Source organism: Nicotiana tomentosiformis, chromosome 1, assembly GCF_000390325.3.
Source record: "Nicotiana tomentosiformis chromosome 1, ASM39032v3, whole genome shotgun sequence".
Taxonomy (NCBI): Eukaryota; Viridiplantae; Streptophyta; class Magnoliopsida; order Solanales; family Solanaceae; genus Nicotiana; species Nicotiana tomentosiformis.
Window position 1 is genome coordinate 112838644 of NC_090812.1, and position 72089 is coordinate 112910732.

General features: G+C 35.4%; 3 protein-coding genes and 2 long non-coding RNA genes across 7 annotated transcripts; 3 read left to right on the plus strand and 2 right to left on the minus strand.

Moving 5' to 3' along the window:
* Positions 1-2333: 2333 nt before the first annotated feature.
* LOC138908843 (uncharacterized) lies at positions 2334-4165 on the plus strand. Its single transcript, XM_070199484.1, has 3 exons — positions 2334-2672; positions 3294-3719; positions 3821-4165. Exons 1-3 carry the CDS (start codon positions 2334-2336, stop codon positions 4163-4165), a joined length of 1110 nt encoding a protein of 369 aa, XP_070055585.1.
* A 10565-nt stretch (positions 4166-14730) lies between these two features.
* On the minus strand, positions 14731-15649 carry LOC117274369 (uncharacterized). Its single transcript, XR_004504478.2, has 3 exons — positions 15527-15649; positions 15340-15448; positions 14731-15216 (listed from the first exon to the last, which is right to left on the minus strand). It is a non-coding gene; the product is annotated as an uncharacterized lncRNA (long non-coding RNA).
* A 4832-nt stretch (positions 15650-20481) lies between these two features.
* LOC104087095 (CLIP-associated protein-like) lies at positions 20482-35865 on the plus strand. Its single transcript, XM_009591496.4, has 21 exons — positions 20482-20984; positions 22180-22335; positions 22450-22512; positions 26033-26101; positions 26230-26395; positions 26719-26880; positions 27107-27204; positions 28174-28248; positions 28366-28434; positions 28519-28604; positions 28690-28807; positions 28968-29066; positions 29181-29520; positions 29718-31480; positions 31646-31744; positions 31979-32083; positions 32215-32289; positions 32366-32434; positions 32558-32626; positions 32779-32880; positions 35450-35865. Exons 1-21 carry the CDS (start codon positions 20652-20654, stop codon positions 35609-35611), a joined length of 4278 nt encoding a protein of 1425 aa, XP_009589791.1. The 5' UTR covers positions 20482-20651; the 3' UTR covers positions 35612-35865.
* A 367-nt stretch (positions 35866-36232) lies between these two features.
* On the minus strand, positions 36233-38147 carry LOC104087094 (uncharacterized). The gene is made up of 3 exons (XR_684215.4): positions 37447-38147; positions 36904-37185; positions 36233-36821 (listed from the first exon to the last, which is right to left on the minus strand). It is a non-coding gene; the product is annotated as an uncharacterized lncRNA (long non-coding RNA).
* Positions 38148-52021: 13874 nt separating this feature from the next.
* On the plus strand, positions 52022-59989 carry LOC104087093 (uncharacterized). 3 transcript variants are annotated; one of them, XM_009591493.4, is made up of 6 exons: positions 52022-52292; positions 53544-53671; positions 54651-54823; positions 56906-57004; positions 57093-57244; positions 59276-59989. In XM_009591493.4, exons 3-6 carry the CDS (start codon positions 54653-54655, stop codon positions 59661-59663), a joined length of 810 nt encoding a protein of 269 aa, XP_009589788.1. In that variant the 5' UTR covers positions 52022-52292; positions 53544-53671; positions 54651-54652; the 3' UTR covers positions 59664-59989. The 3 variants fall into 3 exon arrangements, with proteins under 3 accessions (XP_009589788.1, XP_009589787.1, XP_018623208.1); XM_009591492.4 differs by having other exon boundaries at positions 53576-53671; XM_018767692.2 differs by lacking the exon at positions 52022-52292 and adding an exon at positions 52352-52500 and having other exon boundaries at positions 53576-53671.
* The last annotated feature ends 12100 nt before the right edge of the window (positions 59990-72089 follow it).

A 72089-nucleotide genomic window follows, 5' to 3' on the forward strand; every position in this document is an offset into this window, starting at 1 on the left:
ATTAAACTAGCATTGAATAAAAAATATTCTGAAAGCAGTAAGGTTTGTAAGCATATCTGTGAGTTTCAAACCAAAAGGTTGTGAGTTCGAGTAATGTTATAAACAAGAGTGGGTTGCTCTAGTGGTAAGCACTCTCCACTTCCAACAAAGAGGTGGTGAGTTTGAGTCACCCCAAGAGCAAGGTGGGGAGTTCTTAAAGGGAAGGAACCGAGGGTCTATCGGAAACAGCCTCTACCCCAGGATATGGGTAAGATCTGCGTACACACTACCCTTTCCAAACCCACTAGTGAGATTATACTGGGTTGTTGTTGTTGTACTTCTAGTCTCAGGTGTTTGCTCCTTTGCATCTAGTTTTTGTCACGATCCTCTGTGGATCAATCAGTAACACTAGTTAGTACCTTAGAAGTAGCTAGTATGTATAATACATCAGCGGATGCACTGAACTCCACGCCCCCTGTAACTTTGTCTTACTCAGTAATATAAATTAGTAATCTTTATGACCAAATTTGTAAATCTGATATCAAGAAGAAAACTATTGTTCAAAATGGGAATTCTGACGAACTAGTAATTAAATTAATACACTCGAATTAATACTATTCGTTGAGAAATAAATTGAATTTAAACAAATGGATGATAGAAAGTAATTACTAAATGTAAATCATAAATCGCATATTGCATATTTGAGTCGCACATAGAATATATATGCTATGACGTCGTCTACTCACCCTACAAGTCTTCATTTTTGGACATGGTGGAGCTCCTTATATTTCCATGAAGTCGTTGCTTTCGTTGGTCACTTCAAATAGTTTTCTGTAATTGAATTGTGGTAACTTTTATCGAAATTGTGGATTTAATCTATCCATTTTTTTCCCTCGATAAGTTGATTAGCTGAGAACTTGATATATATGGCAAATTAAGACGTCCTTGGACTTTCGTCATGCCAAGAACATCCACTACTAGAAAATGTTAATTTTTCGACCATCATTTTCGTCGGAAATCGATCGGAAATCACTTATTTCCGACGGATTTCCTGTAAAATATAAGTTTCAATGATGAAAAATAACATATTACTATTGGTGTAGGTTCACAAGGATAAAATAAAGGAATCAAGAAGCCCTATCATTCAAGTATGGAAGAAGTAAAAGAGTTAAGGAAAAGATCTATAGCAAGTAAGGAAGGAGAATGATGGAAACTCTTGAAGAGGAAAAGTATCCATGATTAGAGACGAAAAAGGAAGAAGTAGCGGAAATCCAAAAGAAGAATCAATCAATGATTTGATACCAGATTGACGAAGGTTATTATAGGAAGGTCCCAAATTAAAGGAAAACGAGATTGTGAAGCTCTGCAATGGAGATCGTCAAATCCCGGAATCAAGGAATCCAACGTTGATTACTCAAGTAATGAAAAGATCTACCTAGCGGAAGAAAAGTCTATCAAGGCCATAAGTCAAGGAAGATCAACAGAAACTTCACCTTATTCTTGGAAAGAATCAGTTTATGATTCCTTTCAAGGATCAGCTCCCTTGGGTTGGTAATCTCTCAAGATTCAAGTCAATCAGGAGTTAAGAAGGCTTCACGAAGTATATATACATATGTACCAGGCTTGAAGCAGATATACTTTGAACGAGCCACTATCACTCTTTTTGTTTTACTCCAAACAAGCATTGTAGTTCTCTTTAGATCTGTTGTGTAATTAGTGAGAGAAGAAAAAGAGATAAACACTGGTGAGACATTGTATCAAGAAGAGAGAAGTGACATAGTGACTAAGCTGTTGATGTAAAGCTACATCAACTATCTTGTAATCGAGAAACATCAAATACTGAAAGAGAGCACCCTTGCAACCCAAGGGGACTGGACGTAGGATTCACATTGAATCTGAACCAGTATAAAATTCTGGTGTCTTTAATTCCTCCACTTTATTTCTGCTTTACTTTTATTATGTTCTTATCTCTAGTCGACTAATTGGTAAACTAATCAACTACTTAGAATACAAAGAAGAAAAATCTACAATTCACCCCCATCCCCCCTCCCCATACTTTCAATTGGTATCATAGCAGGTCTCATACTTTTTTATCTTTTTCTTAACAACTAGTGAGAAAAGATTATGTCAAATCAAGTAACAATTGGAGCACTTTTCAAGAAGGGACATCGCAAATAAGGCCACAATACTTCAATGGACAATACTTCTTCCACTGGAAAGTACGCATGTAAATCTATGCAAAATCCTATGATATCAAAGTATGGCTTGTCATAAAAAAGGAAAACTATCCACTGCCAGTCGTAGCTCAACCTCATGTTGATCCTGAAGATATAGATGAATACACAGACGAGCAAATGGTTGTCGTTCAATTTAGTGTTAAGGCTCGAAATTTGCTCTATAATGCTATAAGTGGAGAAGAGTATGAGAAAATTTCAAGTTGTGATACTACCAAAGAAATGTGGGAAAAACTCGAAGTTACTTATGAAGGAACCAGCAAAGTGAAAGAAACTCGGATAAACATGTTGATTCATGATTATGAACTCTTCCAGATGAAAGAAGGAGAATCCATTGAGGAAATATTTGCAAGATTTAGCAAATTCATTGGCGATCTGAAAGCCTTTGGTAAGCCCTACTCAAGTGGTGATCAAGTTCGAAATATCCTGAGGAGTTTGCCTACCACATGGCAGATAAAAGTAATTGCACTCGAGTCCTAAGATCTAAATAAAATTTCATATGATAAACTACGAGGAGATCTTATAACATTTGAGAAAACCCATCTCAAGAAAACGAATTAGGAAGAAAAGAAGAAAACGATTGCTTTCAAAACTACAACTGAAGGACATGAAGATGATATTAATGACGATTCATAAGCTCTTGAAGAATAAATTGTAATGGTATCAAACATGAATGAATTGATGAGAAGATATAGAAATACAAAAAAGGGAAGGATGTCATCCAAACGAACTAGGCAATATAATGAACAAGACAAAAATGATGGAAAATGCTTTGAATGCGGAAGGTATGGCCATGTTCAAGCTGAATGCCCTGAACTTAAAAGAAAAGTCTCTAGATGATTCAACAAAAACAAATCTTTCGGAAGCTGGAGTGATGAAGACATCTCAGAACATGAGAAAATAGCAAACATGTGCTTCATGACTATTTTAGAAAATGATATGAACAAATATTTTGGCTGCTGGACTGATAAAGACACATCAGATGATAAAAGCAACGAAGATACTGAAAACTATTTCATGGCACGAGGTGAAACAAGCGAGGTAAGATCATATGACTGTGATAGATGTAATAAATTATAGGATACTCTTGATCTCACCCTAAAAGAGTCTCAAAAGATGTTGAATGAATTGAAAAGACTAAAGAATTACTGGGAACTCAAACTTGAAGTATGTGAAATTGAAAGAGATGTACCTCAAGATGAGGTTCAGGAATTGCAAATACAATTGAATGGCATGCACGAATCCACCAGTCACAACTCTGTCAAGTCTAACCAGGCGACTTACAAGTCAATTGGAAAAGGACCGGCTAGAACTAAGTCCACAAATACTAACACAAGTGATAAATCAAAAACTAGACCAATCACTGTGTGGCATTACTATAACAAAGCTGGACATAAATATTCCTTTTGTAGATTTCATAAGTCTAATATTTCAGGATGGATTTGGAAACCCAAAGACAAACCTGATTCTAGTATAACTAACCAGCAAGGACCCAAGCAAGCTTGGGTACTTAAAAGAAGGTGATAATTCTATTTTGCAGGAACACCTCAGAAAGAGTCGCAAAGGAAAATGGTACTTAGACAGTGTGTGTTCCAGTCACATGATAGGTGACAAAAATCTTCAAAGAAGTTATAAAAATAAATGAAAGAAGTGTCAAATTTGGTGATGATTCAAAAGGAAAAATACTTGGCACCGGCACAGTTCCATTCAACAACAATTGTGATATTAGTGAAATATACCTTGTAGATGGACTCAACTATAATCTCTTGAGTACAAGTCAGCTATGTGATTCAGGGTACGAAGTCAAATTCAAGAAAACGGGATGTGCCATTAAAGATGATCCAGGAAAAACAATACTTCCATGGAAAAGGTATGGAAATGTTTACATTCTTGATGGCATTGAAAATTTAGATAGTCACATATGCTTAGCATCTATATATGATGATCCATGATTGTGACATAAGAAACTTGGTCATGCAAGCATGCATCTAATTGAGAAACTATCCAAGCATAATTTAGTTATTGGACTTCCCAAACTCGTTTCATTTTGCGTGATCTCTTGAAACTTGTAAAGTAATAAACTTAAAGAAAAAATATGTGCTCTTTAAAACTCTATGACGAAGAGATATATTTAAAAACATATTTTTTCTATAAATCATGTATGTGCATGTAAAATTTGTAAACAAACCAGAAACTCTTTCAAAAATAAATACAATGTCTGTGACCAAGCCCTTACAGTTGCTTCATATGGACTTATTTTGACCCACTATAACTACTAGCATTGAAGGTAAATGATATGCTTTTGCTATTATTGATGACTATTCACATTTTACATGTGTGATTTTCTTATCTCATAAAGATGACATTTTGATTTTTTTTTTTTAGATTTTCTATAAAAGAGTAGAGAGGGGAAAAAGGTATCTCATCACAACCATCTAAAGTGACCATGGAGGAGAATTCGAAAGAAGAGCCTTTGAATATTTCTCCAATGATCAAGGATATACCCATAATTTTTCAACTCCAAGATCACCTCAACATAATGGAGTAGTTGAGCGGTAAAATCGAACTTTATAAGATATGGCCAGAATAATGATAATGGAACATTCCCTACCAAATCATTTTTGGGCAGAGGCAGTAAGCACAGCCTGTCACATTCTCAACAAATGTCTTATAAGACCCATTCTAAAGAAAACTCCATATGAATTATGGAAAGGCAAATAGCCCAACATAGGCTACTTTCATCTAGGGCTACTTATCGGGGGAATTGGGCGGTTAATTACTCTTAACGGTTTGGCTTAACGGTTATCGGCTTTTAGATGTATTAATCCGCTAGCCACCCGATAAGATATCGGGCGGATTGGTATCAGTTTAGCTCTTATCGGGCGGTTTATCGGCCTAATTCAATTAATATTGCGTGCATTAATTGTTTGCTGACCGCCTAGCATAAAAATTCAGAATAGAAAATTACACATTGAGTCCGGACATACATGTCTGTTAACGCCTACATAAGAATGATGTAGTGTGTTATATGTTGTAGAGTAAAAAAGGATGTGGCACATCACTGTTGTTCTTCTATTAAACATAGACAACATGCATTAGTTTAAAAAAATAAAAGCAAAGGTGAACCATATACAACAGCTTAAACAATCTTATTGTAGGGTGGGAGAATAAGCTAAGCTAAGACAAGCCAAGCCTGGGATCTTCTGATGCATAGTACGTAATGGTTCTGATTATTTAGGAATTAGGCGTTAGAACTTAGAGATAGAGTACTGGAAGAAGTGGAAGGGGTTTTGATATTTAATATATATATATATATATGGATAAAAATAAATTATATATATATATATATTCTTAACGGGTTAAAGGATTATCCGTTAAGAAAATTGAATAATCCGCCCCCAAACCAATAAGTCGTTAATAAAAAAAATGCACTCTGTTCCCCGTCCGTTAAACCGTTAACCCGATACCAATAAGCCATTAAGCTTCGATTTCGGTTCAGTTTTCGGTTTCGGTTCGGTTTTGAACACCCCTACTTTCATCCATTTGGTAGTAAGTGCTTCATCCATAATAACGGTAAGGACAACCTTAGAAAAGTTGATCCAAGGAGTGACGAAGGTATCTTTCTGGGTTATTTTATCAATAATATATCTTTTATAGTTTATAATAAACGTACTTTATCTGTAGAAGAATCAGAGCATGTCATATTTGATGAAAATAACATTACGGTTGAGAAAGGAATTATTGTAGGTGATGAAGATATCAACCAAGAAACATCACAGACAAGCAAGTCACAAAAGTCGACTTATAGCACAGACGTAATCACAGAGTCAACTAATGAACCTGCCAACAATCAACCTGAACCACGGAAGGAGTCAACTGCTCCTACAATTGGAACACATCCAAATGAGTGGAGAAGTGAACCAGAATATCCTCAAAAGTTTATCATAGGAGACCCAAGTGAAGGAATGAAAACCAGAGGAGCTCTTATGAAGAAGGCAAATGTAGCACTCATATCTCGAATCGAACCAAAGAAAGTTGAGGAAGCCTTAAAAGACTCCAGCTGGGTACAAGCAATGCAGGAGGAACTCGATCAATTTGATAAGAATCAAGTCTGGGAACTGTTATCTAAGCCTGCAAATGCAGCCATAGTTGGAACCAAATGGGTTTTCAGAAATAAACTGAATGAAGTTGGAAAAGTTGTGTGAAACAAAGCCAGATTAGTAGCTCAAGGCTACTCATAGTAGGAAAGAGTCGACTATGATGAAACCTTCGCTCTGGTAGTTCAATTAGAGTCTATACGGATTCTTCTTGCATATGCATCTTTCAAAAGGGTTTAGACTTTTCCATATGGATGTCAAAAGTGCCTTCTTAAATGGCTTTATTGATAAGGAGGTGTATATAAAACAACCTCCCGGTTTTAAAGACTCGCATTTTCCTTACCATGTGTATAAGTTGACTAAAGCTCTGTATGGACTCAAACAAGCTCCTAAAACCTGGTACGAACGGCTTGGCTCATTTCTACTTGATCATGGTTTTACAAGAGGTAAAGTAGATACTACATTATTTATCAAAAGAACATTAGGAGGTAATCTTATTATCCAAGTATATGTTGATGATATTATTTTTTGAATTGCTAACCCTCTTTTGTGCAAGGAATTTGCTGATCTCATGCAAAGTGAGTTTGAAATGAGCATGATGGGAGAACTCACATTTTTCCTTGGGTTCAAATTCAACAATTTGAGGAAGGAACTTTTGTATGTTAGACCAAATATACAAAGAATTAATTCAAAAGTTCGGCATGAACAATGCTAAAGAAATTGGTACACCAATGAGCCCATCAACAAGTCTTGACAAAGATGAAAAGGGAAATCCAGTGTATGAAACAAAATATCATGGAATGATTGGCTCCTTACTTTACTTAACTACCAGTCGACCAGATATTATGTTCAGTTTGTGTAAATGTGCCAGGTTTCAGTTATCTCCTAAGGAATCACATCTCACAATAGTAAAGAGAATAATTTGTTATCTCATCGAAACTGTTTCATATGGACTGTAGTACACAATTTTAAACTTAAAGGTTTTCCATATGCTTATCTTGCAAGTGATAAGGAAGACAGGAAAAGCACGAGTGGAACATGTCAATTATTGGGAAAGGCATTAATATCCTGCAACACTAAGAAGCAAGGCTCAATTGCATTATCCACAACTGAGGCAGAGTATATTGCCATCGGATAGTGTTGTGCACAGTTACTATGGATGTCTCATCAACTGGGTGACTATGAATTATCTTTTAAACCTATTCAAATATTTTGTGATAATTCTAGTGATATATGTCTCTCAAAGAATCATGTGCATCATTCTAGGGCTAAGCATATAAATATTAAGCATCATTTCATCAGAGATCGTGTCATTAAGGGAGATATAGAGTTATCATTTGTTGGCACCGCTGATTAACTAGAATACATTTTTTACTAAGCATTTACTTGAAGATATATTCTGCTCTTTAAGAGAACTACTTGATACTATTTCGCTTGATAAGAAAAATTAGGACTTATGTGTTATTGTAATTCCTGTGTGACTAGTGTTTCTTTTCTTCTGTAAGTATGCATTAATTGAGCGCCTCCGATTTCCCTCTCTTTCCCATCAGTCGCAACTTTCAAGAAAGGAAAACCAATCATTATGTCCTTTTACTAGCACCTATTCCTTTCTTGTACTCAACCGTTAAACCTTTCTTTTTAACCCTCTAAATCATCTTTCCTCTTCTTCATTGTTCTTATCGCTCAGAAACCCTTTTTCCAAAAATCCTTCAATGGCAAAATACTCCGAGAATCCCTCTGCCTCCACAAGAAAAATAACTCGTTCCAACTTCTCAATCTCCAGAACAAGTAGACCTAGGGTCCAACCACTCTGAAGGGTTTGCCTCTTCACAGGTAGAACCATCTGACCACACTCACTCAATAAGAGAAAAAGCTCTTGGAAAAGGCTCATGGTAGACCCCCCTAAATCTTTTACCCCCAAGAAATCCAAGGTAGACCTCTCGAGTTCTCTAGAGTGAGACCTCAATTTCTCGGATACTCCAAATAAAACATGTTAAACGGGTCGGGCCATCCCACTGCCAACCAGGTTCAGCCTAGGTCAACCCGGTCCGCTAGGGGAGTGGGATGGGTTGGGGAGGGTTAGGGGTGTAGCCAGAAGGGGGAGCCTTTTTTGGTAACCGGTTTCCCGAAACCCAATTATCCCGGTTACCCACTACCGGGTTTTTACCGAGCTACAACCCGGTTACCGTTATACAAATTTATTTATTTATTTTCACCGCGGCAACGGTCATTTTTTGCATTTTTGGCCATTTCGGCCTACCCCCTTAAAAAATAGCCTCTCACCCTTGATAATTGATAAATTATAATTTTAACATTTTAAAAACTATAAATAGCCCTCCATCTTCTTCATTTTTTCTCATAATTTTCTCTCTTACTACTCTAATTTTCTCTTGATAATATTGCTTATTGCTCTCAAGTTTTCAATTACTTATTATTTTAAGTTTTATCAAATATTTACTTTACCCACTACAAAATTATAATTATCAAATATCAAGTATTCAAGTGAAGTGTGATATCAAATTTAGCGTGGCATCCGGACTCCCGGTACACTCGTTCCATCTCTTTCTCTTCTTTGGTGTTTAGTTTTATTTTATTATTTAGAATTGTTAGTTTAGTTTTTTAATTTAATTTACATACTGGATATATTTAGAGCAGCCAAAAAATGTGTACTAGTAGGAGTAGTAGTAGTAAGAGTAAAAATCCTAAAAGATCAAGAGATGGCACTGGTTCTTCTAGTAGCTTTATACATATTTCTGAAAGTTCACCTGAAAATTTAAATATAGATTATGAGCAACTTCAAGAAGATTATGGTATCGATGATAATTTAGATGATATTCAATCACTTGATAATCTTGAAACACCACTACATACACTTGGTACTGCTAGTCAAAATACTAGGGGTGGCGATCATGGTAATACAGATAGGCCTTCCCTCCCTATTAAGAAGAATCGAAGATTAAGAAGTAAGTGTTGGAATATTTTTGAAAGACTAGTAGAAGATAAAATTATGTAGATGTCAAATTTATAAGGAAATTTATAAACATGCGACCGGAGGTAAGCAAGGAAGAACAAGTCAACTTCGTAGGCACATGATAGATAAATACCATATTGCATGGGGTGTTGATGAGGAAGCTGGCCAACAAAAACTTAATCGGGGTACTGGCGATTTAATGGGTAAATACGATATAGTGAAAGATCGGGAAGAATTAGCTAAAATGATTGTTTTAGGTTGTTTACCTTTTAGTTTTGCTGTTTCACCATATCTTGTTACTTATATTCAAAGAATTTATAATCTTTTGTTTAAAGGTATTCCTATAAGTACTTGCAGAACTGATATCTTTAGCCTTTTTGGACAATATCATATATATATCCGTTATTTGTTCGCTAATCTTTCTTGTAGAGTTTCTCTTACTTCTGATATTGATCGTGTTGTTAATGGTAATGATTATTTGACAGCTATATGTCATTGGATAGATGATAATTTTTGTATGCAAAAACGTACTATTGCTTTTAAATATGATGAAGATCAAAGTCATACTGGTGCATTTATAAGTAATACTATCCATGAAGTTGCTATGTTTTACAATCATTCAGAAAAAAGTTTTGTGTATGTAATTTGATAATGCTTCTAACAACAATTCTGCTATTACACTATTAAAATTGCATCTACACCCACCACTTCCTGAAATATTTCATGTGAGGTGTGTATGTCATATTTATAATTTAATTGTTAAGAGTGGCCTTGAATTATTTAGAAATGAGATCACTTTAGTTAGAAGAGTTGTTGGTGTAATACAAGGAAATAATAGAAGTGCTAGATTAAATGCATTTAAGGCTAAATGTGTACAATATGGCATAAAACCAAGACTCATGCATGAAGGAATAATTACAAGGTGGAATTATACTTATTTATTCTTAAGATGTTGTTATAAATATAAAATGGCTATAACTGAAGTTGCTAATTCTCATTGTACTGATCCTAACCATTTGTTAACATCTAGAACTTGGGATGTCATTGAAGATGTTGTAAAAAAATTACAATTTTTTATGTAGCTACACTTGAGTTTTCTCGAGCTTATTATCTTACTATTGCAAATGGTTTAGTACATATAGCTGAAATTTCTCTTTTACTCCATTATTTTAAGAAGAAAGAAGGATATAGTTCTGTTGTTGAATCTATGCTAGATAAATTTAAGAAATATTTATATCATATTCCCCCTATTTACCTAATTTGTGCTATTTTAAACCCTTCTATCAAAGTGGTAACTTGTCGCCAATTAACCACTGTTTTATATGTTTATATGGATATTGGACCATGAAACCCTTGATGTTGAAACTTGTATTTATAATCTACACAAACATTTACAAACTTTATATAATTATTATGCTAACATTGTTGATGCTTCTGCTGTTGTAGATGCAAATATTCCTTCAAGTTCAATTTCTACATCTACATCTAGTACTTTGGAGGATAACGATGGTGTTGAAGATTATTTAATTTGGTCTACACTAGAAGAGTATCAACAAACCAGTAGCAAGAATATTGATAAATTCCAATTCTACTTGCAAAAGTCACCACAACCCCTCACAAAGGAATTTCTACCGCTGGATTGGTGGAGGAGCAACTCAAATCAATTTCCTATTCTTTCGGCCATGGCTCGAGACGTGCTAAATGTGTCGATTTTAACAGTTGTATCAGAGAGTGCATTTAGCCCAGCAAGGCAGCAGCCCCGTCATTCATTGGGTACCAATACTTTGGAAGTTCTAGTGTGCTTCAGAGATTGGATAAGACCAGAACGGCGAAATCAAGGGCGTAAAGAGGTAGATGAAACAGAGGATCAAGAAATTAGAGATATAATGGTTTATGGTTTCGATTCAAGCAATGCCGGAAACCAAGAACCTCATATTGACATGGATGAACTTATAAAAATGATGCAAAGCATGTGATGTACTCTTTCTTATTTTTTATAATTGTTGTAAACTTTTAATTTGCAAGTTCAAAAATAAAAAAATCAAAATAGAACTTGCAAATTAATTTAAAGTATTATTTATTATTCAATATGAAATGAAAGCCTTCGGAATTTGATCCTTACATATTGGTCTTGTTAAATAATTTTTTGTAGCCACTTACTTTTAATTTTAAAATTCAAAATTCAAATTTAAAACTTTAAAGTTTAAAAGTTCAATTTTATGCCCTAAAATACTTATTTCCTTAATTAAAAGTTTACAAATACTTGAGTATCAATTACACTGAATAAGAAAAATAGAATACACTAAAAAAAAACCGGACGGGCCCGATTTAACCTGGAAATTCCCAATCTGCTAGTATCCCGGTAAGCCAACCCACTACCCAACCCTCCCCACTAGCCGGACGAGCTATTTTTTTCGTGTCCAGCCCGTTCGGTAAACATGTATACTCCAAATTCCAAATAGAGACATCTTCGTTGCTATCAAAGAAATCCCATTGCCCACGGCAGAGTAATCCACCTTGACGACATGGAGGCCCTAAATTGTAAGGTAAATGATCTATTTATTTTTTAAGGATGGTCAAATTTCCTCTCTTTACTCCCTCCCAAAGTCTATGAACCTCTAGGGAGGATACTCTATGCCAATCTTCGTTCTAGCAAACCTGATAAGTTAGAATCCCTAGTTTTAGGGAAATGCATTGTCCTTGATTGTGCCATGTTTGACTCAATTTTTTAGTGTAAGTGCTATGGTTTTACCATGCTTTTCAAAAATACATGGGCTGAAGATTTTGAAATTTCTTTTGATCAAGAAAAGAGTTGTATAGCTGAGTGTCCTTCTGATTTCCTCTCTAACCAGTTAGGTCCCAGTGATGTTAGTTTCGAAATCCGAGTTCTAGCCTACATTGTTGCAACTACTCTTCTTTCTAGCACTGGCTCATTTTCCACCTTCTCTTAACGAGACACATTTCTTGTCTATTGTCTAGTGACCAAGCTTAAGGTAAAATTGTCCTCATGGGTCATAAATTTTATGGTTCAAAGTGTTGATGACCCCACCAATCTACTTTCTAGTTTGGTTATCACCCATCTCTTGGAAGCCCACAACATCTCTATCTCAGAATACCCTTTTGTCTCTGTTTCCAAATCTTACAACTCTAGAGCCTTTGACGGTATGGGGTATTTGTTTGTTAAGGGTTTTTGGGTGAAGAAACAGGAGGGATAAGTCAAGAATATTTAGCCTGATTCAAAGGTCAAAGCCTCTGGTTCCCATCATAGTGTAAGTGATCCTCATCGTGTAGAAAATTTAACTACTATTGATAACAAAATGACCATAATCAAGGACCTTCTTGATGCAACTCAATCAATTGTTGGGGACATTCATGCCATCTCCCAAGAGACAGGGTCCGATGTTTCGAAGAGAAGGGTCAAAATTCTCAAGCTAGTAGAAAACGCAGCCAAAGCTTTCAAGGAAGTACATGACATGATTGATGGGGTGATAGTTTCAGCAAATGCCAACTTTGATCGTCTGAATGAGGCGATTTGCAACACTCTCACTTATCTCTTGCGTCGTTAGTTATGGATGTTTTAGATTAGTTTTGGTTGTTTTGAGCTGGATAACTAGTCATTAGATGTTTTCTTTATTTTTGCTAAACTCCGTATACTTATAATTACATATATTTGCCTAAATTGCTTGTATCTGTTTATTTTACTCTGTACGTATGGATATTCCCTATTTGTTGATGCCAAAAGGGGGAGTAAAGGTTAGTTGTATAGTGTAGGTCAAATAGCAACACCTGTTGAGAGGGAGTCGATTGTAGCATATAAGGTTACAAGCACAACACAAATATCGACACCTTTTGAGGGGGGGTCGACTATCACATCATGGAAGTCAACTTAGAAGTCGACTACATCAAAGCAAGCACCAACAGTAACATGGAAGTAAATTGCTTTTATATATTATTTTATCATCATCAAAAAGGGAGGGGGGCTTGTTAAATATAATTAGTTTCATTGATGAAAAATAACATACTACTATTGGTGAAGGTTCACAAGGTATAAAACAAAGGAATCAATAAGCCTTATCATTCAAGTATGGAAGAAGTAAAAGAGTTAAGAAAAAGATCTGTCAATGAGAGCAAATAAGGAAGGAGAATGATGGAAAATCCAGAAGAGTAAAAGTATCCATGGTTAGAGATGAAAAAGGAAGAAGTAGTGGAAATCCGAAAGAAGAATCAATCAATTATTTGATAGCAGATTGATGGAGGTTATTATAGGAGTGTCCCAAATTAAAAGAAAACGAGATTGCGAACCTCTGCACTGGAGATCGTCAAAGCCCGGAATTAAGAGATCCAATGTTGATTACTCAAGTAACGGAAAGATCTGCCTAGCAGAAGAGAAGTCTATCAAGGCCACAAGTCAAGGAAGATCAACGGAAACTTCACCTTATTCCTAGAAAGAATCAGTTTATGATTCCTTTCAAGGATAAATTCCCTTGGATTGGTAATCTCTCAAGATCCAAGTCAATCAAGAGTGAAGAAGGCCCCACGAAGTATATATACATATGTACCAGGCTTGGAGCATATATACTTTGAACGAACCATTATCACTCTTTTTGTCCTATTCCAAACAACCATTGTAGTTCTCTTTAGATCTGCTGTATAATTAGTGAGAGAAGAAAAGGAGATAAATATTGGTGAGTCATTGTATCAAGAAGAAAGAAGTGACATAATGACTAAGTTGTTGGTGTAAAGCTACATCAACTATATTGTAATTGAGAAACTTCAAATAATGAAAGAGAGCACCCTTGCACCCCAAGGGAACTAGACGTAGGATTCACATTGAATCCGAACCAGTATAAATATCCTGGTGTCTTTAATTCCTGCACTTTATTTCTGCTTTACTTTTATTTTGCTCTTATCTCTAGTCAACTAATTGGTAAATTAGTCAACTACTTAGAATACAAAGAAGAAAAATCGTGAATTCACCCCTCTTGTACTTTCATTTCCGACAAAAATGAAGTGGTTAGAATATAGATGACCGCAAAAAAAATTCGACCAAAACGGTCGAAAATTTGGGACCAAAACAGTCCCAAAGAGGAAAAAACTAGGAGACTGGCTAAATTTGACTTTTGCAACCGAAGCGGTCGGTAATTTTGCGACCGAATCTGTTGCACATTTAAAATAAATTATTAATAATTTCTTGACAGTTCTGACCGTTTTTATCGGTAATTTTAATATTTAATGGAAATTAAATTCATAATTTCAGACCAAATCGGTCGGAAAAATTAAAATTAAATTTAAAAATAATTAATTTTTCCGACCACTTCAATCATAAATCTGGGAATTCCCAGTTAAGTTTTTATTCCAAAGTAGTGAGAAATCAGTCGGAAAATCTGGATTTTTAAAACAAAATTCTGCTGCATTTTAAGCTACACCACCTGCAATTCAAAACCAATCATTCAACCAACCTAATCATTCAAATATTAAACCAATCATTCAACCAACCAACAAAACATCAAATATTAAACTACTAAACTATACAACGTACACTTTCAAACAAATGTAAACACATCTATTAAAATACATTAAAGTATAAAAACTTCAACCAAATGATATTCAAGTCTAAAACACATAATCCAAGTGTAAAACCAACCAAGACAAAACCAATAAAGTCTAAACTCATATTACATTCAAACTTAGTACTACCGATCATCATCGGTTTCAATCTCCTCATTGTTAGATTCTTCCATTGAACTCTATTTTCCATGGTTTGCCATAAATGTTTGTATCATATTTATTGTTTCTTGAGCATTATTCCATTGTTGAGACAATTCATCTATTTGCGTTCGCATTTTCTCAATTTCTTCGGGTGAAGCAGAAACACCACTAAATAATGCGGTTGGACAGTTGGACGACGGTTGCGCTCCAAGTCCGTAGACTCTATCTTTATTTATTTGTATGAGAAATAAAAAAAAAAAAATTAAATGAGCAAGAGAATAAACATACAAATTATGCAAAATAGTATTAAAACGGAGTCATATATAAAAAATAACTAAATATTTTATACTTTTATTTATTTCACCGGTTGGCTGTGTCCATATCGAAGTCATATCTTCGGGCGTCGGTTGATCGGACTGAGTTTGTTGCCACTCCTCCATTCTTCTGTGATACCCTTCCTGAAATGTTGTCGACAAACATTATATAAACATATTAATCTTACCCAAGAATAAAAGGTAGTATTTTTAGAATCTTACATATGTCTCTGATGCACGCGGTTCGACCCATGCTTCTCTTGTACCATTCTCCTCCTACTCCTCCTGCTTTTGTTTCTTCTTCTTCTTCTTCTTCTTCTTCTTCTTTTTCTTCTTCTTCTTATGTGTCTCCTCAAAGACAGTAGCATGAGACACATCCCCCCATATGCCCTTTCCTTTCAAAATCCAAAATATAAGTTTATTACTTGAATCTCATATAAGTAAAGCTAAGTAAACTTTTATAAATAACTTACCAATCTCAATCAATGGGACACAAAACTGATTGAATCTCAGATGTGCAACGAGCCACCCTTACTAGAGGCTATAATTACCTTCGCCTTTTTCACTCCTCTGCTTCCATTCTTTGGTATTCCACTTCGCCAAAAGTTGATTCCAGATATCTTAACGCAACCACAAAGGCATGTTCCCACATTTTCAAGCAACAAAGTGAGTATCTTTAATCATTTTCCAAGGTCTCTTCTCGAAATTTTCAATCACCAGATTTTCATGCTTAGGCTGCCATACACACTTAGGCTGCCATTAAAATAAATGTTAGACGAACACAATAAATATTATATAAATTATATTTATTCGTATCCTAAATTAAAACCACATATTTAATCTGATTTGGTATGGAATCTCTCTCTCAGAATTCCACGGCTCATGGAAGAATGGCTTCATAGCTTCCACAATCATATATGTGGCCCGAAAGAATGACAAAAACCTGCATTATATGTAAAATAAACATTCATTAAATATATAAATTCATCCCGCAACCCCGTACGATTAAGATTATTCCTATTATACAACCATCTATGATGCCCGAATTCCATCTACACAAACAAAAAAACTTGGAAATTTATAAGATATATAAAATTATTTAAAGTAATTAATAGGTTACGCAAATTCGAAGGTTCCCTTTTTAAATTTACTTATTATTTTCCACTTTAAGTAATATATTATATCTAAATTACAATTCTCTAACACAAAGAGAAAATTAGAATTGAGATATTTAAAATAATTTAGTTTATTTAAACTAATTAAATAAGTTATCTTCTTTCAAAGGTTCCTTTTTAAAATATATTTATCATTGTCCCAAAGCACTTTAATTAATACGTTATATTCTTCTAAAATAAAATCATCTAACACTCGAACTCTCACATTAATCCCTATTCTAAAATGTAAGTCTTTGACTATACCAATTAAATTTGAATAACTTGTTATATATTCATAAAGTCCGTGTACACATCGCTAACGTTTTTAAAGAAATGAAAACAAAAAGACTAAAGTGTGGCGCTTCTAGGCTTAGTATAAGATGCATTTGAATTTCTATTGACTTAAGCTACCAATATATTATTTTTACTCCTTTACAAGCTAGCTTTTTGCATTTACAAGTACTGATGAATTTTAAGAAAGATTGTCATTTGTCACTTTGTTCTTATACAATTAAGGCAATCACGATTATTTTCAAACATGTCAAGAAGTAATTAAGTTTGACAACAAAATTGAGCCATTCAATTAACATATGTGAATACCTTATAATAAAGAATTAAAATGGTCATCTAATCAAAAAGTAGACATGAAAAATTACTTATATACATTTGGTTTAACCAAAACAATAAGTGCATTCATCATCTACACTTGTAGTATGCGTCAAATCAAATTAAACAAGAAAAAAAAAATAACTAATGCAAAATCGTAAAATCAAGATTAAAATATTAACTCAAAATTCAATTTCAAGTTTAGAGAATTAACCTTGAATTTGCTAATCTTTTGCTTGTTCGATCCAAACCAAGCCGAAACTTGTCAAATGGAACTCAAATATCAACCACAAATCCTCACAATAACAATTAAAACAAACCATACAAAACAAATTTCCAAATTTACCCAAAAATATCAAATCAAATAATAAATTTCTAAACTTGCTAAAACTTCAAAGTAAAAAGAAGAAATCTTACAAATAAATTGCTTACCTAGCCGAAAAAACACCGGAGAAGAGAAAGTAATCGCGTCGAAGAAGGTGAAATCGCGACTGATTCACTGAAAAATTGAAAGAAAAAATCACTATGTAAAAAAAAGATGGACGGAGGGAGGAGAGAGGGAGAGAGAGACGTACCCGAGTGACCGGAAGAGGCACGAGGGATGGAGGGACGGGGGTTGCTGGGGTGGGTGAAGAAGAAAGAAAAGAGAAAGAGAAAAGAAGAGAAAGGAAGGAAGGGGTCGCGAGTATAGGGTTTTTAAAACAAATTTTGGATCGTTTTGATCGGAACATTAATAATTATTTTTAATACGTTTAAATCTTCTGACCGAATCGGTCACAAAGTAATTTTTTTTTAGTTTTTGCGATCGATTCGGTCGCAAATACGGTCAACGGTAAATTTTTTGACTTTTAAATAGAGGCGAATTCAATCGGAAATTTGGTTAGTGGATTTTAGCGCTAAGCTGTGCGACCACTATTGTCGGAAACATGGTCGAAGTTATTTAATAAAAATGTAACTATTTTTTTAAATTTTTTTGATTATTTCTGTCTGAAATTTCCGACAACTTTTTTCCGTCAGAAATTTTCGGTCGGAATTTAGTGTTTTTCTAGTAGGATCTTAAGTATTTTGCGATTGTCATTTTGGAAAGCTACATGTGATTTGCTTTTCAAACTATATTGATCGAGATAATTATTGGATCAAATATTTCAATCTTGTTTCTAATTTTGAGGTTCACGTGTATTCCATCAAGTTTTTTGAGCTTATTCAAACAAGATTGGACAAGTCCATATTATGTATCAAGAAATTTGAAAATAATCTTTATAAAGAATATGTTATTTACCTTCTCTAGCTTTTTATAATTTAATTGACAATCAGTAAAAGAAAAAAACATCGGATGATTGAGACTAGTTAGGAAGAAAAAAATTGTGAATTTAACTTTTTCAAAATCTAATCAACTTTTGGTTTATGATCTAGCTATTATAATTATTCGATCAATCTTTCATAGGTGAATTAATGCAACTTGTTGTAACTTGTAAGTACTAGGAGTACCATTTTCTTCTAAATTTTATTGTCATTAAAAAAAGATTACTTATCTAGATGAAAAATGGAATGCAATTTAGTGGAGTTTACTATATATAGAGGTTACTTTTTATATGCAATAATTTATAGTATGTATGAAGTAGGTTTTTGTCTCCATCTTATTCTAATTAATTAATCTTGCAAGCTACTGATAAATAATTTATCGCTTATATTTTAATTAAAGCATATATAAACTCAGCTTGTACACATAATCTGTTAATGTCTTAACCAGTCTAATGTCAAACACTCAAATACTTGCCTAGTTTTTTTTAATGTACCAAAAAAAATATTTTCCCAGCTTTGTCTACACATGAATTACATTAATAAATTTATGAATTATCGTTTAAGTTTGCCACATCATACAAATATTTTTTGACAGTAAAAAAGGAATGAGAATTCTATTAAATTAACGAAAAATGGCCAAGAATGCCCTTAACGTGTTAGAAATGGCTCAAAAATGTACTCATTCCACCTATGAGTTCAAATTTGCTCTTAATATTATTTTGTAGGCTTAAAAATGCCATTCTCTTAACGAAAAGATGACATGGCATTGATGAACATTTTAATTAAACATGTAGCATTTATTTAGTCAGGAAAAAAGTGATTTTGTTTTTACTAAAAATTGAAAAAAATAATTTTTTTTCAGTTTTAACAAAAAAGCTGCTTTAAAAAAAGCTGAATAATATTTTCTAAAATAATATTTTTATAAAAACTGAAAAAACAACTGATTTTTTTTCTTTCTAAAGCAATGTTTTTCTAAAAGCTGAAAAATAAGAGGAAATATTATTTCTTTTTACTAAAAACTGAAAAAAAACAAAAATAGTTTTTTCCAGTTTTTACCAAAAAAAAAGTTGAAAAATATTTTCTAAAACAATATTTTTGTAACCACTGAAAACAAATCTGAAAAGCAATTTTCTAAAGCAATATTTTTGTAAAAGCTGAAAAAGAAGAGGAAATATTTTTCAGTTTTTACAAAAATATTGCTTTAGAAAATTGCTTTTCAGTTTTTTTTTTTTTAATTTTTACAAAAATATTATTTTAGAAAATATTTTTCAGCTTTTTTTTAAAGCAGTTTGTTTGTAAAAACTGGAAAAAAATATTTTCATTTTTTCCCCCCAGTTTTTAGTAAAAAAATATTTCCTCTTCTTTTTCAGCTTTTACAAAATATTGCTTTAGAAAATTGCTTTTCAGTTTTGTCTTTTCTGTTTTTACAAAAATATTGTTTTAGAAAATATTTTAAATTAGTTTTTTTGTAAAAACTGAAAAAAAAATATTTTCGTTTTATTCAGTTTTTAGTAAAAAAAATTCATTTTTTTCTGGACTAAATAAATGGTATATGTTTAATTAAAATGTTGATCAATGCATGTTATCTTTCCGTTAAGAGAGGATCATTTTAAGCCTAAAAATAACATTAAGGATAAATTTGAACCCATATATAAAAGAAGAATATTTTTTAACAATTTCTAATAGGTTAGAGTCATTCTTGGTCCTTTACATTAAATTAAACTAACCACTTCTTTAAATGCAATTAGTGATTGTATGTCTCGAAATATGTGAGTAGTCGAGAGAAACTTCCATAAAAAAGAAGTCGACAGAAATTTACTTACGTGAATTGCAATTATAAGGAAAAATTAATGTCTCTTTAGTAACAAACATTATGGGAAGAAGTATTTAACTACAGTAACAACTAATAAAAATATGAGTGAACAAACACTTCTTTTAAAGTAATTTTGCATTGTTTAATGTGAAATCACAGTGTAGTAAATTTTTGTCCCAAGGCATTGAGCCACTATCACACCGTCAAAGGTTGATTGGGTACAAGAAATTTTTATCAACTGTCGTCGGTTCCAACCACACAGATTACTATATCCTCTCTTCCGTCAATTTAGTGTTTTTCATACAAATTCTAAAAACACTCTCCTTTCTCTTTTCTCTTTCCTCTTTCCCCATACAGTTCACACTCTCCTCTGTCACTTTTTTCCTCCATTTTTCATACGCCCATTTCCTCCAAAATCCACACGCAGATCTGACCCTCGTCGAACCAGATCGGAGCCCTAGTTACACCGGCAATGGAGGAGGCACTGGAATTGGCACGTGCCAAGGACACGAAGGAGAGAATGGCGGGCGTAGAACGACTCCACCAACTTCTCGAAGCTTCTAGAAAGAGCCTCTCTTCTTCGGAAGTCACTTCTCTTGTGGATGTTTGCTTAGATCTTCTGAAAGACAACAACTTTAGGGTCTCTCAGGGTGCTTTACAATCGCTCGATTCCGCCGCTGTACTCTCCGGTGAACACTTGAAGCTTCACTTCAATGCACTTGTACCTGCCGTCGTTGAAAGATTAGGCGATTCGAAACAGCCCGTTAGAGATGCTGCTAGACGATTGTTGCTTACTTTGATGCAGGTAACTCTAGCATGAGAACGCACTTACTTACTCTTCATTTTACTGTAACTCTACTCTAATTGAAGTGAGTTTCTTTGCTAAATTTTATTTGGTACTCTACTTAATGTGAGCATATTCTTTTTTTTTTCTTTCGAATTTTCGGATAAATTGGATTGGTTAGAGATTTGTATTGCAGTACAGGGATAAAGTGAGAGATTTGGAGAATCTCTAGTTTAGGAGAACCCTTAAATCTTGCTTTATGCTGACGCGGAATGAATATAGAGGATTCATATAGCTAAACCCCGATTGTGGCGGAGTTGTATTGTTGGTTCAAACTCGAAATGCTGGTTGAATATTTCCTTTTTTTCCCCTTCTAATTTTCTTATTGTTTTGGGGGATAAGGATGGTTGGAAGGTGGTTGAACGATTGGAATCTTTGATCAGAACGAGTGAATAATAAAGAAATGATTTATATGACTCAATTGTTTGCTAGCGACGAATAATGAAGTTCAGTTGATTAGGGCATGTCTAGTATTTTCAGATTTTCTCCAAAATATGCGATATGCTTGTTATGTGTGCGTTGGTCCTACTGTATGCACATGCACACTTTCAGGGATGAAAAGAGTGATAATAGTGCAAGATTATAGTTTACCATTCTGTAACTGACAATTATGCAGAACATCAGTAATGATTAAGTTTTTTGGCATGTTTACTTTGACCAAACATATGATCAATCTAAAAAGTATCAGTAATACAAAACAACAAACTTATCGCATTTGTTGCTATTATGTAAAACTAATTTAGCCTGGTATTTAAGTGGAGAAGAGTTGAGGCGTGGACCCATTATCCACTGAATATCAAACAGTGTGCCACTGGCTCTCGTGGATTTCTCAGTCATCAAAAAATTTGAAACTAATTCAGCGTGTGAAGATATATAATTTGGGTGCTCTTTTTTTTCCTCACAAGGCAGCACATTATTTTTGATTGTCACAGAGATGTAGATAAGACTCTTATCAAATTGAACACTTATTCTACAAGGGGATCTTTTGAGCAATAATTTTATTTACTCTCAGATGTGAATATTTTTTGTTAGAGCAGTTACAACCAGCATGAGATAATTTCACATGTCAAATATTAAAAAAATTACTCATTTCTGCTAGTTTGTTAGGGAAAAAAACTGGAAATCTATTTGGTTGATTAATGTATATGTTCTACAGGTTTCTTCACCAACTATCATTGTTGAGAGGGCAGGGTCTTATGCTTGGATGCACAAAAGCTTCAGAGTTCGAGAAGAATTTGCTCGAACTGTTACATCAGCAATTGGTCTTTTTTCAGCAACTGAGCTGCCCCTTCAACGGGCCATTCTTCCTCCTGTATGTTAATCAGCAGGAATGCCGATGAAGCTTTTTTGTATGTTGTCATAGGACATTAGTAACCTTTTCTGGATCCAATTATGTAAACATCCTTCTTCTTGCTGCTATTGTCAGATTCTGCAAATGTTGAGTGATCCTAATCCTGGTGTTAGAGATGCAGCCATATCATGTATTGAGGTTAGCAAAACTGTTATCTCATCTCAATTTCATGTAATTGCGTCTATCTGTAGACTGAAGAATTTTCTCTTTTCTCTAGATGGAAAGGAGAGAATTTTTACTTCCATTTGAATTGTTAGAGTTGTATTGATTAGTGTATTAGTGATTTTGCTGATGGCTTGTTCCGTCGAATCTTGACAGTCTGTGTTAATTGGAGTGATATGGTAAGTTGCTAACTGTTTGAAAAAGACAAAAACTGTATTTGTAAGGCCAATAGCAAGATTTGAGATAGGGAGAGAAGAAAAAAAGAACCAACAAACACAACAAGATTTATTTTGTTTTTTTTTGGGGGGGGGGGCAGAGGCTTTAAGAGATTTTAATCCATAAGAAACAACATAAGTAATTTGTTAAGGCTTGATATTGCCTACTTGAATATGCCTTGAGTTAACATGCAAAAGAGGCCAATATACTACATATAGTTTTACGGTTGCTTCGGTATAGAGATATAAGAGTTTTGGTTAGGCCATTATGTTGGGTTTGGATGGGAAAAGAATAGTACTAGTTTACATTTTTTCTGAAAATAACAACAATAACAACAACAACATACCAAGTGAAATCCCTAAGTGGGGTTTGGGAGGGTAGTGTGTACGCAGACCTTACCCTTACCTTAAGCAGGTAGAGAGGTTGTTTTCGATAGACTCTCAACTCAAGGCAAACACAATCACAACAATTTAGAGAAAGAAATACAATATTGAAAAAGTCAATGGAAAAGAAGCAATAACAACATCAACGTAATCACAAAACCGAAGCAGAAGCAACATCAGGTAGTAATTGAGATCTAAGAATAAGGAAATACTAGAATAATACTACAACTACTAGTATGGAAAGAAAACACGCTCGACTACCTCCTAATCTTCTACCATAATTCTCGATCTCTACACCCTCCTATCAAAGGTCATGTCCACAGTATGCTGAAGATGTGCAATGTCCTGCCTAATTATCTCTCACCACTATTTCTTTGGCCTACCTCTACCTCTACTTCTTCTTAGACTCACCATTGTCAATTTCGCACACCTTCTCACTGGGCCATAGTGGCCGAGTGGTCAAAAGCGGCAGACTGTAAATCTGTTGAAGTTTTTCTACGTACTACTAGTATGGAAAGAAAACATGCTCGACTACCTCCTAATCTTCTACCATAATTCTTGATCTCTACACCCTCCTATCAAAGGTCATGTCCACAGTATGCTGAAGATGTGCAATGTTCTGCCTAATTATCTCTCACCACTATTTCTTTGGCCTACCTCTACCTCTACCTCTACTTCTTCTTAGACTCACCATTGTCAATTTCGCACACCTCCTCACTGGGCCATAGTGGCCGAGTGGTCAAAAGCGGCAGATTGTAAATCTGTTGAAGTTTTTCTACGTAGGTTCGAATCCTGCCTCTCCCACTTGTTTGTTGTAGACTTCAGAGAACAGAAAAGAGATATTCGTCAGCGTAGGTTCGTAGGAAGGCCAACCGAGCGAAGCTCGAGGTATTGTATATACATGTCCCTAAGTTCATCAAGCATGTTCAACTATTAATCAAGGAGATACCTCCCTGACCCTATTCAGTTGCCAAAGCCAAACTATCTCAGCCTCGCTTGTCGAATCTTGTCCACCACGGAGGCTACTCCTACCTTGTCCCGAATATCTTCATTTCTAACCATATCTCTCCTAGTATACTCACACATCCATCCTTATTTCTGCAAATCAAATGTAAATTTCAGTTTTAGAGTCACATAGTGAAGGAGGCTTAACTCTATGTATGATTTGGAAATACAAAACTACTTGCTGAAGCAAAGTTGAGTATGAAGGATAAGATAGGCATTTGAATAGTCTTATATCATTTGGTTGTGATTTAATCGAGGAGCCATGGTTGAAGCCTTTGGGGAACTTTTGTACTTGTGAAGAGAAATTTATTGCACCTTTTACTTACTCCACCCGATGAGAGGATGATTGCAAGATAGTCCTATAGCAACATCACCACCTCAAACTGTACGATTGGGGATTCTCGAGTCACCAAGGGGGCAAAGTGGCAAAAGCCACCTATGTTGCTTGAATTCGAGTGTGTTTATCCGATCGGGGTGCGGATCTAGAGATTGGATCCTTCATAATCTAAAATTTAAGATTCGGGGATATGGATCTAGGTACGGATACAGGTGCAAGGATTTGATTAAAATTAATTCAAAATTCTAAAAATAGATCTAATAAATATCCAAAGTTATGAGAGATATTCTGTGAAAAATTTATAGGTAATGGAGTGCAACCAATAATTCAATCTTTCATTTAGAGTCTCAAGTTGTAGGCATTAGCAGACAGCAACTAAAATTCAATCTTTCATTTTTTCGTCATATTTGTCCATGGATTGTCGTCAAAGTATCCAATTTCGATTAACCACATCCAGTGCGAATCTCACGCCCTTACCAGTGTCGTGTCGACACGGGCGTGGTGCCTAAAATGAAGAATCCGCGCAATATAGTAAGCCACTAATGGCCTCCTGGCTAGCGGAGGTTTGAGGGATGGAGGCTTACCATCCCCCCTCCCCCCAACACACACACACACACACAAAAAAGCCTGTACTTTGTTCATACTCTTTACTGAATTAACTTTGCTCACTTATCCCGGGGGGGGGGATGCTCCTACACCTTATCTATTTTACTGAGATTTCTAGATATTCATTGCCTCAATTGGTATGGGTTTTACCGTTCAGCAATCAACTTCAATTTGGAAAAGTGACTGTTTTAGTTTCACTCTCAAAGTCATAGCATGTCTCTGACTGTAAGGTTCTATGGCTTTTCTTCTCCCTTTCAGGGATTAACTGGTAACATGGAGATGCTCCAGTTTCACGTAGTCTTTGCTTTTATTCTTTTACAAGCTTGAGGGGTCTTGGTTTTGGCTTGTTATCAATGAATTCGCCTGAGATTGACCGATTTAATTGATCAAACATTTAGAAATTATCTATAATTAATAAGCGAAGGCTCAAGATTGTCTGAACTAGCCCAAGGATCAATTCTAGTTGAAAGCAAGATCACAGGACACAGTGTTTTATTAAAAATACACATTCAATCTGAAAAAATATGAAACTCTAATTCTCAATGGAAAAGTGAGTAGATTCTTGAATCTAATTTGCCTTTTCTGAACCGTGTAACCAAGATGATCAGCTTGATTCATGTGCCTAGTTACTAGCTATGTAGGTTTCGGATTTAAAACCATTATATGCTGCGTGGAAGTGATTGGCTGTTACTAGTTGGATTTGTAATCATTTCTCTGTAGTTGGTTAAAGTTGCAGCAGAAGGTAAGCTGTTGATGAATGTTTGGAAATATTTGGTCTCTGTATGATTCTGCTGCTTGTTAATATTGGTGTATCATTACTGAATTCTTACTTTATATTATTGTATGATATTGTTGTTTTACTTCTTTTCTCTAACAAATATCTAGTTCCATGATTAAGATTTATGTCTTTAACAGTCGTCCCTCACTCCATGTTTTATCTTCTTTGCAGGAGATGTATTCACAGGCTGGACCTCAGTTCCGTGATGAGCTTCAGCGCCATCATCTTCCTACAATGATGGTATATTACATAACTTGAGACGTTTTCATTCTAGCAAATAACTTTCTATCATATGTAGATTTTATTTCGCTTGGTCACTAAAAGCAAAAATTCTTCTCAATCTGTCATGACTTGATAACTGGCTGCAGCTAAAAGATATTAATGCCAGACTAGAGAAGATTGAGCCCAAAATTCGATTAGCAGATGGAATTCCAAAAAACTATTCAGCTGCTGAGGTGAGACCCACTAGTCTTAATCCCAAGAAAAGCAGCCCGAAGGCTAAAAGTTCAACAAGAGAGGTATCTCTTTTTGGAGGTTAGTAATATGTTTTGGAAACTTCTATTTTATGGTAAGCTTTTGTGGGCATCCTATTGTCATGTTGTTCGGTATAGAAGTTATCAAGGAAGGTTTTGCTGGTTAACTTACATATTGTAGGTTGGGAATATGGACATAGAAAAATCATTCGCTAGTGGTGATCAGGATGATTTTCTGGGTAAAACAACTACTATGAGCTAAAGGGTAGTTTGAACAAAGAAAGGGAATGAAAAGGGAAGATTTTTTGCTGTCATGTAATGCATAATAACAGTCTATGGTTGTATACTTGATCAAATGTTTTACTTTGGTCTACTTTTGTATAGGGGATGGTGATATTGCAGAAAAACCTGTCGAACCAATTAAAGTGTACTCAGAGAAGGAGCTGGTAAGGGAATTTGAGAAGATTGCTTCTACCCTTGTGCCAGAAAAGGATTGGTCTGTCCGTATCGCTGCTATGCAAAGAATTGAAGCTCTTGCTATTGGAGGTATGTTTTCTATTATGACACTTGCGGTATAAGAACGTCCCTTTCTTTTATTGAAATTATATACAGAGCTCAACGCCGCCTCCTCCCTCCCCCACTGAAAGGAAAGAAAAAAGAAAAGAGAACTGTACGAATAAGAGAAAATAGATTATTTATGTTCAAACAATTTCTTTCCTTTTATTCCTTGACCAGCTTGTATTGCGGCTCATCTTCTCTTTCATCGTATCAGGTGCAATTGATTTTCCTTGTTTCCGTGGACTTCTAAAGCAACTTGTTGTCCCTTTGAGCACACAGTTATCTGATCGGAGATCCACCATTGTCAAACAGGTCTGTTACCATAGTCAATAACAGTAGCAACTCTGCTGTCATATCTATTGCTAGTGTGCCTTTTGAAAACTTATTTTTTCCTCTAATTATACGTTTAGCTATTTCCTGCTTTGTTACCTGGGCTGTGTCTAATGGGTTATGAGCACCTGGTTATGGTCAATCAACACATAAAATCTACTACTCCCTCTGTTTCAATTTAGATGATGCAGTTTGACTTGGCACAAAGTTTAAGAAAAAAGAAGAAGACTTTTCAACATCTTTGTGGTCCTAAAAGCTTAGGGGCAAAATATTTGTGGGGCCATAATATTTGTGTGGCTATAAAAGCTTTTCATTAAGAGTAAAGTGGGTAAAATGAAAAGTTTAAAGTTAAATTGTTTCTAAATATAGAAATGTGTCATTCTTTTTGGAAGGGACTAATAAGGAAAGTGTGTCATTTAAATTAAAACTGAGGGTGTAGAAATTTGAATGTTTATATCACATATTTACATCGTAGTCCATCCAAAATAGCTTGCTAATGCTGTCTGCTCCACTTCTGCTGCAATTTCCGTCTAATAAAAGCCTTTTAGTAGTCAGACATGTGTCCCTTTCTTTTTCCAATGTGTTTATGCAAGCTAAGACTGCATCTTGACATTTGCAGTTATTTTTCTTTTGTTCTGGAGACATTTCTTTTGCATCAGTTATTAATTCTCAGGTTAAAGGGTATATCCCAACCTGAATGTATGCACCTAGAATCTTGCCTTTTTGTCAGATTTTATCAGTTAAGATGTCTCCTTGCGCTACTTGAACCTGGAGTATCAAAATACGTTTCCAGGCGGGTTATACTTCACCTAATCATTATTTTTCTGAAATTGATGAGAATAGTTGTTTAGTGTCTCATATGCATGTACTCCATAAACATGGAGAATTTTAAGTAGACTAAAGTGTTCTGGCGGAGAGGATTTATAGTGTCTTCTCCTTGTTTGTTGGTAGGCTTGCCATTTGTTAAGCTTCTTATCCCAAGAGCTTTTGGGAGATTTTGAGGCATGTGCCGAGATGTTCATTCCAGTGAGTAACTTTTTTGCTACTGTCCGCAAATTTATTCTTCTCTCATCTCATTTCGGGAAAAACTTATCTCATGCTATATGACATTGGTTGTTTCTGACTTCCTGATTTGAACTTCAGGTTCTTTTCAAGCTTGTTGTGATAACTGTTCTCGTAATTGCAGAATCTGCTGATACCTGCATAAAAACGGTAACGGGTTATGTGCCATTACAATCTTCTCTCTTTTGCTCCATGTTATATTGGTCAGTCATGTGCTGCTACTTTTATTTTCAGATGTTGCGCAACTGCAAAGTTGCTCGTGCACTTCCTCGAATAGCTGATTGTGCAAAGAATGATCGTAATGCAGTCCTTCGTGCAAGGTTTGGTTCTCCTTTGTAGTCAATTATCATGTTTATTCTGATTTAACTCTGGACAGTGCTGTTCCTGATTTGCAACACTTAACAGATGCTGTGAGTATGCACTTCTAATCCTGGAACATTGGCCCGATGCTTCTGAGATACAACGTTCAGCAGAACTCTATGAAGACCTTATAAAATGTTGTGTAACAGATGCAATGGGTGAGGTATGGATCTTGAATTCTACGTATCAGATGTATATGTGAATGTATACGATGCTTCTTGGCATAGAAATAGAGACACTCTTTTCCAATTTGTACTTGTATTCAATATCTCTTTTTCCCTTTCTTTTTGCAATGTCTTTACTCTCACTTGAAAGCTTAACAGGTACGATCAATTGCAAGAACTTTGTACAGAATGTTTGCAAGAACTTGGCCCGAACGTTCCAGGCGTTTGTTTATGTCCTTTGATCCTGTTATCCAAAGGGTACTTGCTTTTCTCTTATAGTTGCTCCCAGCATCTTTCCAACACAGATGATTGGCATTGCTTTAAATTGCTTTAAGATTTGACATGATGGGCTAAAGGGAAACACTTCTGCAGATCATAAATGAGGAAGATGGTGGAACTCACAGACGACATGCTTCACCTTCTGTTCGAGAGAGGAGTTCACACTTCTCACTTGCTCCTCAAACATCTGCTTCGCAAATTCCTGGTTATGGAACATCTGCAATAGTTGCTATGGATAGAACTTCCAGTTTGCCTTCAGGCACGTCCCTCTCCTCTGGGCTACTCCTGTCACAAACAAAACCTGTGGGTACTGGCACAGAACGTAGCTTGGAAAGTGTACTTCATGCCAGCAAACAGAAAGTTTCTGCTATAGAAAGCTTGCTCAAAGGTCTGGATATATCTGAGAGAAGTCGATCCTCTAGTTTGGATCTAGGTAATTGTTTCCTCTTCCATTATCGTTTCCCCATCTCAAAAGCTTGTGTGTAGTATTTTAGTGCGAAGGTGAAAGCCTTAGAGTTTATCACATGCAGCTTCTATGATTTAGCAAAAGGGATGCTGAAAAAACACTATAGCTATAATGTTTGAAAGTTTATGAACGGTTTAATTTTTCTTCTACTGCCCCTAGTGCAGGAGTTGACCCACCATCGTCCCGTGATCCACCATTTCCTCTTGCTGTTCCTGCGTCGAATAGTCTTGCTAATGCTTTGGTAGATGCACCATCTGGTTTCTCTAAAGGTAATAATCGCAATGGTGGATTGGGTTTGTCCGATATCATTACTCAGATCCAGGCCTCGAAGGATTCTGCTAAAGCATCCTATCGAAGTAGTGTGGTTCATGAATCCTTTTCAGCTAATTCGGCAAGAAGGGCTTCTGAAAAACTACAAGATAGAGGATTTGTTGAAGATCATGCTGAACTTAGGGAAGGTAGGCGGTTAATGAACTCGCATGTTCACAGACAATATGTAGAGTCACCATACAAAGATGCTAACTTTAGGGATTATCAGAATAATTACGTTCCAAACTTTCAACGTCCTCTATCAAGAAAGAACACAGCAGGAAGAATGTCTGCTAGCAAGAGGAGGAGCTTTGATGACAGTCAGCTCCCACTAGGAGAAATGTCAAGTTATGTGGATGGACCCGCTTCACTAAGTGATGCATTAAGTGAGGGTCTCAGTCCTAGTTCAGATTGGAATGCTAGGGTTGCTGCATTTAGCTATGTCAGGTCTTTGCTACAGCAGGGGCCTAGAGGTATTCCAGAAATCATTCAGAGCTTCGAGAAGGTTATGAAATTATTTTTCCAGCACCTTGATGATCCCCATCATAAAGTTGCACAGGCAGCTCTGTCAACCCTTGCAGATCTTATTCCAGCTTGCAGAAAACCATTTGAAAGTTACATGGAGAGGATTTTGCCCCATGTTTTCTCACGGCTAATTGATCCCAAGGAATCGGTGAGGCAGCCTTGCTCAACTACATTAGAAATTGTAAGCAAAACATATGGTATAGATTCCCTTTTGCCAGCTTTGCTCCGTTCATTGGATGAACAGCGTTCTCCGAAGGCCAAACTTGCTGTAATTGAGTTTTCAATTGGCTCTTTTAACAAGCATCCTTCGAATTCTGAAGGTGCTGGAAATAGTGGCATCCTCAAGTTATGGCTTGCTAAGTTGACACCACTAGTCTATGATAAAAACACCAAACTGAAAGAAGCAGCTATTTCATGTATTATATCAGTGTACACACACTTTGATGCAACAGGGGTTTTGAATTTTATTCTTAGCTTATCAGTTGAAGAACAAAATTCCTTGAGGCGGGCACTTAAACAGTATACCCCTCGTATAGAGGTGGATTTGATGAATTTTCTACAGAATAAGAAAGAAAGGCAACGTTCCAAGTATGATCCATCTGATGTTGTTGGAACATCTTCTGAAGAGGCATATATAGGAGCTTCAAAGAAAAGTCATCTATTTGGAAGGTATTCTGGTGGTTCAGTTGATAATGATGGTGCCAGAAAATGGAACTCTTTTCCAGACTCGACCTATATGACTAGCTCCATAGGTCACTCGTTGTCTGATGATACTCAAGACTTCTATCGTGGTGTTGAAACTGGTTCCAACTCCGATCTTCCTGTTTCAAAAGCTTTGGCCCTTACCGCTAATCAGAGTGACAGATTGTGGGATAATCCGCAGGAATGTAATGACGACAGCTTAAAGATGGAGCACACTTCCACTCCCCATCTGGAGGTTAATGGGTTAGTTGACTCGGAGCATCTAGGGGTAGCTTCGGGTGTTGGGGCTGATAAGGAATCTGATTTGGGACTTAATCACCTGAAACTTTCTGCTCTGAAGATAAACTCAACTCCAACAACTGGACCAAGCATTCCTCAAATTCTGCATACGGTGAGTTCTCTGTGGTCAATCTGTACCTGTCAAGTTACAGTTTATTGTCAAATTCTCAGAGATTCTCCTCGTCCTTGGCTAAAGAAACTATCAAGTCTTTTTTGCAAAAACTTGGGATGAAAACTATCAAAATCTTTATCGCGCTCTCTCTTCCACTTTTGCCAGATCTGTAATGGCAGTGATGAAAGTTGTGCTGCCAACAAGCATGGTGCACTTGAACAACTAGTTGAAGCTATTGCCAATGATCAATCTATATGGAATAAGGTATATTAGTCGCAGATTTATCTGTTTGGTTGTTGCTACTCCTTTATGTATACTTTAAATTCCTCATGCAACATTGCAAATCATATTTAGTTTAATTTCATTTTTTCATATTCAAAAACTAGGTAGAGCTCAGTTATTACGTATTTATTTTAAAAGTTCTACTGAATATCAGGATTCAATTCTACTAGTTTGAAAGATGGATTTTATTATGATGTCATCTTTCGTTCGGTGCAGTACTTCAATCAGATATTGACTGCTGTACTCGAGGTGCTAGATGATTCTGAGTCTTCAATAAGAGAACTTGCTCTATCTCTGATAGTCGAAATGCTGAAGAATCAGGTTTTTTACTGCTTATCAAATTTATTTTTATTCCACCCCTTTATCTATAGATAAGAGAGGTTGTGTGCGTCTTTTTAACCCTTTTCATTTACAATGTCGTTTTATTTTATCCATTTTCTGTTGTTTCTCAGAGAGATGCTATGGAGGATTCAGTTGAGGTTGTAATTGAAAAACTGCTCAACGCAACCAAGGATGTTGCCCCGAAAGTAAACTCTCACTTAGATGAAGTTATTATGCTGAAAATTTCCCTTCCCTCCTTTTCTAATGTGTTATATTGTCCAGGTTGCAAATGAAGCCGAGCATTGTTTAACTATGGTGTTGTCCTTGTATGACCCATTTAGATGCTTAAGTGTAAGTTCTTGTGTTTCATTTGAATTTGCTTAGCAAGATATCTGGATTTCTTCTTTTCATTTTTCGCTTGGATCTCATGGCCTTTTTGCTATTCCTATTTCTGATAAGTTACTGTTTTTGCAGGTTGTTGTTCCTTTGCTTGTCACCGAAGATGAGAAGACTCTTGTAACTTGTATTAACTGTTTGACAAAGGTAATTTGCTGATTGGATCTGACCCCTGAACTCGTAGAGTCTTGTGTCCGGTTTTCCGATGTGAAAAGAAGTAATTACTTTGCTAGTGTGTGTCAAACTTGGAGAAGCTAAGTTTTGATTGGTTAGTGATTTGAACTTATTTCCTTTTTCAGCTTGTGGGGAGGCTTTCCCAGGAAGAATTGATGTCTCAGCTACCCTCGTTCTTACCTGCCCTGTTTGATGCTTTTGGAAACCAGAGTGCAGATGTTCGCAAGGTGCCAATTTCTTTTCTATTTGTTCTCTTTCTTTTCTTTTTGAGCCTAAAAAGCTTTGTAGAATCACTAATAGAATTAAACTAGTAGTTATAGCTTCAATAGAATCAAGCAGGGTAATAGTTACAGCTTCAGCAGTATTTGCATCTCCTACTCATTTTCTTTTATATTGTGGAGATATCAGTTAGATAGCATGAGATTGACGAGCGTAATACGCACTATAAAAACAAGCTCGTGCTTCATTAAAGATAGTATAGAAAGTTATCATCTCCACCGGGATTGGACTAAACAACGTTCAAGTAATTTCTAGTTAAATGTCATTCAGGATGATTAACACTTCGATTGAGAATGATTATGAGCTATAATTAACTACTAAGAGTGAAACAATTAACAATTGATCACAGAGAACTAGAGATTAGCAAAATTGATTTGTTCTTAGTGCGAGAAATTAGGGTTATGACATGATAGATGCAAGATTGTTATCCTGGACTTGACACGGTTAAATTTCACTCTTAAGGTTCTATTGATTCTCACGAGTTCAACAAGTTATTATCCTATTATTTTGATTTAGGTTCTTCTTTTGATTAAACCTAAACCGTTCAAATAAGCTAATATGAAGTGCGGTGAAACTTGCAAGAATCTATTGGTAAGAATGGTCTAAGAGAAACTTTTCGCAAATATTTCTCAATCTTAATTCAAAAGGTAGATCGCAAAGCTCTTTCGATTACTTTAAAGAAGTACCAAAATAAATTAAGGCACGCATTGCAACAATTTTCAATATTATGCTCCTCTTCCGATTAAACACGATAATGAATAAAATCACAACTAGAGTTAAAACTCCTCCAACAAATTCGAGCAATCAGACAATAATCAAATCCATAGATAACAATCAAAGTCACCAAATCATGTCAAACCCTAAGGTAAACGACTCCATAATCATAGAGGACGCCATCACAAATGGAGTCAAAGAGTAGGAAAACATCAATCCAACATTGCAATCCAAACTCTCGTATTGAATTGGTGAAAAAATGATGAAATCTTGTGTCTTGAAGCCTCCAATGCTCTCCAAAAGCTCCGTAGGTCAAAAGTCCTCTAAAAATCGTGTTTTTAGTGTATTTATACCATGTAGCAACTGGCCTGGAGAAAACTACCCCCTCTGAGCCGAAGTAGGAAAAGTTGGGTGGAAAATTGCACAGGCGCGCCGCGCCATGCGCCGCGCTAGTGCACTTTTTCAGAGAGTTGATTTTTTGTCAGAAATCCGCTTCTACACTGCTGCGCCGCGCCATTCGATGCCCCATGGTAGTGCAATTTCTTAGAGTTCCGGTTTATCACTTTTTAACATCCTGGATTGGTCCTCGATCCCTGTATGCTTCCGGTTTAATTCCTTGGGCTTCTATTCAGAGTTCAAAGCTCCAAATCATCTATTTTAGCTCTAAAATCACTTCCTAACGCGGAATCACCTCTTACAAAGCACAATACACATAATAAGAACAAATCATCGTCATTTATGCTCAACCACGAATAAAGTGCAGTAATTAGAGTCAAAATATAGCTAAAACACGGGTTCCTAGCCTACCATCAGTGTATGCTGTACCTGTTTGTTTGCAATTGGCATACGATGGCAGTTCTACAGGAAAGGTCCCCCCAGCAATTTTATTTGGCATTGGTCCTTATGCATATCTCTATCAGAATCAGGGACACCGGAATCGAGTAAACTAAAAGAGGATTGAAGGCAGTTGTATGCCATGCTTGAGAAATATGTGAAACACTCCTTAGAAAAGCACCTAATATCTTGTTTCAAAAATTCATTTTATGTAGAAGATCTAATATATTTTATGTAACAGATCGTTTCACGTGTCATTATTAGTACAATAACAACAACATACCCAGTGTGATCTCATAGAGGGTAGGGTGTACGCCGACCTTACCCCTACCTTGTGTGAGGTAGAGAGGCTGTTTCAATAGACCCTCGGCTCAAGAAAAGAAATTTCTAAACACGTCATTATTAATATGCAACAAAAAGTTCTGAATTGGGTGAATGTAAACCAGGAATGAAGTCAGTTGTTACCATAGTTGAGGATAATAAAATCTCCTTAAAAACTGTCTTGGAGATTCATTTTGATAATTATCTAACAAAGACTTTTATGTCTTAGTAGCAGTCTACAATGAAAAATTCTTAGTCTTGTTCCTTAGCCATATATTGCAGTTATATTTCGGTATTAATAGTTGTTCCTTTGTTAAACGCTATTGAGCCCCTGCCCTCACTTCATTGTCTTTTCCTGACACCTGTTTATGGACTCGATATATGGTCATTCGATAAAACTTACCTTATCCCAGAAAGAAAGTTTAAAAAGAAAGAAGATCATGCAATAAGCTTATGGCTGATACAAAAACCTTAGTAATACAAGCTTTATGGCTGTGGTTTAACCAAATTCGATTGCCTATAATCAAACGGCGTTATGGCTCATATACTGTTGAAGAATGAAGAGATGAATATAGTTCACATTCTGTACATATCTGTAGTTTTATCACTTAAGCTGTTTTTTGATTGCGTAATTTTTTTGGCTGGCAGACTGTTGTGTTCTGTTTGGTCGACATATACATCATGCTCGGCAAAGCATTTTTGCCATACTTGGAAGGGCTGAACAGCACGCAGTTAAGATTGGTGACTATTTATGCTAATCGAATATCACAGGCCAGAACAGGTACTCCTATAGATGCTAACCGCAGTTAGCTGTTGCCAGCTTTTTGGAATTTCCTTGTTGGTTCCTGAGGAGTTTTATCTTATCATTCAATCTTTGATGTGTCCTGTATATCGTGTGAATGTGCATTTTGAAGGCGGGTAAAGTTTTATTCTTTTATTTAACTGTGTGTTCATCTTTTTTCCTCCCATATATTGGTTGGGAGTTGGAGAGTGCGTGTTGGGAACAAGAGTGATGTTGTAAACAGTAAATGTTGTGCTTATAATGAAATTTACAGTTGATTGAATACTGCTTTAGAAACTGGGACGAGATAGCTTATGGCTCTTTTGATCATCATTCGGTCCCCACGCTAGGCCCCAGCTGCTGCGGCTTCATTTTCTTTCCTTCTTGAGTTGCTCCACAAAAACATCGGAAAATCTACTCTCAAACTTATTTGCATTGTGTTAATTATTGTGTTCACATGAATTATGAAGCACCCCTGGTTAAAGAAAAATAATAATAAAGAGAATATGAAGAAAACTAGTTTACTTCTTTTCTTGTTTCCTTCCTGCTTTGTTAGAGTACAAGATAAAATACTGTGAATGAGAATGACAATTTAGATACTTAGTAATTCATAAAAGTAATTCTTGCTCCACAAGCAAAGCGCAGAAAGCTTTATCTTTTGCCATCTTTCGTTTAAATGTGGATCAAATAAGGATCTAAGCTGTGTGTATGTTAGCTAAATTCCACTCATCTCTTCCGTTTGCGTTTATCTGCAAAGTTGGACAGAATAACGTTGCCTTTAATCGTTTGTGATTGGAATATTCCGATAGGTCGACAGTATTATGTACCCAGTTAGACCAACCCATATCTGGTTGGACTTTTTTTTTATACTGGGAAAGTATCAAATGCCCAAGGGGTAAACTGATTAGAATCAAAAGGAAAGGGATGGAGAGGGGAAAAGAGATAACAATGTGTATTATTAATTCTGAACTCATTTGCATCCCTCTTCCTTTTTCATTCTTTTCACCTCCTTCAAACGAGTCAACTCGTTGCCTTGTTATTTCTTCTATATCCGAAGTGAACACAAATCACTGTTCTAGCAGCAGTCGCAAGAACTAAGTAGCATAGTTATAATAGCTCTGCTTTTGACTTGTCTCTTGCATCTTCAGTTTCACAGTCCTCAAAAATGCTTGGTTTTGGTTGGCTTAGATATGCATCTTCCTGTTGGCTTCAGATGGTCATGAACTGGGAGAGGGGCATCTGCAATAAGAATTTCTGTTTTTAATCTTCCAGCTAATATGATGTACATAAAGTCAACATTTTTTGCAATCTCATTTCATACCTGGAGACATTATCCATCTTGGCTAATGATTTTGAGCGTTTCCTCTTTGTTTTAGGTCCAGAAGGCTCACTGTTATGACAATGAACTCTTGCTCACTTTAGAAAGATAAATAGAGGGTGATATTGGTAAACAGAATACAGAATTCCAAGCATTAGTACACTAATATTTAGCTCTTCTTTGCGAGTTAAATTCAACATATATCAGGAAGGAAAAAGGAAAGCCGATTTTGGATTTCTTCTCTAAAGAATTGCAACTCCTTCTGGCCAATCACCCGAGTATTGCCTGTAAATTCGAAAAACCATATCTTAATTCAGACGTTTCAATATAGTTCTTTCATTATATTGTCAATAATAATAATAATAATGTCAATTTGACAACTTTCCGGAGTTAAATTAGACAAAATTAATTCATTATGTCAAATCAAATTTAGATAGTCAAAAACTACATAAAATATATAAATTGCAAGTTACTTTATATTAAAAAGACAGAAAGAATACATTTTAAAGATTCATAAAGATCAAACTTTCTGGAAATAGAACGTACCAAACCAACCGCGATCTGGTTGTATCCGCGTTGAGCGAAGCTTCTTTGAATGTAAATCGTGCTTTACGATTTTACCCTTACTATTAATGTTTATTGGAAAAAGCAACCCAAAGATTTGGGACCAAAAACGGTTAGCGGTGACCATTAATTAAGTTTCTTCGGCTTGAGTTGGCTTGAAAGCACGGAATATATTTGCACCATCACCGTCTATGCTTCGGCCTACTATTATACATCTTGAGCTGCCAATGGCAGCACTACAGTCATTTTTCTTCTTCCCCATCTGTGATATCTGAAAATAAAAATGAGGCTTTTGGCAGTCTTCAAATATTGCTCCACAAAGAATGTGGAATTGAGGAACAAAGGGTGTTTGGCTAGGCTATATGAAATACACCAAGGATTTCCAAACTGAATATGAAACGCTGACGGATTCGATGTTGTTCTGAAAACTAGAAAAGTTTTACCACCTTGAACGTTACAAACCAATGAATGTAAGAGATGTATTGCACATAATTTTTAAGGCTTAACTATGGCTAAATGGCTTAGTTTAATTTTAGAATTTCTCTAAAATTAACCTAAGCTCTTCTAACTTTAGTTTATTTGTCTTTTCACATTTTAGACCTCCCAAATTTGTGATTTTTCTCGAGATACCTTAGTCTTTGGATTTAAAAAAAGAGAGAAGGAATTTCAGAGTTTGGAGAAATAAAGAACTAACCAGTAGTATCAAATGAGAGGGGCATGACAAAAGACCAAAAGACGATAAATGGAGCTTTCAAACTGAGAGTAGTGAAACAAATCTTCTTACGAAAGTTCCTGGCATCCACAGGAAATGAAGAGTAATTTTGAATTTTGCCATAAGCGGGATATATTTTATTGCTGAAAGCAGGGATGTATCGGGTTGGTTTGGTATTTATCAAAACCAAATCATACCAAACCAAACCAACTATATCGGTTTGGATTGGTTCGATTTTGTCGGGTTTTTCGATTTTTTTGGGTTTTTTGTTACATGAATATTATTTCAATCTTACTTTGTTAAAGTTATAGATAAAGTTTTGATAAGTGAATATATAGATTTAGTAAAATTTGAAAAAATTGACAAACATATGATCTATTAAAATATTCTTATGGTAGAATTTTTTTAGTAACATATGATAGTTATTTTCTTAATCGTCTAACAATTATTTTTCGTTGATGTACACTTTCAAGATTAACCGAATTTAATAATTAAACATAAAAATCAATATGATACCTAAATAATGATATGCTCTATTTAATTTTAGATTATCGAAATACCATTTTAAATTCGAAAAAGATATACATATGAATATGGAAGAACAAAGAGATGATTAACACATTTCAATAACACTTGATAAGAAGTGATACGACCCATTATTTAAAGTATATGAAAACGAATGCACTTCATAGTTCTATTAAATATTACATCCCATGAGAGGATCCCAAATATTTCTAGACATTATTTAAAGAAAAATTTAATTACATAAAGTCTTAAAAGTATATAAAAAATATATATTCATATGTCTGTTTGATTTGAGTTTTTCTACTCAATACCGAACCAAATCAAACCAAACATAATCAAGTTTTTAATCGATTTGATTTTACTTTTCGGTTTGGTGCGGTTTTCCGGTTCGGTTTGATTTATCTGAAAGGAATAAAGCTAGTAGGTGATTCATGAGTAACATGAATTGATACCTACCCTTTTGATACTAGATTATTTAACTTTGAATGGATTGTGAAGCTTAAGTGAAGAAAAACATCTTATAGCGATAGTTATTTACTCGTAAAATGGTACAGTTGAATTTATAGCGTGATTTAGAGATAAGATGATGTTGGGCATATTTTTATATGTTTTAATGTTACTTTACCCATGTTTTAACCGCTTTTGGTGTTAAAAAAATGAACAACATGTGTTAATTATTGATTTTATGACTAATTAAGTTGTGTGTGATGATTTAGAATGTTTGGAGTGCAAAAATATGAAAAAAAGATGCTCCAGCTATAGGAGAAGAGGGTGGATGCTTTGCATCCAACCTTAGAAAAAAGGCTATTTGGAGCACCCTTAGTAGTGAAGTCTTAACAAGGCATCCACCTTAGCATCCGCACCTAGGTCAAGCAAGGTTGAGGGAATAGAGGGTGGACGCAAAGCATCCACCCCAGTATCCGATGCTGAGAAGTTCAAGCTGAGGCAGACGCGAAGCATCCAACTCAGCATCAATCCCTGAAGCTGATTCGGAAAAGGAAAAGGAAAATTTTGGCCCACGACTTTTGTACGCAATATATAAAGCAAAAACGCCTCTTTTAGGGCATCTAACGTACTTTTTGAAGGGGATTTGACCTAGGGAGAGCAAGAAGCCGTCGTGGAGGCCGAATTTCATCTTCTTTCGCCAAACTTAGTAATTTTTATATCTCTTTGTATGACTCGTTGCTCTAGTGCTTCTATCGACAATAGTGGGTTGCTCTAATGGTAAGCACCCTCCACTTCCAACCACGAGGTTGTTAGTTCGAGTCACTCCAAGAGCAAGGTGGGGAGTTCTTGGAGGGAGGGAGCCGATGGTCTATCGAAAACAGCCTCTCTACCCCAGGGTAAGGATAAGGTCTGCGTACAAACTACCCTCTCCAGACCCCACTAGTAGGATTGTACTGGATTGTTGTTGTTGTTGTTGTTTGTATGATTCGTTGTTTGGCTACCATGTCTATGTGGAGCTAAACTTCATGTTCTAAGGTTGTGGTTCTTTCATGAATATTATTATTCGAATATTGATTTTGATTTCTTAGTTTATCGTATCGGTTTGTTTATTCAATCCTGCGCTTAATTATTTGATTACTTGATCACCAATTAAATATTATCTACGAATCTAGAGTTGAACTCGAAAGTGAGAATTTTAAATTGCATATAGGATTGAGTAGAGCAAGTTCTTGAATCCGAATTTCGGAGAATATATTCACGGTTAGGATAGACATATACTTAATTATCTTGCTTGGTTGATGTACATGAATTATAAATGCATTCTTGTTAGTTCTAATTCCATAAACATATAGGCGTTAGGTTAGCTTGAATAGGCGAGTAAGAACTCGATAGATTTTTATGAGCAATATTAACACTGTCAACCAATAAACTAGATAAATTAGTTTGTCAATTCAATAAAAGAATACAATAGTAATATTAGATAGCCCATTACCCTGGATCGTTTTCAATACATTGGTAATATAAACATCTGCTCTTCTTTTGTTCAGAATTCGTTATTTATTTTCTATTTAGTTTAATTACTTTAGCATCACTACTTTTGGGTTTAATCCTTGTTTAGATAATTAGGATAGTCTGATCTACTTAATAATTGATAACAAGTCCTCGTGAGTTCGACACTCTATCTTATCACTTTATTACTTGACGACCACGTATACTTGCGTGTGCGTTTGGCCGCAATAAATTTTTGGCGTCGTTGCCGGGGACTTAAAAATGAGTTATTTTCTAAATTAGACTTTTACTTTTATCTTCACACTTTTTCTTTTTTTTTGTAAATATTTTTATTTTTATAACTATTTAATTTTTCTTTTAGTGTGTTTCTAGTACTCTCAGCATGACATCTGGGGATGAAATATATGGAGGTAAGGTTATTGAGGAAGACGCTTGGTTGACGGAAGACTTTTATGGCCCGTATTTTTGGGCTTGTCATGGCCTGCCCTCTTGGAGATATGAATTTGAATATTGGAGTAAGGGTTGGTATTGGGACGGATATTCTCGATTAAGTAAATATGCGAAACATCATTGTCTTCTAACAACGTTGGTGAATGGTTGGTCTAAAGAGAGAGATGAGCTTGCACATAAAATTGATAATTTTGGCTTGGCAGTGCATAACTTGGATGCAGATTTGAGTGTAAAGGTTGATCCGTGTAACACCCAACAATTTAATGATGAGTTGTGTAAAACTTAAAAAAAATCTTCTAGACCAAATTGAGGAGTTAAAACGAGAATACCAATCATTAGATCATGTTTTTCTTGATGATGCCAATGTTGAGAAGATTGCTCTAGAGTCATATGAGGGAGTACATAACATTACTTTGGGAGACTTGAGTGTGTGTATATACGAGAGTGTAAATAACAGTACAATTCATGAGTTAGGACGTATTAGACCTCATTCCAATTATTTTTCCACGTTGTGTTTAGATAGTAAGATAGTAATCGATCCATCTAAGCCTATGGGGGAGTCAAATAGTGAGGACGGGAGTGCATATATTCTTGAATTTGTTGTGCCAAAAAGAAAAAATTACATTCCTCATCTAAAGGCCGAGAAGTACAGAGTGAAAAATTTATTACTTGGCCTGGTTATATTTTAAGCCCCACAAAAAGTGCATAACAGAAAACTAGAAGCCAAATTAGGGGCTCAATTCATAAGTTCGAGATGGAGGCACAAAGTGGTTCACATCGTGCTGCGACATTAAATTAGGCGCTTGTTGGGAGGCACCCCAACTTTACTGCTTTCTTTTATTTTTTTATTTTATTTTTATATATTATTTTTGTAGTATTTGTTTTTGTTTTGTAGGATGTGAGCATGGGAGAGAAGCCATAGGAAGTGTGCAAAAATGAGCTAGATTTGGTGGAGCGAGTAACCTTCACTAAGAAGGGCTTCATGTACATTTACACGTACCCATTCACTTTGGGTGCATTTTCTTTGAGAGGGGGACTTGACCCCATGATTTTGGAGTTGTGCCACCGATACCATATTTTTTTGGCATGGTGGGCCCTTCGGTATGGCGAACGGTGGCCTGTCTGCGGTGGCTGTGCCGGAAACGAAAAAAGACCTCACCTTGGCTCGTATGATGAACATCTACTCCCCCTAGATTTTCCGTTGGGGAGTAATAAATTCAGCAAACGTGGCCACCATGCTTTGCTCACAGTATGGATGACGACAATGATCGTGGATGGATGGAGCGGTTTGTCGTCATTGCCACCAGGGACATCATCCCGGCTATAACTCTATCCTTCCTTGAGTCCTGGACTCGTTCACGTAAGTTTAAAGTCTATCTCTTTTTTCTAAAAAAGTCCATTTCATGTCGTTGATGATCCTTCTCGTTTCATTATTTTAGCAACTCGGTGGACACCACCAAGGATTGAAGGCTTGGACCGGTGGGTTCAGAAGATTCTGGACATCACCACGCCTGAGACCCGTTGGTGGAAAGAGTTGGCTCCTAAATACGTATGGAGGGCCAAGAATGATGGTGAGCTGACTCGTAAAATTGATTCTGCCTTTAGTTTATCTTTGTACATAAGAAAACTAGTTAACTTCACTTTTTTGTTGGATTAAGGTCTCCCGCATGGCTCTGTTACCATCCATGAGGAGGACGTTTTGGTTGATTCCGTAGAGGATGCGAGGTTATTGAAGGGGGCTCTCACCCGAACAGGCGGCATCAGATTTGCTTCCGGTGCAAGCGCTTCCTCTCGGAGTCCCCCGCTGGAGAACAAGCAAGCAAAATGACTGCATTCTTCCTCGACCGAGGGAAAGAATAAAACAGTGAAAAAATCCTCACTCGAGCCAGCCGCAACCACTGTGGTTGTTGATGATGATGGGGAAGCGAATGATGAAGGGGCTTCCCTACAAAGGAGACAACGACATTCATCGGCTCAACAAAATGCTCAATCTTAAGAGCTTATCTATCATGCCCCAACCTCGGGGAGCGCGACCGGCGCTCAATCGAGTGAACCCGGTCGAACAAGCCTATTAAACCTTTCCTACCCGACTCATTCATAATCCAAAAAGAGAATGCATCACTATTTGTAAAACAGGGGAGAAATCAGTTATATAAATATATAAACGTTGCTAGTTCATTTTTCTTTTATACATTATGCCATAGTTGAGTTTCCAAAATACAACTCGATCCAACGACCACCCCCAACATACACACATGACCCACATAAACATCTACGTAGCCTCTAGTGATACAAAAGACAATCATGACAAATGCCAGCAACAAGGCTCCGGCTATACCTCGAATTATGAAAACTTATACAAAAGAAGGACTACATGACCCCTGAGGGAAATAGGGCTCACAAAGACTGTTGTGAGGAGAGAAAAAGAGCACCACTATATGCGATCAACACTATCTGTGATGGAACCACCTACATCCATTCAAAGATGTAGCGCCCCCGACAAAAGAGACGTTAGTACTGTCGAATAGTACTAGTATGTAAGGCAAACACCAATCTTAGTAGAATGAATAGTGAAACAAAGAAAAGGTAGTCATAATAATCAATAAGTACTTCACAAAAATATAAAGAAACACCAAGTAAGGATCATATAGTTTCCAATTCAATCTTTCCATCCTTTTAGGTTAATAATCTTTAGTGCCAAAGCCACTACTCATAATGCCACCGTATTTTTACACGGATTCCGGTCTCGGCTCGACCAACTAAGCCATCTCAAGTGAGACATATCCATATCCATAATGTAAATCAATAATTCCTACACAAATGCCACCATGTGTACAGCATGGCGTCCGATCTCGGCCCGATCGGCTAAGCCATCTCACTTGAGACATAACCTCTTTCAATTGTTCACTCAATTCACATCTCTTTCCCATCTTTCATTACATGGCACAAACATCCTCATTTATTAAATAGTTCTTGGCACTTTGGCATATTTTACAATTCAAGTCTTTCCCTTTTTATTCGTTCAAGTAACATCATCATTCATGTCGATAAGTACCATTACACAAGGCATTGCACACATAAGGGAAGGAGCTTGAAAATCATAATTACGTTCTCAAATAGCATGATGACACAATGAACATCTAGAACAATTAGGGAACATGAATCTTTCAATCCAACACACTAAGGCAAACAATTCTAATATGATCAAGTCGGAACTTACACCAATTATTCGGACACTAGGAGTTCGATTCTAAGAAGAAGAGAGTTAGCCATACATACTTCAATTGCGCTTCTTTAGACTATACAATTATCCTGAACCCTTAGCAACCTCAATCTATTTTTGCAATATACAAATTGAACCCAAAATTAGGAAAATGTTCATGGTTCTAGTTCACTTTTTATTTTTCCCACACTCTTTTTCACATGTATGCAAGATGAACCACCCCTCATACCCATGAAGTATCACACTAATACCCCATTATAACTATCTTTGAAATTAAGAGTTGGGGTGATGAAGTCTTACCTTTTCTGATGAAGAATTTGGTGCTCTACTTGAATATTTCCAAGCTTTAAGTGATGGTTGAAGATTAATTGATGAGAATTAGTCCCTCCCTCTAGAACCCTCTCTCTCTCACACTAGAAATATCAGAAAATAGCTTCAAAATAGACTAAATGGGTGTTTTAACGGAATGAGGGTCGAGTTTTAAATTAAGAAAATGGGTGCCCTGACACAGGTCTGCGGTCGCATATGAGACCGCATAATGGTTAAGCGGTCCACAAAGTGACCGCAGAAATGGCCCTCAGGGGCCTGAACTTTCGGCCCAGGTATGCAACTAGTATGCGGTCCGCATACTCATTCTGCGGTCTCATAATGCACCGCAGAACTCCCTCCTCAAAAACCAAAATGCAACCAATATACGATCAGCATATCGATTATTCGGTCGCATAATCGACCGCAAAGCTGACCTCAAATTGGCCAAACTTTCTGTTTCACTCTACGACCATTATGCGATCCGTAGAGTGATTATGCGGCCGTATAATGGGCCGCAGAAATGCGTTCTTCTGCGAAACAGTTTCCTCTAAGTCCGTAGGGTACTGTTCAATCCAAAAAGTCTGAATACGCAAGAATCTATCTTGGAACCACGAAACCCCGAGTTTCTAGTTAAAATTTGTACGGGTCCTTACATTATCACCCCAATTGAGGACGATGCCCAAGATCTCTAGGGAGACTTTGACTTGGTGGAGAATGCCAATTCTCTCTTTCCGATCCCAGTTGCTGCTCTCGGTACTATAAGGCCGAGTACCGGGCCTCTTCCCCCTTCGGTTGGTGAGCAACTAAGAAACAGCACTGCCTATGCCGCAACTGCTTCTCAACTCACAACACTATCAACTTCAGGCCAAAGGCAGTAGCCCAGGGCTAAAATCGGCCATTAAGTCGACCAAAACTTGTGATTTGATCGCAGTCCTGGATTTATATTCGATATCGAATTCACTAATCTTAACTACCCATTTGGCCAATCGACCTGACATCTGAGGTTTGTGAAGTACATTCCGCATAGGAAAAGTTGTCACCGCGGCTATCGGGTGGCACTCAAAATAAGGTCTAAGCTTTCGAGCAGCGACTACGAGAGATAGGGCTAGTTTCTCGAGGTGTGGATAATGAGTTTCCGCTCCCGATAAAATTCTGCTAACATAATAGATAGGAGATTGCATACCTTCATCTTCCCGGACTAGAATGACGCTTACCGCTACCTCAGAGACTGCTAAGTATATTAATAACAGTTCGCCTTCCTCCAGTTTTGATAGTAACATAGGGCTTGATAGATACCGTTTTAGGTCTTTTAGAGCATGTTGGCATTCCGAAGTCCATTCGAAATTGTTGTTCTTCTTCAGAAGTGAGAAAAAGTTATGACATTTTTTCAAAGACCGAGAAATGAACCTGCTTAGAGTGACTAGTCGTCTGGTTAGTCTTTGGACTTCTTTCACGTTTGTCAGCTGGTCTAAAATGTCCTCGATTGACTTTTCTTATCGGGATTGACTTTGATCCCCCTTTGTGACACCAGGAAACCCAAACATTTACCAGAACTGACTCCAAACGCACAATTTTTGAGGTTAAGCTTCATATTGTGCTTCCTTAGGATGCCAAAGGTTTCCTGGAGGTTGCTTTTCAAATATTTTGTTCACGAACCTCTCATAAGTGGCTCCGACATTTTTAAGCTCGAAGAGCATCACATTATAGCAATATGTGCCAAAGTTTGTTATGAATGAAGTTTTTTCCTGATCCTCATGGTTCATCTTAATTTGGTTGTACCCGGGATAGGCATCGAAGAGACTCATCAACTCGTGTCCGGCCGTTGCATCAATCATTTGATCAATGTTTGACAATGGGAATGAGTCTTTTAGGAATGCCTTATTCAGATCCTTATAATCTAGGCACATACGGAATTTATTATTCTTTTTTGGAACTACTACTATGTTAGCTAGCCAGTCGGGATACTTTACCTCCAGGATTGAACCTATATCGAGCAGTCGAGTTACATCTTCTTTAACAAACCTATTTCTGACCTCGGCAATTGGTCACTTCTTTTGCCTTACCAACAGGATGCTTGGGTCTAGGCTTAACTTGTGCACGGCCACCTCTAGAGGGATACCTGTCATATCCGTGTTCGACCATGCAAAACAATCAACGTTAGTTTTAAGAAATTCAATAAATCCTGACCTGAGCTCGGGGTTTAGTCCTGTCCCCAAGTGAAAATTCCTCTCAACCAACTTTTCGAATAATGCCACTTGTTAGAGTTCTTCCGATATGGACTTGGTCGCATCCGTTTCTTCTGATACTTGAAAATACCTTGGTACCTGGTAAGATTCCGACAGCTCCTCCCCTTTGTTGTCTTCATTTGGTTCGGGAGTCGGTTCCTGTAACTTCTATGCTATGTGTTCCTTCCCTTTACTGATGGAAATCGAGACCGCGTTCATTTCCCTTGCCACCGTTTGATCTCATCTTATTTGCTTTATTCCCTCTGGAGTTGGGAATTTCAGAAGTTGGTGATATGTTGATGGTACGACATTCATCTCGTGTAGCCATGATCTGCCAAGAATTATATTGTAGCCCATGTCACCGTCTACTACTTCAAATAAGGTAATCTTCATGACCCCTTCGGCGTTCGTGGGCAGCAAGATCTCTCCTCGGGTTGTCACACTTGCTAAGTTGAACCTGCCGAAGAGCTTTGTTGCCGGAATGATGCTTCCGATTAGCTTAGCTTGCTCCAGCACTCTCCATTGAATGATGTTGGCTGAACATCCTGGGTCTACCAAAACACATTTAATTTTTAATTCTAGAAAGTTAAGAGAAATTACCAGGGCATCGTTGTACGACAGTATAAGTCTATCAGCGTCCTCTTCTGTGAAAGGGATGTCGTCCTCGGTGACTTCCTGGAGTCTCTTGCTATGAGTCACCGATACTTTTGTCTTTTTTGTTGTCGAGAAGGTTACACCGTTGATCTCGTTTCCCCCGAAAATCATGTTGATGGTTGACTGAGGAGGGTCTTCACCTATTTTCGAGGGCTCTGCGTTGTCCCGGCTGCGACCGTCATTATTTTTAGCCCGGTCACTTAAGAACTTTCTGAGATGGCCGTTTTTCAACAACGTTGCCATCTCTTCGCGCAGATGTCTACAGTCCCCAATCTTGTGACCGTTAGTCTTATAGTACTCGCACCATAGATTAGGATCCCTCTGGCTGGGATCAGATCTCATCGGCCTCGGGAACCGCATTTCCTTGATGTTCCTCATCGCCGATACCAGCTCCACTATGCTGACATTGAAGTTGTACTTGGACAACCTGTGATAGGTGGAATCTCAGGAACCCGATACCTCTTTATCTTGCAATGACTTGTTGTTCCAGCCACAGTCAGTTCTTCTATCGGGAACAAACCTATCTGCCGATCTGAACCCTCTGTCGCATCCTTCGGCCCTTTCGTAGGGCAAAAATCGCCCCTTAGAAGATCGCTGATCTGCATCAAAATCATTCTTCGATTTATCCTTGTTCTTTTCTCGATCCTGACCCTTAGTTGATGCTGCGAACCCCAGTTGATCATCTTCTATTCTTATCTTTGATTCGTAATTGTTATAAACATCCGCCCATGTAGTTGCCCGAAACTCGAGCATGCCTTTTTTAGTTACCGGGAGGCGTCCGAGCTCCTCAGTTTAACCCCTTAAGTAAATGCCTCAGCTGCCCATTCATCTGGCACGACTGGTAGCAACATCCTTTCTTTCTAAAACCTAGTAATGAACTCACGCAGCAACGCAGACTCTCCTTGCGAAATTCTGAATATGTCCGCCTTCCGGGCCTGGACCTTCCTGGTAGGGCATGTGCCTTGATGAAATAGTCTACGAGCATCTCAAAGGAATCTATTGAGTGTTCGGATAAGAGTGAGTACCATGCCAGGGCCCCCTTCGTGAGAGTTTTTCCAAACTTCTTTAGCAGGATCGACTCAATCTCGTGTTGAGCCAAGTCATTTTCTTTCACCGCCGTTATATAGGTGGTGATGTGATCCTGAGGGTCCGAAGTCCCATCATATTTCTGTATATTTGGCATTTTGAACTATTTCAGAATTAACTCTGGTATTGCGCTCAGTTTGAACGGCAACTGGGTGTATATCTTTGAGTCCGGGCCCTTCAACACTGGTGGTGCTCCCAGAATTTGGTCTATTCAAGCGTTTATTTCCCTCATAAACCGCATGAGCTCGATTTTGAAGGGATTATTACTATTGTTGTTACCAGATTCGATGCCGACCCCCCCCGACCCCGTCGAAGCTGACCTCACCCCTCGGGGTATTGTTATTAACCCTTTGCGCTATTTGATTTGCAGGAACACCAGGAGGAACTGGGCCTCTTCCATTCGCGTTGTTGGAAGCACCCGACAACGCTTGCCTTAGTTCTATCATGGCCTGGGCTTGCCGTGAGAGATGGCACATGATGGTCTTTTGCTATTTTCTCAAATCCTCACCATTTCCGTAATGTGCTCGTCTTCAGCATCATCAGGAGTTGCCTCCCGTACGTGTCATGGATATCGCCCGCCATAAACTGGCATGGTTGCGTCCTCTTCGTTGCGGGTGTCACTGATTGAATCCTCGTATTGAGGCAGATTGTTTTGTGCCTCAACGTTGTGTGCGATGTTGACATCATTAGCTGCCATCTTTTACGATTTTTTGCTAAGAAACAAAGAATCAAACAGATTAGTAATAGATGCAAGGATTAATTCAATTACGTAATTGTATAAGCCCCACAGTGGGCACCAAGCTGTTTACCCGTAAAACAGTACAGTTAAATTTATAGCGTGATTTATAGACAAGAGAATTGATTTGATCCCAAAATGATAAATAAATCAAATAAAATGCAAGAGTTAGCGTTGAAATCGAGATAAAATATCACACAACTTGGTTCCGTGAGCAAAGCTTCCGAAGACAGCAATAAGAATAACACTAGACGGAAAATAAAGTATTATTCAGCTTGGGATAATGTGTAGAATCAGTTTGTCAGAATTTTCGTGTGTTACAATGATTGTTGAAGTCACTATTTATAACTATACCTAGGGAACAAGGTCCTAGGATCAAACCCCTATTAAATGACAATAATGGGGCCCATTGATGAATATGTAACGGCAGGTCATGAATGCAAAAATTCTCTGTAACGGGTGCGCATTTAATACTGAGGAATATTCTTCATCGAATGTCATATGGTGACAAATATTTGTTTGATCTCATTGATAATGTTCCCTTCGAGGTCTACCTGATGCCAACCGAAGCTGTTGTCCTCAGTTTAGGTTTTCACCTGCTTCATCTTCCGTCTGTTCCCTCCGGTTCCACGTGTTACTCTGTCATTCGAACATTTAATGTGAACCGATTTTATCCTATATAATAGTGACATTTAAATAACAAGACTCACTTTTAGAGATATTGGCAAACCTCCAACACATTTTTCACGTTAAATTTAGCAAGATAAATTACTTTTTCGACCTGTTGTCTGATATGTAACATTAGAGAGACACCTAGGGGGAAGTTTAATCTACATTGCATGAGAATGTGTGTTCTCATTAACTGATGCTGTTCAAAGTTAATACTCCTACATAATTGAGGACGGCACTCAGCAACATAGGAGAAGGTCGATCAGGACCTAGAATAGAAGTGAATTTGATAAACGAAACCTTTTCTGGTATATCGTTATGTATATGATTGTGTAGATACTAAAAGATAGCACGCCAATTTTCAGGAAAACAGATGTGGAGAGACAAAATAGAAGTGAAGTTCAAGGGGCAAGTGTTGGAGAGTGGAGATTACAAGCGTTTGGCGGAGCCAGAATTTTCATTAAGAAAGTTAAAATATAAAAAAATAAATTTATCAATAAGTTAAAGGGTGTCAATACATAGTATATATACACATTAAAAAAATATTTACCTAACTACACAGTATAATTTTTCCGACTAAGGGGTGTCAACCGACACCCCTTGAGTGAATGTGGCTCCGCCACTGATTACCATATATATATATATATATATATATATATATATAGTGTATAATTAATATATAATTTATATATTCCGACTAGAAAAAATAAAGGAAAACTACTAGATATATCCAATTATAAGTAGCTCATTATAAAAATTGGCCAATTTATAAAATATTACTAATATTAATTAGCTATTTATAGCAAAAAAAAAATCAATTTTTTGCTTTCTTTTTAGTGGGTATTATTAGAATAGATTAGGTATATTTTAAGGAGCTTGAATCTTAGTTTTCGGATGATTTGGTAGAGTTTTGAGCTGATTTGAATTGAAAATTCGAAGTAAAAAATAAACATGAAAAAAATAATGTTTACGTATCACATGTATATCCATGTATACCTGTGTGTAAGATACATGCGTGATACATGTGTCGCAAAAGGATTTTTTGAACTCGATTTAATTACGAATTTTGATACCAAACCAGTCTAAATCACCTCCAATCTTCCTCAAATTATTTATATTGACTTATCTATATGTTTTCAATAAATTTCAACTATACCCATTGAAAAAGGGCCCTTTTGCTTAGATTTTTGGAATATTGTATATATATATATATATTTATATTTATATATATATATATATATTTATATTTCATAACTTTATTTGCTAGCTCATCCATAAAATTTCTTTCCGTCTTGCATCTAATGTTGCTAATCACGCTTAAAAATATGAAAGGAGATTTTGGCGTGTGATTCTTTGAGAGAAAGAACCTTATTTATTTGGTTTTTTAATTTTTATATGTATTTGACTAATTTTGGTAAGTCTATGATTAATGGTTAGAGGTCGGAAGTTGACACTTATTTGGGACATTTATATAATTTTCCCAAATATAAATAGAGTAAGCTATTTGTGTGAAATCCCTTCTTTTCGGGCCGTCCAATCTAGTCCAGCCCATCTACTTCCCTAGCTACTTTGCAGATCTTTGGTTTTTGCTCACATGATTGGAATCAAGTCCCTTCTAAAACAAACAAACAAACAACAAACAACAATTACTTTCAATCCCAAACAAGTTAAAACTAATTATCTGAATCTTCATAAATCATATTCTCAGCTCATTTTAGGCTATTTTTGTACCAAATAAAAATAAAATGAAAAGTATTAGAATTCTTTATATTTCCAATTGATATAAAAATCTCTACTATGGCTAGCGGACTCAACTTGGAATACCGTTCTCTTCTATTTCTTTTTAAAATGTCATTTTGTCAAGTTTAAATGATAAATTGGGAATAATATTTTTTAAGTATTAACACACATCTAATGTGCCACAATTCACAAATATGATTTTGATATGAAAAATCGATTTTATTACTCATTATAAAAATTTACCTTTTAGTTACTCCTTTTTACGGGAGATCAGTAAATGAAAAATATATGAGTTGTATTCTTAAAATTAGAGGAAGAAAATGATTTTAGCAAAAAAAATACAAAAAATAAAAAAATTTGGCTGGGTCGGGTCATAAAATATGGGTCTCATAATTTCTACGTATGCAATCTTGGCTTCTAAGTTTTGGATCTGGGGGGCTCGCTCAACGCGTTATTTGTCATCGATTGCAGTTTGAGATGTCCATTACTGTCTCTTAGCACATACTACTATTACCTTTCCTTTCTCTCCGGCTTTCCAGAAAGGTAATTTTTTTTAAATCTTCCTGTAACTTCTCCGTATTGGCAAAATTTGATTCATCATTTCCATCACTAGCCTATGATTTATCTGTGATCCACACATTTTCTTTTAATCTATAAGGCTTTATTTGGTTATACCGTTTTATGCACTAGCATTGTAGATAGTTTCATATTGTTAATTGCCTGTCTCCATTGGTTTCTATTTTGAGTATTGGTAATATTACTTCTATTCAAAAATGAAATGCAATTTTAAAAAAGGGTTTTTTTGGGTTCCTTTTGTGCTCTTGAAACTTGTAAAACCTGCATCCTTTTGTGTAACAAGCTATGATACAAACTCAGATATTTTGCATGTAGAGTTTAATTTGAAATGATCTGATGATAAAATTTGCTTGGAAAAATTAATTGTCGCCCCGGCTACAGTTGGCTTGAGCCAAAAGATTACTCTGTGTGGGAATGATCTGAACCTGCTGACACAGTTATTTTTTAGTTTTAGAGAGTTCTTGGACCATATATTAGCACCTATACTTTATGAGTATATGTTTGGATTGCATTTATGCAGATTTAAGCAGCCAGTTGCCTAAGAATTTTTTTTGGTTTGGGGGGGGGGGATCTGAATTTTCCTGATTCGATCAAGAAACTATCTTTAGTGATTTTCCTGATGGCTATTGCTAGGAAGAGATAGAAGATGCTTGGAAAACACTAGCGCAATTGTTGTTGACATTTTGCGTGATGGCAGTGCGATAGTTTAGTAAAGTGTGCTCAAAGGATTGAAGTGATCCCATGTTTAGCGAATGGGGAACAGCTCTGCTTCGCAATTTACACTTAGGAAGAGAAAATTTCTTCCTCATTTGTGTTGCTAGACACTGTTGATTTATTTAGGAAGTACTTCTTTGCTGAGAATTTTGGAGATGCCTTCTACTTTCTTCATGAAACAAATTCTTCTGAAATAGGAAGGAAATGTGAAACTCCTATTGAAAGAAGTAAAGTAAAACTGAGAATTCTAAAAGTCAAAATCAATTTAATTCAACACAAACCATCCTTGTTTTTCATGTGTGGTAATATGTACAGAGCCTGACATTGAGGTGTTGAACGTAGGGCAGTATGTTTTGGAAATTTTAGAATTTGGTTCAATATGGTTGAAGTGGTAATTGCATGTCAATGTTTTTAACTGCGCTCGTGTGAAGCTAAACCTTTATTTTACTTTACCTGAGCAAAAGAAAAACACTAAGCCTTTATTAATGTTGTTAATGTTTGCAGATCTTTATAAAAGAAGTGGTTATTGTTTGCAGATTTTTTTGAAAAATCCAAGTGCACAATTACTTGAAGTTTGCCTTTTTGCCAACCGGGCGTCCCGATTTAAAGTTGTACTGCACTATTTCAGTAAGGTAAGCATCTCAATTTGTCTTGACAACCATATGAAAGCTGGCCTTAATTTGTGTTTTTGTGATGATACCCGCGATTGCTGTACATAAAAGTTCATTCAACTGTTCAGCAATTTACATGTTATTGGTTGTCATAACTTTACTTGGTTAAAGTCTCCGTCCGACTCCTGCCTCGCTTCCCATAATTCCTCCTATAATGTTGTAGTATTATACCTGAATTTCTCTACATGCTCTAAAAGACTCATTAAAATTTTCACCAATGCACATAAGTTTACATGATATTTGCTGTGGCATCGGAATAGCCTGTAACAAAGAAAACATCCGGCTATACCAAATCACCAAAGCACCCTAGGCCGCTCCCCTGAAGACACATCCAACCTCCCACCCCCACCTGCCACACCTGATCGATTCCCTAGTTCAGACTATAGCCTCTGTAATCTGTGTTATTTTGTCTCTTGATGTAGAACACATCAGGGCATCATTTTTTCAACACGCCCTTATTGCCATTTTAAATTTCCATCAGCTCTTCTTGTAGACTCTCCACTACCCTGCATGTAAAGCATCTCGATGGCATCTCAAATTGTCATATCCTAGGCTTAAGTGTATGTGTGATTGATTTTTGACCTGCATGCAAAAGATTGGGTACGGGTTCCAATCTTCCTTCTTTCATTACTTCTCTTAATCCTACTATTAAACTTAACCCTTAGTTGGGGGTGTTTAGAAGGTATGGTGAAGACTTGAAGCAGTGATTAATAACTAATTTCCAGCTGTACTTTCACCTAAGTTACACTCAGTGCAGGATTTCAACTTCTCTACTGCTTATAGTTGCATAACAAATTTACTAAACACTATGCTATCAATGTCTGAAATCGGACCCAGAGAGCTGCTATTACTCCTGTCCTCCAATCTATTAATGACAAAAAGGATTTTGCATATGTTGAGTTACTCACACTTGTATTGGGAAAAACCACCTGTATTGCAGAAATGTATGATAACCTTGGAGCACAGCCTGGAGTTCCAAGACCGCCTGCTACTACGCAGGCGAATCCTTTTGGAAATGCATTCTCTGGTGCTAGCTCTGGTTTCATCAGAGGTGGATTAGGGGCTTATGGAGAAAAAATCCTTGGATCTAGTTCTCAGTATGTTCAAAGCAATGTAAGATTTTCAATGTAGTTTCTTTTATTTGTATAGGTTTTCTTTTAATAATTCTTATGTCAATAGTTGTTCATTAGGTGATGAAAAACGTATGTTAGGAATACATAACGACATAACAGTAGGCAAAGGAATATCGTTTCTGTGTAGGCAGAGGAAAATTGCTTTCCTTTTCTTTTATTTATTGCTTTTTATCTAGGGTAATTCTACCACAATTTCATAGCTTCTTGTAAGATTTCAAAATTTGTCTTTAACCTTGATGACATCATTAAAATGACATTGTTACATGATACAGTAATGTAAGTTTGATTAGAACTTTGTATTGAATTTCAGACGTAAGGGGAGTTCTTTTGTCCATCACCATATAGTATAGTGAAACAAGGTGAAGAAATTCCCGTTCCTCCATAATGTGCAATTTATAGAATGAGTCAGTAACTCAGTATTAATAAAATTGGCTTCTTCCTGAGAGAGAAAAAGTCATATCATCTCTGCTTAGGAGAAGAGAAATGGCTGGTTAAAGAAGATGGACCCAGTAATAATAAAACTGAAAAATCCTTACACCATCTTCTGATTCAGCTCTTGCACCAGTGACGTTTGCCTCTCCTTTGATGTTTAAATACTCTTAAATGTTTTGATGTGAAGTGTGTGTACCAGATTTTCATGAATGACTATTTATAACAAGGGCAATCATAGAAAATGGCGGTGGTAGACTTGAGTTTCTTTGTGATCCCTAAGGAGGTGGGCTAGCAGTCTAAGAGTTGGAGTCAACCTTAGGAATCAAGATTTGTGTCCTAATAGGGTCCAAGATGAATTCTTCCATTATGCCTAAGCCTTGGCGGCAGAGTTACCCGATACTTGTATATGAGGGAGGTAGCAGGTACCTGGGTATTAGTCAAGGAGCTGCGCAAATGACTCAGCAACCACCATTGTAAATAAAGTAACATAATTCTGTGTGATTATACTTAATGCAGCAAATGACAGTTTAATTGACCCAGGAAAATACCCTGATGGCTGAGTTAGGAAGGAGAAGGTGAGTAGAGAAGGAGCACAGGATGAAAAAATACTGAAGGAAGTGAGGTTGGGACTCTGGAGAAGGGGGAAAATACTGAAGGAAGTGACGTTGGGACACTGGAGAAGGGGGGAAATACTGAATGTGAGGCTGGGACTCTGGAGAAGGGGAAAATACTGAAGGAAGTGACGTTGGGACTCTGGAGAAGGGGAAGATTGTACAGGCAATTTGGTCTAGCTGCAGTTGGGAGCTATGCTGCTAAGGCAGTCTGCACTGGGAAAAAGATTTGCCCACACACAGCAAATGATGTAGAAACTTTCTTCAGAATTGATAAATATGTCAGTCACAATGAGTTATGGAATTAGAATTGTTTTATGATTGAGGCAATTTAAATAGTTATGCAGAAACTAGCAAAATAAATAAAAGAAAGAAACAGGAAACCATCAGTACATAGATAAAGTTAATTGCCATCCTTTTGATTAGTCTGATAATGCGACAGCATCTTAGAATTATTTTTTTAGAAATGTTTCTCTCTTGTAATTTTTCAAAAATGTTTTAGCGAGGAGAAGTCTCATGTGTACCAGAAATTCTTCTGTATCACCTCGAGCCACAAATGTTTTGCAGTTTTTGCAATTTGTTTATTTGAGGTGCTAAAAGCTAATTTTTGAAATCATCAGGATTTCAGTGAATATTTCTCACCTGAATAAACTCTAAATGATAATTTTTTATTCTTAGTGAAGCATTCGCCTGCTTCTGTTGCATGCACCTTTACATTGTCACTAGTGCTATCTGCCTCTTTATTATTATTGCAAGTTTAGAAAAATTATCCACGTATGTCATGGAATCACATTGACTGTATGCACCTCTTGAATGATGTTTTGGAGTGGTGAGATTTTGCAACATATTAGAGATACTTTCCACGATAGTAGTCCTAACTGCATAATTTCGACATTTTTAGTGTCCAAAACACTACCATACCGTCTGAACATTTTATTATTGGATGATACTGATTGGAGTTGTGTAGCTTTGCTGGTAGAAACAAAGCTCTAACTTGCAACTCCTTTTTATGGAAACAGATAAGTAGGTACTTTTCGGATCCCCAGTACTACTTCCAAGTGAATGATCACTATGTGAGAAACAAACTGAAAGTAGTTCTTTTCCCTTTCCTACACAGAGTAAGGTTTTATTTGCATTTATCTCATTGGAGTATCATCATTGCATTATGTTCCCAAATAGTAACGTAACCTCCTCAACTGTCTGTAGGGTCATTGGACAAGAATCACTGAGCCAGTTGGTGGCAGGCTATCCTATAAGCCCCCTATCTATGACATAAATGCTCCGGATTTGTACATTCCGTTTATGGCCTTCGGAACCTATGTTGTTCTTGCTGGCTTATCATTGGGTTTGCAGGGAAGGTAAGCTTATCGCTTCCTCAAGCTACCTTTAGGCTTTGAATGTGGTGGTGAGTAATAATGATGAGTACATGACTTGTTACCAATCAAATATTTGCGTTGAATTTGGTTAATTGTTGCTCACCTCATTTTAGTTTGAAGCGCCAAATGCCATGACATTTATACTTGAACATGCAGTGTGTGGAATTTTATATCGTTTTCAGCACCAATACCTAATTCAGTTATTTGCATGAAGCTATCTGCTGCACCCGGTGATTCCCTTTTGTTCTAATACTCCTTCGGGTTATCTCCTTCATTCTTCCCGGCCAGAGTTACATGATACTTTGTGCTAGTGGGAGGTAGCAAGTGCCTGATGGAATAGTCTAGATGCGTGCAAGCTGGCCAGGACACCACTATTATAAATCATACTACTATATTATAAGTGTGAAGCTCTAAAGTGAAGGTTGAATTACTAAAATATCCATCAAATGCTGAATGACAATTTTGCCATTCATTTAAACATTACTTCTATAATAATTTTGTATCATAATGTAAACTTACCTTTCAGTAAATGTTAAATATCTATAAAAATAAATTAAAATAATCGCCTTGGAATTTTAATGCTTTGCTTTGAAACTCTTAATATACTTATTATGATGCATTTAAAAAAATAATAATCATGGTGCAATGAAGCCTTTACGTTTTTCAAAATAAACCTTTTGAAATTCCTGTAAATTTAACAAGCATTTCATAACTTTTAATATTCTTGGGTTATAAATACAACTATTTCAGAACCATTTTGATAAAGATGGAAATTTGCCTAATTTGAAAGCACTTCGGTATAGGTATTTCATTGTCTTGATTGAACAAATTGGAGAATTTGTGGGAGTTAACATTAGCACAAGCAAAGAATAACATATAAGACAAGTTATTCTCTTTTCTCTAGATCAATTTTTTTTTAATTATTTTAAAATGTTGATTGTCTGTTTCTTTTTAGTATATTATAAGATTGGAATAGTGAGACTGAGTATTACTTTGGATGCAGAAAGAGAGGAAAAACTGGGTAGAAGTGTGAGAGAGCTGATATGTATTAGGATAGTTAATGTTGCGAATATGGTTTTCTTTGCTGCATAGTATATGCATCTGGCAGGAGTGGTACATGGACACCATTCACTTTTTCCTCCAGTTTCATAAAATAGTTTTTTATAATTTTCTCCATACGAATACCAAATTTATATCAATGTTATATTCGGAAGAAACATATATATATATATATATATATATATATATATATGTATCCTTTGGTTAGATCCGTTTTCTTTATTATCTCTAATCACATAGGACTTTGAGAAAATACTAAGCATGTATTTATTTAACACTCAACTAAACAGACTCAAGTAAAAGTCTTTTAATGTCTTAAGCTTTTAGGTTGTACATGAAGTTTTCTTGGCTCTTTTGATTTATACAAGAAATTTTCTTGGCTCTTTAATTTGATTGTAGTTGGGGGAAGTTCTAACTGTTTGATCATGTACTCATGGTTTTTATAAGTACTAAATATCCACCACACAAAAAAATGTTCATGTAAAGTTGATTGAATATCTGTGATGAAATTATTATTAAACACATTATTTAATATATTTATGTGATTTCTTAAAATTATATGGAATACATGCGAGAAGCGCGTGTCCATAAACTAGTAGAAAAAAAAAGCATGTGATAACTTCTAAATACCGAGTTGTAAAAGGGTATCAGATAGTGTATAAAAGAATGTTCTCTTGGAAAATAGACAGAATTTTGGAACACCTCAAAACAGAAAATAGGATAGTTTGGGACAAAGGAGTAGTTTTCTGTACATCAATCATGTCAGATATGATTGGTGATGATTCCTTGACTTCTAGGTATGGTTGGTATAATCTTATTCTACCATGTGTATGTCCCTTGTTTTGTTTTCATTGTTCTGCATATTGTAACTATTTTCTTTCTTGCAATATCTTGTGCTGCTACACTATATCCCGTTTTGTTTGTATAATTCTGAATCTTTTCATATCTTGCCAGGTTTAGCCCAGAAGCTCTCAGTTGGCTGTTTATAAAGGGGTTGGTTGGCTGGTTTTTGCAAGTTTCGTTGCTGAAAATGACATTGTTCTCACTGGGTAGTGGAGAGGCTCCTCTCCTTGACATTGTTTCATACGCAGGATACGCTTTTACAGGATTGTCCATAGCCCTTTTGGGAACAATTGTATGGAACTATTCTTACTACTTTTTGATGCCATGGACATGCTTGTGCATGGGAATATTTTTGGTGAAGACGATGAAAAGAGTTCTCTTTGCAGAGGTGAGGACGTATGATTCAAGTAGGCATCATTATCTCCTACTGTTTATTGCCCTAGCTCAGTTCCCTCTTCTCTTTTGGCTTGGCAAGATTAGCCTTAATTGGTTCCTTTAAATTACATCTCAAGTTATGTGGTTTGGCAGTTAGTATGTTTTGGGAAGGGAAGCTAGCAATTTTCTGTATGTCTCATCACATAGGCATTTTAGTCTTGAATGCTAGACATGTAAATGAGCTGATTAGCCACTTATTCCATAAAATGTATACGAAAGAGCTTGTAACGTTTAGAGGCGTCTCACTGTGTTATCAGACGTTCAGGAGAAGGATTGAGAAAAGATTTTTGTGGCACTTGTGTGTTGTGTCGTATCGAACTAGTTTTATGCTCTCTTCTTTTTTATGTTATTCAGGTAGCTTCCATTAAATGAAAGTGAGACATTTAGATATTCTCTAATTTTCTTTGACCCTTGTACAAGTGCATATGTAGAATCCTCATGTTTTGTGAAAGGTTGAAAGAACTATGGGCTGTTGGTTCAGTTCCGGGATACCTTATGAGATTATTTCGCCCACCTGCTATATTGGATAACTAATACCACCATTTTGGTATGAATCCATACTGGTATTAGCTAATACCCACAACTAAATATGGGATAACTATAATTCCAAAATTTATATCGGGATTAATATCCTTATCCCAGTAATCAAATGGCCCCTAAAAGTACACCTGAGCCAGTTATGCCGTTGGGGTTTGGTATGTCAGGTTCATGTGGAAGGGCAGATGCGTATTCTGTTATTCAGTGAATCCCACTTGTGTTTGCAGGTCTGCACATTTGGAATAGCACCATCTTATCTTTTTGGCTGGGCAGAGTTAGAGTCTGCACAGTAAGATGAATGTCACATGTTAGCAGTAATAAGCTTCCCTGCCACTACATATGATTATAACACCATATTAAACTAATTCCAACTTGCGCTTTTGATTTCCTCATTTTTGGTAGGAATAAAATTTCAGAGCAATTGTGTAAAGAGCGGCAGAAATTAGCATTCTCTTAGTTGGTAAGACACCTTCACTCAAGGGTGGATCCAACCCTTTAACAATGGGTTCAACCAAACATAGTATTTCTTATGCCGAGAATAATAAAGTGGAAATTAACTAAAATTTCAATTCATATTAGATTTAAGTCAAACCCATTAAGTTAAAATTCTAGTTCGCAATAGATAGTAGGGGTGTACAAATGAAATCGACAAACCGTACCAACCCGATATTCCGAGTTAAATCGAGAAAAAAAATTCGACGATATTTCGTTTGATTTGGTTTTTAACTAAAAAAAGTCAAACTGAAACCAAACCAACCCGATATTATATGTATAGAAGTTTTAAATATATTTAATACGTGAAAATATTTATTGTACTTGAGCTTTTTCATAATTTTATCTTTTAACGTATTATTTCAAGTTTGGACTTATAATTTTTGGATGCTCCAATAAGTTTTATAGTCCATAAATGTTAGTAACTCAAATAAATCCTAAACCAAAATCAAATCAATACTAATGAAAATAACAAATATTCAATTCAATTGTACTATGAATGAAAATAGTGTTGGATATCTATTTTTTAGTTTTTCCATGATTTAGATAAAATGCATAACTTATTTTTCTTTTAGTGTTTAGTCATGTAAATAATAGTAATTATTAATCATACTTATTTTAGCAACTTATTAGTAATTTTAAATTATATTTATTTTCATTATGGCTTATTAATAATATTTATTTTATGGGATTTTTTCATCTTTATTGTTGAATATTTTAGTACAATGTCATAAATAATCTCATATTTATGTTATTTTATTAAAAAATACCTTATATCGTTCTGCCTTACTAGGATTAAAGAAATATTTAGAACACAAATTCTATGCTGTGTGCTATGAAGACTTTATGAAAGAAAACTGAAACAACCCGAAAATCCGAAAAATTAGAGATTTTAATCCTTTTGTTCTTTTAGCTAATTGCATTAGGATGATAATATTTCTCAAACTATTCGAGTATTTACTTACTGTTGAAATACAAAGTAGTAGGAACTTCTGTCCATAACTTTTTTGCCTTTCAATGTGTTTCTAATATATTCATAACAAATTAAGATTATCTTTTTTGTAGAATTTCGGTGCTAGCCACACGAGTTCCCCGGAAATTAAAACATTATCTTAGAAAATTGTAGTGGTATTTATAATTAAGTATCCCTCCATCCCAAATTTTGTGATGGTGTTTGCTCGGAATAGAGCTTAAAATGAACGAAAGACTTTTGAAACTTTAACATAAAATAAATCATAGCAATTTTTATGGCTATAAATTTTCATATTAAAGGTAAAGTAAAAAGTTTAACGTTAAATAATTACTAAATATAAAATATATTATTTTTTAAGTAGTAACGAAATTGTAAAAAGTATCGCATAAATTGAGACAAATGAAGTAATCATCAGTAGTATTTTAGGGGTTATGCATGTATGATTGTTAAACTCAGCGAACCCGTTAATGGCTAGCTAGATTAGCTTAAGAAAAAGGCAATTGTGGCATTGTGGATATATGAAATCACATTTCAGAAATTCCGAAATTGATTTTGAGACGACCAGTTTAGTAGTACTAGTTAATTAAGACTTCAAATTTCAGTGACTTGAATCTAGCTGGACGTCCCTAAATTCATTATTCTTTTGGGACTTAATAGTAGTGGGCAAGAAATCCGAGAAACAATTCCAGAAAACCTTAATGATAAAAAAAAAAATTTCATTTTATTTATATGAGCTTCCGTAATTGTCGAGCAAGCTCAACTTTTGCTATGCATAGATAATCTTGTCACCATTCAATCATTCGAATGTAAATTTTAAAAAATTAGTAGGCGCAACATTATTGCGTTCTGTACTTTTGAAGAATATTAGAATAAAAAATTGTGCAAGATTCACAGTTCCTGTCTCGGAGCGGCAATAATACATAAACAAACTAATGTACCAGTAAGAGGAAGCAATAAAAAAAAATCAAAGGCTATACCTTTTAAATCATACCCTTCCTTTTAACGCTACAGCAAAATGCCCAGAATCCTTTAAAAAGTTAGAAAGTGTAAACCATCACACTAGCTGCTTTTTCCCAAAGCCAAACCTGTTTCCTGTTTGTTTTTCTTCCTCTAAAAAGTTAACAACATATTTCCTGCTTTTTCACAATATGTTTGGACGGAATCGGAACACATTTCAGTCATTCAAGGGGGATTTGCACCAATAGGATCTTAAATCCTTTAATGTCACTGTTTAAGTTATGAATTTGTTTAGGGTATGTTTGGAAATTCATGTATAGTTATCTCGGAGTGTATTTACTAGGGTAGTAATTATACACTTAGGTAATTGCACAATATAGTAATTACAGTGATCCGTTTTATCATAATGTAATTATAGTATAATGTTCCTCATGTTTGGTTGGACAAATATAATTACATAGTTAAATAAAAAAAAATTAGATTAACATGTAAATAAGTTTTATTGTGTAACAAATATTTAGCAGATAATAAATATTAAATATTAATTTATTATGAGTATTTAAAATATTTTTTTTGTAAAAATATATTAAATAATTTTAAATTGATAAATTAACAAATGGACTATTCCTAAAGTCCCTATTAGAACAATCTATGATTATGGATGGTTTGATAAACTCTCTTCTAAACAACTTGTTAACACAACTGAGCAATCTTTAGATTTGAATTCGTCTGAACAGACTATTCGTTTGTTAAACAAGCATGATGTAGATGTTTATAAACACCAGTATAATTATTTGCATATTGGTATGGTTCAAATTGCTTTTAAGCCTTTAACCCTTAAAGGGTTACCAGAGACATTTTTGGCTGCTCTCAGAGATGCCAGAAATTTAAATTTTAGACAGTCTCTCATGGGTTCTATTGAATCTACTATCGCCTATGGCCCAATATATTTTAATACCCAACCCAATCTGCAATTATCTCTGTCTGATGTTAATATACTAGATGCTTTAACATTAAATGTGAAAATGCATGGTTATAATTATGCGCCTGGTTCTGAATTTATATGTTTATCATATAGGATTTATTTTAAATTACTTTCTACGTTAAACCCTAGATGTAAATTATATGATACATCTGATCAGACTATTCTAGTGGAAACGAATTTTGCAAAGTCTAAGGTCACCACGAGGAGACCTATTAAGTGGGAGGAAATTAATTTTCCAACTACATGGACTTTGAATTCGGTTATATCCCCCAGTCAGATAACTGATGCTGTCAGTAATACTGAGTATTCTCATATTACTCAAAATCCGGATGGTAGGATTTGCATTCAGTTTGACGATAATAGTTCCACTAATAGTTCCACTTATAGTAGGCAGTCATTTTCAAATAATAGACTGTTACCTACTATTAGTTCTGATTATAATAGACATTCCTTTACCAATCGTAGATTGTTGCATGATATTCAACATATTTCTCCTGTTGAACCAGTTTATGGACCAGCTAGAAATCGTGCTGCATCTTTACACACAATTTCTACTAAAGTAGGTGATAAACCTATTGAAAGGGTTAAGATTAACCCCAAGACAAATATTGTTCAAGATAGTGATAATATTTCTGATAAGGATATTCCTTCTGCGCCCGAAATGGATTTTGACCCCAATGATACTTAATGATTCCACACCAAATTGATTTTAGTCCAGGGTCACAAGCTAGAGGTTATATTCAAAAAGAATTTTTCACTGATAAATGGAACCAGTTTAAAACTTGGTTTTTTGATACTTATAGTAAAGAAGATTTAAACAATATTTCTCAAGAGTTTTATGAAACTTGTGCTTTACATAATCAAATTATGTATTTTGTTCCTTGGTTTATAACCACATATTTACCACTTTTTATAAAAGTTTTGGAAAGATCTTATAAAGACGGGAGTGGCAACATTACTAAAGCCATTTACCCTCCTCAAGCGCCTTTTGTCTTACCTAATAATATAGGTATTACTTTTACTGCATTTCAAAAATTTATTGATGAAGATGTTGCTGCAGTCAGCATCGCAGAAATTAATAAATTAATTTCTCAAAATAATTATTTAAGTTTATATGTTAAAGTTTTGGGTGAAAATATTAGTTTTCTTAATAAAAAACTTGATGATTTAACAGTCTTGATTAAGGATATGAGTACTAAAAAGTCTTTGACTGATATTGCCTCTACTTCAGGAAGCAAATCAGAACCTCAAATTGTTGTTACTCATATTCAAAGACCTCCTGATATTCAGGATTTTAAATTTAAATCTTTTGGTAACTTAGAAGAACTTCTTGATAAAAAGTTATCCGGTTTGAATATCAAACCCATTGATTTATCAAAGGATTTTGCTGATAAACTAGATTCTACTTTTGACTATAAAAAAGATGTTTTGTCAGAATTTAATAAACTCCGTAGTTACCCCAAAAAGAATAGTAAGTTTGCCGATAGCAGATATGCTGATAAACCTAGAATGCAGACTTATTATTACAATCGTCCTACTCCTCAAGATGTTTTAATAGAGGAACGTGATTGGAATCAGACTAATACGTCTTACAATGGTTCTGAAATTTATGAATGGAATCTTGATGGATTGACTGATAGGCAATTAACTATTCTTGTGCATAGAATGCTTATGTATGCAACTATCTGTAAGAGTGTGAAAAATACATATAGAAATATTTGCAGAATGATTGTTGTAGGTTTTACTGGCCAACTTCGTGGCTGGTGGGATAATTATTTGTTTGTCGATGAAAGGGCAATGCTTATTAACGCTAAAGCCCTTGACGAAGGAGTTGATAATTTAGGCATGGCCCTAGTGGCAAATAGAGAAGATGCTGTTTACACTCTTATTCTTACTATATTAGAACACTTTAATGGTAAATTTACCAACCAGAATGAGACTGTCCGTACTCTCCTTAATAGCCTTAGATGTAAGACTTTAAGTGAGTTTAGGTGGTATAAAGACACCTTTATGAGTAGAGTGATGGAACTACCTGAAAATAAGTTTGAACATTGGAAAGCTAAGTTCATAGATGGCCTTCCCTCTTTATTTGCCGAAAGAGTTAGAAAGGTTTTAAGAGGCAATTATGGTGAAATTCCATACGTAGATTATACCTATGGTAAGTTGATAGGAATTTGCACACAGGAAGGGTTAAACCTATGCAATGAATTAAGATTGTCCAGACAGCTTAAGATGGATAAGCTTAAAGAAAGAAACTAGTTAGGGGACTTTTGCACCCAGTTCGGTTTACCCGAGACTTCTACTCATAAGAAGAAGAAATATAAGTATCATAGATACCCCAACCAAGACAGTCCTTATAGGAGAAAGAGATCTAGATATAGATCTAAAGAAAAACGAGAAACCAAGAGAGCACATCGCAAGTCTACTAGATTTACCAAAAATAGGTCTAAGCGAGATCTTGCTGACATTAAGTGTTATAAGTGTGGTAAATTTGGCCATATAGCTCCTAATTGTAAGCTTCAAAAGCTGAAAACCTTAGGACTAAAGGATGAACTACGTGATAATGTTTATAGTTTGTTATACACTTCTGGATCAGAATCTGATTATTATTCTGAGTCAGAATCCGAAGCTGAAGTAGATTTACTTGATTTATCTGATAGTGATAAAAATATTGATAATACTTGTACAACTTACAAAGGTGATACATGTACTTGTGATGATGAATTTTATAAATTGCAATCACAATTTGAAAATCTAAACATGAAAACTATTACATCTGATAATGTAATAGAACTTTTAAAAGAAGTGACTGATGAAAAACTTCATGAAAAGATTATTAATTTGGCTACTAATTCAAGTGCTAGTTCTTCAAAACCTTTTGAAAAAGAATTTGAATATTCTCCACCTTATTCTTTACTAGAGGTTAATAACCGTCTTTTGAACAAAAATGCAACTCCAGCAAGAGATTCTTCTTTCGATGATCTAAAAATTGAAGTTGAAAACTTGAAACGAGAGATTAAATCTCTTAAACAAAATCAAATGATTTGTGATCAGAGGATTACTCATATTGAGAAAATCAGAGGATTACTCAGATTGAGAAAATCAATTCTCCAGCTGAGAAATCTAATGATAAAAACAAAGGTATTTTTGAAAATGGTATTGAAGAAAAACCTATTAGTTTTAATCCTAAACATGATATGTTTTTAGGAATGATGCAAATTATTACTGCTCATAAATGGTATATTAAATGTATTATTCTCATTGATAATGATTTCTCTATCACAAACATTGCTATGATTGATAGTGGAGCAGATGTTAGCTGCATTCAAGAAGGTTTAGTACCTACGAAATATTTTCAAAAAACTACTCATATGGTTAAATCTGCATCCGGACATGCTTTAGATATAAAGTATAAACTTCCTAATACGGGTATTTGTCAGAATAAAGTCTGTATTCCTCACTTCTTTTTCTTGGTAAAGAACCAGTTATACCCTCCAATTATACTTGGAACACCGTTTATTAACGCCGTTTATCCTTTTACTAGCATAGACTCGAAAGGTTTTACTACTACTTATAAGGATAAAGAAATTAGTTATACTTTTGTTACAGATCCTGTAACTAGAGATATTAATACTTTAATTGATATGAAGCAAAAACATATTGATTCTTTACAATTAGAACTGTTTAGTATGAATATATTTGATACTTTGAATTCTACTAAAGTACAGGAAAAAATCAAATTGATTTTCGAGCAGATTGCTATTGATATTTGTGCTGAGCATCCTAGTGCTTTTTGGAATCGAAAAAAGCACATTGTCACTCTTCCTTATGAAGATAATTTCACTGAGAATGGTATTCCTACTAAATCTCGACCTTGTCAGATGAATGCAGAATTAGTAGAATTTTGCAAAAAAGAGATTGATAGTTTACTATCAAAGGGTTTGATAAAACCCTCAAAATCTCCTTGGTCTTGTACAACTTTTTATGTTAATAACGCAACTGAAAAGGAACGTGGTGTTCCTAGATTAGTCATAAATTATAAGCCCTTGAATAAATATTTGAAATGGGTTAGGTATCCTATTCCTAATAAAAGAGATTTATTGTCTAGATTATATGATGCCAATATATTTTCAAAATTTGATTTAAAATCTGGTTATTGGCAGATTCAAATATTTAAAGAGCATACTTATAGAACTGCTTTTAATGTTCCATTTGGACAATAATAATGGAATGTTATGCCCTTTGGTTTGAAAAATGCCCCTTCAGAATTTCAAAAAATTATGAATGATATTTTAAACCCTTATCTAGACTTCGTCATTGTATATATCGATGACATTTTGGTATTTTCCAAAACACTTGAAATGCATATTAAGCATTTAGATATTTTCAAAAGAATTGTTATGCAAAATGGTTTGGTAATCTCAAAACAAAAAATGAGTTTATTTCAAACTAACATTCGATTCCTAGGGCATTATATTTGTCAGGGAAAAATTACTCCTATTCAACGATCGATTGATTTTGCCTCAAAATTTTCCGATGTTATTACTGATAGAACTCAGTTACAAAGATTTTTGGGAAGTTTAAATTATATTTCACCTTTCTATAAAGATCTGTCACGTGATTTAGCCCCCTTATATGATAGGCTAAAAAAAAATTATAAAAATGCTTGGACTGATAGTCACACTACTTTGATAAAAAATATTAAGCAACGTGTTAAATCTTTACCTTGCTTAACCCTTGCTAATCCTGCATGGCAAAAGATTATAGAGACTGATGCGTCTAATATTGGTTATGGAGGGATTTTGAAACAAATAAATCCCAATGATAAACATGAATATCTGATTAGGTTTTACTCTGGTAAATGGTCTGAAGCCCAGAGAAAATACGCTACTGTGGCACATGAAATGTTAACCATAGTAAAATGTGTTTTAAAATTTCAGGACGACTTATACAACCAAAAGTTTTTGATAAAAACTGACGCACAATCTGTTAAATATATGTTTAATAAAGATTTTAAACATGATGCCTAAAAAATGATATTTGCAAGATGGCAGGCTCAATTAGCCTCTTTTGATTTCGAAATACAATATAAAAAGGGAATGGTATCAGAGCCTAGGTACTTTCATGGTATATATAAGATAGATATGAAATATTCGACATAGATATGTTTCTGAAATATGGATTTAGGAGAAACTAGTATGAAAAATACTAGATTGGAAGAGGTAGATATATCTCAAAACCTTGATTTGTTAAACAAATGGACTATTCCTAAAGTCCCTATTAGAACAATCTATAATTATGGATGGTTTGATAAACTCTCTTCTAAACAACTTGTTAAAACAACTGAGCAATCTTTAGCTTTGAATTCGTCTGAACAGACTATTCGTTTGTTAAACAAGCATGATGTAGATGTTTATAAACACTAGTATAATTATTTGCATATTGGCATGGTTCAAATTGCTTTTAAGCCTTAAACCCTTAAAGGGTTACCAGAGACATTTTTGGCTGCTCTCAGAGATGCCAGAAATTTAAATTTTAGATAGTCTCTCATGGGTTCTATTGAATCTACTGTCGCCTATGGCCCAGTATATTTTAATACCCAACCCAATCTGCAATTATCTCTGTATGATGTTAATATACTAGATGCTTTAACATTAAATATGAAAACGCATGGTTATAATTATGCGCCTGGTTCTGAACTTATATGTTTATCATATAGGATTTATTTCAAATTACTTTCTACGTTAAACCCTAGATATAAATTATATGATACATCTGATCAGACTATTCTAGTGGAAACGAATTTTGCAAAGTCTAAGGTCACCACGAGGAGACCTATTAAGTGGGAGGAAATTAATTTTCCAACTACATGGACTTTGAATTCGGTTATATCCCCTAGTCAGATAACTGATGCTGTTAGTAATACCGAGTATTCTCATATTACTCAAAATTCGGATGGTAGGATTTGCATTCAGTATGACGATAATAGTTCCACTAATAGTTCCACTTATAGTAGGCAGTCATTTTCAAATAATAGACTGTTACCTACTATTAGTTCTGATTATAATAGACATTCCTTTACCAATCGTAGATTGTTGCTTGATATTCAACATATTTCTCCTGTTGAACCATTTTATGGACCAGCTAGAAATCGTGCTGCATCTTTACACACAATTTCTACTAAAGTAGGTGATAAACCTCTTGAAAGGGTTAAGATTAACCCCAAAACAAATATTGTTCAAGATAGTGATAATATTTCTGATAAGGATATTCCTTCTGCGTCCGAAATGAATTTTGACCCCAATGATACTTAATGATTCCACACCAAATTGATTTTAGTCCAGGGTCACAAGCTAGAGGTTATATTCAAAAAGCATTTTTCACTGATAAATGGAACCAGTTTAAAACTTGGTTTTTTGATACTTATAGTAAAGAAGATTTAAACAATATTTCTCAAGAGTTTTATGAAACTTATGCTTTATATAATCAAATTATGTATTTTGTTCCTTGGTTTATAACCACATATTTACCACTTTTTATAAAAGTTTTGGAAAGATCTTATAAAGACGGGAGTGGCAATATTTGGCAATATTACTAAAGCCATTTACCCTCTTCAAGCGCCTTTTGTTTTACCTAATAATACAGGTATTACTTTTACTGCATTTCAAAAATTTATTGATGAACATGTTGCTGCAGTCAGCATCGCAGAAATTAATAAATTAATTTCTCAAAATAATTATTTAAGTTTATATGTTAAAGTTTTGGGTGAAAATATTAGTTTTCTTAATAAAAAACTTGATGATTTAACAGTCTTGATTAAGGATATGAGTACTAAAAAGACTTTGACTGATATTGCCTCTTCTTCAGGAAGCAAATCAGAACCTCAAATTGTTGTTACTCATATTCAAAGACCCCCTGATATTCAGGATTTTAAATTTAAATCTGTTGGTGACTTAGAAGAACTTCTTGATAAAAAGTTATCCGGTTTGAATATCAAACCCATTGATTTATCAAATGATTTTGTTGATAAACTAGATTCTACTTTTGACTATAAAAAGGATGTTTTGTCAGAATTTAATAAACTCCGTAGTTACCCCAAAAAGAATAGTAAGTTTGCAGATAGCAGATATGCTGATAAACCTAGAATGCATACTTATTATTACAATCGTCCTACTCCTCAAGATGTTTTAATAGAGGAACGTGATTGGAATCAGACTAATACGTCTTACAGTGGTTCTGAAATTTATGAATGGAATCTTGATGGATTGACTGATAGGCAATTAACTATTCTTGTGCATAGAATGCTTATGTATGCAACTATCTGTAAGAGTGTGAAAAATATAGATAGAAATATTTGCAGAATGATTGTTGCAGGTTTTACTGGCCAACTTCGTGGCTGGTGGGACAATTATTTGTCTGTCGATGAAAGGGCAATGGTTATTAACGCTAAAGCCCTTGACGAAGGAGTTGATAATTTAGGCATGGCCCTAGTGGCAAATAGAGAAGATGTTGTTTACACTCTTATTCTTACTATATTAGAACACTTCAATCGTAGATTTACCAACCAGAATGAGACTGTCCGTACTCTCCTTAATAGCGTTAGATGTAAGACTTTAAGTGAGTTTAGGTGGTATAAAGACACCTTTATGAGTAGAGTGATGGAACTACCTGAAAATAAGTTTGAACATTGGAAAGCTAAGTTCATAGATGGCCTTCCCTCTTTATTTGCCGAAAGAGTTAGAAAGGTTTTAAGAGGCAATTATGGTGAAATTCCATACGTAGATTATACCTATGGTAAGTTGATAGGAATTTGCACACAGGAAGGGTTAAACCTATGCAATGAATTAAGATTGTCCAGGCAGCTTAAGATGGATAAGCTTAAAGAAAGAAACCAGTTAGGGGACTTTTGTACCCAGTTCAGTTTACCCGAGACTTCTACTCATAAGAAGAAGAAATATAAGTATCATAGATACCGCAACCAAGACAGTCCTTATAGGAGAAAGAGATCTAGATATAGATCTAAAGAAAAACGAGAAACCAAGAGAGCACATCGCAAGTCTACTAGATTTACCAAAAATAGGTCTAAGCGAGATCTTGCTGACATTAAGTGTTATAAGTGTGGTAAATTTGGCCATATAGCTCATAATTGTAAGCTTCAAAAGCTGAAAACCTTAGGACTAGACGATGAACTACGTGATAAGGTTTATAGTTTGTTATACACTTCTGGATCAGAATCTGATTATTATTCTGAGTCAGAATCCGAAGCTGAAGTAGATTTACTTGATTTATCTGATAGTGATAAAAATGTTGATAATACTTGTACAACTTGCAAAGGTGATACATGTACTTGTGATGATGAATTTTATAAATTGCAATCACAATTTGAAAATCTAAACATGAAAACTATTACATCTGATAATGTAATAGAACTTTTAAAAGAAGTGACTGATGAAAAACTTCGTGAAAAGATTATTAATTTGGCTGTTAATTCAAGTGCTAGTTCTTCAAAACCTTTTGAAAAAGAATTTGAATATTCTCCACCTTAT

What these genes read in the sequence shown, in the direction of transcription:
- LOC138908843 (XM_070199484.1), top strand. Translation starts at nt 2,334, where the DNA reads ATGGTTGTCGTTCAATTTAGTGTTAAGGCTCGAAATTTGCTCTATAAT. An exon ending in CTACCACATGGCAGATAAAA is followed by an intron (nt 2,673 to 3,293) that starts GTAATTGCACTC and finishes AATAAATTATAG; the next exon opens with GATACTCTTGATCTCACCCT. An exon ending in AAGGACCCAAGCAAGCTTGG is followed by an intron (nt 3,720 to 3,820) that starts GTACTTAAAAGA and finishes GTCACATGATAG; the next exon opens with GTGACAAAAATCTTCAAAGA.
- LOC104087095 (XM_009591496.4), top strand. Translation starts at nt 20,652, where the DNA reads ATGGAGGAGGCACTGGAATTGGCACGTGCCAAGGACACGAAGGAGAGA. An exon ending in TGAAGCTCTTGCTATTGGAG is followed by an intron (nt 26,881 to 27,106) that starts GTATGTTTTCTA and finishes TCATCGTATCAG; the next exon opens with GTGCAATTGATTTTCCTTGT. An exon ending in GATCCACCATTGTCAAACAG is followed by an intron (nt 27,205 to 28,173) that starts GTCTGTTACCAT and finishes GTTTGTTGGTAG; the next exon opens with GCTTGCCATTTGTTAAGCTT.
- LOC104087093 (XM_009591493.4), top strand. Translation starts at nt 54,653, where the DNA reads ATGTATGATAACCTTGGAGCACAGCCTGGAGTTCCAAGACCGCCTGCT. An exon ending in CTCAGTATGTTCAAAGCAAT is followed by an intron (nt 54,824 to 56,905) that starts GTAAGATTTTCA and finishes TTATGGAAACAG; the next exon opens with ATAAGTAGGTACTTTTCGGA. An exon ending in TTTTCCCTTTCCTACACAGA is followed by an intron (nt 57,005 to 57,092) that starts GTAAGGTTTTAT and finishes AACTGTCTGTAG; the next exon opens with GGTCATTGGACAAGAATCAC.